Source organism: Phragmites australis, chromosome 2 (assembly GCF_958298935.1).
Source record: "Phragmites australis chromosome 2, lpPhrAust1.1, whole genome shotgun sequence".
NCBI lineage: Eukaryota > Viridiplantae > Streptophyta > Magnoliopsida > Poales > Poaceae > Phragmites > Phragmites australis.
The window spans coordinates 23,355,126-23,427,214 of record NC_084922.1 but is presented as its reverse complement, the minus strand read 5'-3'; the positions used below and the strand labels follow the sequence as shown (position 1 = coordinate 23,427,214).

At 42.9% G+C, this 72,089-nt stretch overlaps 2 protein-coding genes and 1 long non-coding RNA gene across 5 annotated transcripts; 2 read left to right on the top strand and 1 right to left on the bottom strand.

The window, feature by feature from the left end:
• The first annotated feature begins 22,498 nt into the window (after window positions 1–22,498).
• LOC133909942 (uncharacterized) lies at window positions 22,499–23,711 on the top strand. 2 transcript variants are annotated; one of them, XR_009908466.1, is made up of 4 exons: window positions 22,499–22,832; window positions 22,902–22,982; window positions 23,080–23,299; window positions 23,382–23,711. It is a non-coding gene; the product is annotated as an uncharacterized LOC133909942 (long non-coding RNA). The 2 variants fall into 2 exon arrangements; XR_009908465.1 differs by having other exon boundaries at window positions 22,902–23,299.
• A 7,436-nt stretch (window positions 23,712–31,147) lies between these two features.
• Window positions 31,148–41,691, top strand: LOC133903769 (protein kinase and PP2C-like domain-containing protein). 2 transcript variants are annotated; one of them, XM_062345232.1, is made up of 12 exons: window positions 31,148–31,349; window positions 31,433–31,550; window positions 32,093–32,259; window positions 33,167–33,234; window positions 33,344–33,567; window positions 34,458–34,509; window positions 34,875–35,400; window positions 35,478–35,547; window positions 35,623–35,842; window positions 35,930–36,034; window positions 39,651–39,746; window positions 41,162–41,691. In XM_062345232.1, the coding sequence occupies exons 1-12, from the start codon at window positions 31,229–31,231 to the stop codon at window positions 41,354–41,356; spliced, it is 1,962 nt and encodes a 653-aa protein (XP_062201216.1). In that variant the 5' UTR covers window positions 31,148–31,228; the 3' UTR covers window positions 41,357–41,691. The 2 variants fall into 2 exon arrangements, with proteins under 2 accessions (XP_062201216.1, XP_062201220.1); XM_062345236.1 differs by lacking the exon at window positions 31,148–31,349 and adding an exon at window positions 31,730–31,814 and having other exon boundaries at window positions 31,431–31,550.
• Window positions 41,692–41,903: 212 nt separating this feature from the next.
• LOC133903792 (bidirectional sugar transporter SWEET2a) lies at window positions 41,904–44,807 on the bottom strand. The gene is made up of 7 exons (XM_062345257.1): window positions 44,499–44,807; window positions 44,206–44,242; window positions 43,886–44,102; window positions 43,633–43,791; window positions 43,319–43,438; window positions 43,087–43,217; window positions 41,904–42,338 (listed from the first exon to the last, which is right to left on the bottom strand). The coding sequence occupies exons 1-6, from the start codon at window positions 44,581–44,583 to the stop codon at window positions 43,104–43,106; spliced, it is 732 nt and encodes a 243-aa protein (XP_062201241.1). The 5' UTR covers window positions 44,584–44,807; the 3' UTR covers window positions 41,904–42,338; window positions 43,087–43,103.
• Window positions 44,808–72,089: the final 27,282 nt, after the last annotated feature.

Sequence of the window (72,089 nt, the reverse complement as noted above, 5' to 3'; positions counted from 1 at the left end):
ATTCTATTGGCCGACTGCCCTCCAGGATGCTTCCAAGCAGGTCAAAAAGTGTGAGAGCTGCCAACGGAAGGTAGACCACTCGACCGCCAAAGCTCTGCAAACAATTCCTCTTTCTTGGCGTTTCTTCGTCTGGGGATTGGATATCCTGGGACCGTTCCCAAGGGCCTAAGGTGGTTACAAGTTCCTATTTGTGGCTATCGACACGTTCACCAAGTGAAAGCAACTAGGAAGTTCATGAGGAGCATAATTACTCTATTCGGCATTTCACATCGGATAATTACGGATAACGTAGCCAGTTCAGAAGTGGGACCTTTATTGTGTTTTGCGAAGAATTCGATATTAAAACTTGTGTTGCCTCAGTAGCTCACCCACAGAGTAACGGTCAAGTTGAACGTGCTAATGGTATAGTCTTACAAGGCATCAAAACTCAGGTCTTCGATAGGCTGAAAGCCTACTTGAAACGCTGGGTAAAAGAACTTCCCTCGGTACTATGGGTCGTTCGTACTTCAACCAATAGAGCCACTGATGAAACTCCGTTCTTGTTGGTTTATGGAGCGGAAGCGATGCTCCCAACTGAGTTGCAATTCGGATCATCTCGAGTGGAAAGTTACTCCGAAGGAAGGCGGGAGCAATTACGAGTGGACGGCATAAATTTACTCGAGGAGTACCGAGATTGACCATCTATTCGAGCAGCTAAGTATCAGCAGGCATTGCATAAATATCAAAGCTAGAGAATTCATCCCAAGAAACTCACTGTTGGGGACCTCGTTCTATGAAAGGTGCAAAAACAGGCCCAGTGCCACAAGTTATCGCCTAAGTGGGAAGAACCTTACATAGTAGTTGAAGTCACTCGACCTGGATCAGTACGGCTATCTACTCCAAAAAGCGAGATACTCGAGAACTCATGGAACATCGACCAACTCTGAAAGTTTTATTCATAGAAAATTTAGGTTACAGGTAAGTCGATGATTACATTCGATTTGGTTAGCTACTCGATTACATAATCTTTTCTTTTTCCCTCTAATTCGTGTGTCTAGTGCAAAATTAGTAGAAAGGATCCGCCTAGCTCTTGAAAATAATGAAGATCCACAACCTCCAATAGTTTGGCGGCGTATGGACCCTCATTCGCCCTTGGACGAGTCGAGGAACCTTTTATACTCCTCCTTCGGGCAGCAGCTGATCACTCCAGGAACCGGCTGTTGACCAGCATAAGGACCAGGAAAAGTGGCCAAGGCGGAGACCCCTAGAGCTATTGATCAACGCCGGTGATGCCGTGTGGTCTTCTGTTGGCCCGAAGGCGATCTAGCAGTTGTCAACAAAGAAAGCAATCACACCTCCTTAGCCAGCAATGACTCGAGGGCTCCACTGTCGAAGACCTCGATGGCGGCTTGATCAATGATCTGGTTGAGATCACTACCATCCTCATTCCTCCTCAGTGCGGAGCGCTGCTGAAAATGCATCTAGGCCCCTATATGGGTTTTGGCTAATTGATTACAAAAGATTAAGGGACTAACGTGTTTATTGAGGTTATGTACAGGTTTTAGTCCCGATGGAGAAGTTAAACGACGATGATGTCCCTCAAAAGAAAAGAGAAGCGGCATGTAGTTACTCAATACATTTTAATTTTCTTTATATTCAAATTTGAGTTTTGGAATATCATTCTATCAAGAGGGATGCATATTGATAGTTTTGATGATGTCTCAGTGCTCATGATATCCTTCTAGAACCAAATATTGAGAGACACAATAATCCACGGACATTGGGAAAATTTTGTCTTGTCTGAACCTGGAGTCTCTTGGTTGGACCGGATACTCCGGATTCTGGACAGCAGCTCGGAGTCTCCGGGTAGAGCTCCGAGCTGAGCTCTCGAGATAGGTATATTATTTTTAACCCGGAGTTTCTGGGTTGGCACGGATACTCCGGGTGACCAGAGTCTCCAGACTTTTCTCCGACAGAGAGTCTTGGTTTGGACCTAAATGTTTAACCCGGAGTCTCCAGGTTGACCCGGATACCCCAGGTTCTGTGTTCATCTGGACCCTCTAGGTAGGGTTCCAGACAGGCTTGTGACTGTGCATTGTATGCCAACCCAGAGTCTCCGGATTGACCTGAATACTCTAGGTTAGTTCAAAAGCACAGTAACAACTAGTTTTTGAGGGGGAGGGTATAAATACCCCCTCACCCCCTCCTTCATTTACTGCCGAACTACTCATGGTCAAACTCATTTATAGCCATTCAATAGCCCTCCTAACTCCTCTAAAGCCTTAAATCTTTGAACATTTAGAGAGTAGGGTTGGGAGAGTGAGATTAAAGAGCTAGTGAGCTTAAATCCAATATTGAGCAATTGAGTTCATCGCCAAGCTGTCGATTTGCGTTCTTTACTCTTGGAGCCTTGAGCTCCTAGACGGTTAGGCATCGCCTGGAGAGCACCCAAGCTTGTGAAGTGCCCCAGAAAGTTTGTATTACCCCAACAATTTAAGTAAGCAACCATAACTTGATCTTGGTGGTCGCTTGGGTGAGGAAAGGGTTGAAAGAGACCCGGCTCTTGTGAGCTCCTCAACGGAGACATGGGCACTTCTTTGTGGAGTAGCCGAACTTTGGGATACAAATTCTTGTCTCCTTTACTTTTAACACCTTTATTGTTCTAGTTGATTTTGGGCGATTTGCCCCATGCTTGTGAGTGTTTTGTTGCAGGTTGTTGATCAATAGGTCTTTAGACATCTATTAGAACATGTGGTAACTCATAGAGTAAATTAGGTTTGCTTAAAATTTCTTAGTTTTTTGATTTCCTGGTCAGGCCGGAGTATCTAGGTTCACTCTGAGTATCCGGGTCTGTATAACCCGAAGTCTCCAGATTTACCTAGAGTATTTGGATGTTTTAATCTGCTGCGAAGTTTTTAAATTTCAGGAAACACCTATTCACCCTCCTCTAGGCGACATCTCATATATTCAATTGCATCGTCTGGCCCGAAGCATAGGTCTTGATGTAACGGCGAACGCGCTGAGTGAGGGGACGGCGACGATCAACGGTGGGCATTTCTTCCCTTGCCTTCTTAGGCCCGCCACTCGAGTCCTCGTCATCGGAGGAAGTGATGATGATGACCTCAGGAAGTACCATGGTGAGAGGCCTAGGGGAGAGGACTTCTGGGATTGGCTCAAGAGGCGGAGATGGAGTGGAGGCCCTGGCTTCAAGCTCTACGAGTCCTAGAAGGCAATGGGCAAAGGAAACAAAGGAGACGACTGACAAACAGCTTCGAGTCCCCTCTATTTATAGCGGAGGAAATGGTTCATACTATATAAACGTAGCTGTCAAGATCTAAAATGATGTCACACATGGTTTTAACGGCCAAAACCAGATACGGCTTATGTGTGCACAGGATGTTCAACACACATAAGGATGTCACAGGTGAAGTAACAAAAGCAATACTTTTATAGAATAAACGTTAAACTCTTATAGCATTGACATATATTGTCTTCTATAAAGATATTTGCAGTGGAACAGAAGCACTGGTGTCCAACAACACCGCAGGCAACCGACCGGGAGACACACGCTTAGAACATCACAACCTCGTCTTGATAGTCTTTAATATCTTCACTCATTGAGCAGCAGCACACATGTCGCATGGTATAGGGAAAATAGCAAGTGTGGGAAAAATAATGATATGCAGGCTTATATCAAAAATAGGCTAATACATGGTATATTTGCGTAAATGCGAGTAATGAAAACATATTTGGACTCAAAAGTATTAAGCAATTATTAAGTAAATGTAACGCATACAGTCCAACACGCAGCATACAAGGCTCCCCACCTTGCATACAATAACTGTCTAGTACTCCCTATACCAGAACCAAAATCACAACCATCTAGTACTCCCTGTACCAGAACCATAACCACAACCATCTAGTACTCCCTGTACCAGAACCATAACCACAACCATCTAGTACTCCCTGTACCAGAACCATAACCACCACCATCTAGTACTCCCTGTACCAGAACCATAACCACAACCATCTAGTACTTCCTGTACCAGAACCATAACCACAACCCACTAATCATGTGAGGATCCAAGTCTCTCATAACCATGAGCATAGCTGTTATAACAGTTTTTACACTCTGCAGAGGTTGTCCAACTTTCTTCACGAGTCAGTAAATTCCATATTGTCGTGTTCACGAAACACTTAACATACGTCAGTGGTGTGTCGCCAAGAATGATTGAATGATATTTTCCACTAACCAGAGACTAATCCAGTATGTGTCTGCCCACTAGGTTTCACCGTCAGGCTTTACGCAAGCTAAACTCCTACCCACAAGCCCCCTTTTATGCTGACACAACACACACTGGATGGACTCTAATTAGTATGTCACGTTTTACCCATATCAGTCTCGTGGTTGGAACGTTACTTCTTGGGTTGTCGCTCTACGAACCGGTCCTTACTTATGTTACTTGAGCAAACACTAAACCAATACCATAACCATGATAACCATCAAAACCACTTTGCTCAAGGCCTAAGGTTCCATATTGCTAGACCATTAACACTAAACCACCATTGTTGCATATGTTCATTAGTCAAGATTATGACACTTCCCAATATACCAAAAGCATGTCTAAGCAATCTACGCAACAAAAATACCTAACCATAAACCATCTAGGTTCCAAGGGATGATAAGGGAAAATCTAGGGAAAACCCTAACATAGGTGACTACCCATCATATTGACACTGCATGCAATTTTGTAAAACAAAACATTTAAAAACATAGGTTCAAGATGATCAAGGACACTTGCCTTTTACCCAATGCTGCTCAGTGTTGTCAAAATCTTGGTCTTGATGTCCCTCGAACTGCTACGAAACGTTATCGACTAATCGCGAGAACTACCGACAAATAACACAAAGGAGAACACTAAGAACAACATACCAAACATCATTAAAACACTTTTAAAAATACTATGGATGGATAGGGATGATTTTACAAACATTTAGACCCAAGAATCGTCTAAATCGGAGTTAAGATGAAAAGAGAACGGCTTTCGAGAGATGGATTGGACTGAAAAGGAAATGCTGATTTTCTGGAACTATCTTCCTATGGGAAAGGCATTATTGCACAATCATTGTATCAGGCTTGACAGCATCCTTACGCAAGATTCAAGAAGTGTAGGGTAGATCAGACTTCACTGACTAGGCTAAGGAGAATGATGGAGTGCTGACTTGGCATGCTACGCAGGTAACATCTTAGATTAAAGAAGGGATACAATGAGATCTAGTATCGACCACCTATGATGGATCAAAAAGGCCAAAGGTTGCGCTTCTAGGTTAAGGATACTACTAGTCACTCTATGTAGCGGTGGTGGTTCGGGTTTCGTCGGAGATGGCGATCGAACATGTGGCCAAAAACATCGATGTTGGCTTTAGTGGTGTTTCAGTGAAAAGAGGGAAGCATGGCGTAGAACGCGGAAATACTAACTCAGCGGTGTTGTTGGTTTTGGAAGAAGTCATCCGAGCTAGCGGCAAAACAGCGATAACTGCTGCTAGGTTTGGTGGTGATCGCGAACAGATGCAGGAACGAAGACGCTCGCGTTCCAGGAGATTGGCTATGAAATTTGAGGAACTGTTTAAACAGAGATGTTCATATATCCCAGGAACACAATGCTATGGCATAATTTTGCGTAGATCATCCACTGAGAGGAAGAACGATCAACGGAGATGAGACGGGTGATGGCTGCATCATGCTGTGGTTGGCAATGGCGTCCTGGTCATGTCGCTGCACAAACTAGGATGGGCTCCTAGGGTCACGTAGAAGACTCAATGGGACACACCGTGACGTGATTGGTGCATCCATACGGCTTTTGGATTGACAGGGAACGTGAATGCAAATCCGGTGCGCGCGCAGAATGCGTCTAGAAACCAGACAGCAGGTATGTCGACCTTGATTGCGGTGATTTGGCTGCTCTACTGGCCGACCTTGTTGATGAGGGTGTGGGGAATATCATGGGACATGCACTGGTGAAAGAGCTTGGTGATTTGACTTTTGGTCAGTCGGGAATGTCGATGCCAATCGGCGATAGCGCAGCTATCCGCAACAGCGACGACCGTGGCGGTGTAGATTGGGCTTTGGTCGGGGCTAGGGCTTGGCTTGGGACTTAGTATGATGCTAAAGCAGTAGTAAAAGAGGAGAATAAGGGTTCCTCACCTTGCTTTGATGGTCGAAGAATGAGGATTCGCGGAGAAGACGACGTAACGCATCACGGGCGGCGGCGGCGGCGGCTCCGGCGAACGGCGGCACTCCAGCGACGCACGGGCATGGCAGCAGTGACTTCTAGGGCTTTGGGGCGTGGAATAGGGGTAGTAGAGGGCATGCAACTCATATTTATAGGGCTAGGAGCGGCTGTTGAGGTGGAGTCCAAGCCGAACACGAATCGGATTCGAGTTCGAGTCGGTTACGGTTTCCTTTTTCACAGCTCTGTATTCCGAGGATGATATCTCCATCGTCCAGACTCCAAATTGGACATTTCTTAACTCTAAATTGTAGTACTCGAAAATATTTACAACTTTGATAGTCATTGGAACTTCTGAAAATGTCATCTTGATTTCCAAAAATGCACCACAAGTTAAACTGTTTGAACTCAAAATTATCTGCGTAGCACTGATTTCAGGGGCCATAAAACCTAGCTCCATTATCCAAAAAAGGACTTCCTTATCGAAGCTCTACAACTTTGGTATTGTCAAGATTTGCATTTGAGGCCTTTTTGAACTCCGAAACGTTATAAGAAGATGAGGTTGTCCAGGACTCCGCGAAAATTTACAGATTTCGTGGATCCTTTGTTGGGCAATCTAGAAGGCAAGGCTTGGCTAAGAGTTTTGACTTGAGCAAGATTGAGCTCAAAGACACATTAGATATATCTAGGATTTAAAAAAGAAACTTTTTGTAGAGAAATTTGAATAGGGTTTAAATTTGAATCAAGTTCGGAGTGAATTTAAGATAAACGAAAAATTGAGGTTGAACAAGAATAGGAGTAGATAAGAAATTTGAATTTGGACTTGGGTAGAATTTTGAGAAAGAGGAGTGATTGGCTTTAAACAATGATTTGAATAAGATTTGAGTTGACCGAGAGAAGGATCAGGTATGATCAAGGATTGAATAGATGATGAATTCAAAGATTTTGAATTCCAACCATTAAGATCCTTAACTTATTCACTACTGAGTTTTGTAAAAACCTTTTTAAAATCTTTTTTCACTCAAAACACGAAAGAGAAAGAAAAGAAAAAGAACTCTAATGCATTTACCTGGCTCCTAACAAAACTTGGCATGCAATGCACACAAAATATCAACATATATTGATTGATTGATTAAGAAAATAAGTTTTAAACCTATACTAATGTTGAAGCTATTCAATAATCTTGGAAAATTTTTGAAATTTGAGAAATCTGAAAATCAGGGTGTTACAAACGATGGTGTGGCCTCGGGTGCGTAGCATGTTTGGCGGAAGTCAAGAACGTCATGATGGCGTTATGGCTTGTCTTGTCTCTGCAAAGAGGGATGGGCGGCTATTATGATGTATCAAATCAAGGTTACGATGAAAAAAAACACAGATGGGAGTGGAGTCTTTTAATGCCCACCCACTCGGCGGTTCGAGTTTACTCGATAACCACATTGCAGTTAAAACCATAACGCTCGGGGGCTTGCACTCTCAAGTATACAGTGGAGAACGAGCTTTGCTCTTTGTCCAACTCAGTCATCAAGTACATAGTCGAGAACGAGCTTTACTCCTTGTCTAACTCTGTCATCGAGTACATAGTCGAGAGCTATAACATTGCTTTCCGATCAATGGTACAGGTATGTCCTTTTCTACTCTCCGATCAAGTAATTTGTTCCTCGACCATAGAGTCGGGGGCTACATCGCAATACCATATTCCTTTTATATGTTTTTTTCAAAAAATTTATCTGGCTCTGTGTCGATCGTGTTAAATAGAACCAACGGAGGCATGTTTTGGATCGTTGATGCACAACTATACCTCGTGCGGTATAACAACACAGAGATTGTCAAACATCTCATGCCTAACAGCCAAAAGGGTTCTGAATTCCTAGTCTACCTTGCGTGTGCTCTCTATGTTTGTATGCTGATCGAATGCGCAAATTGATAAAATTTCGCAGAAAATTTTATATGCACTATCTTTTTCTAGCTCTGTATTAGTCTTTTCCTTATTATCATGGTCTTCTCGAGTATTCGAGGGCCGCGCATCTAATGGCTTATCTAGTTAAGATTTCATGTGTTGACAAATACGTAATCGTATGGTCAACATGTACCTATTAGTTATTGCATCTACTCATGCTGATCATATTTCATCGAAAAGGGAATAGCAAACAAAAGCATAATAGACTGGCAAAATGTAGTATTATTGTGAGCATTCTCGGATCATAAAATACATTATAAAAGTGTCAGAGCCGAATGGATCATCAGTGCGAGGGACTCCCCTCACTATCATCACTAGGTAGGCTAAGCCTTAACGACTTGACAAAGGCTGGAACCACCGGCTGAACACTTTCAACAAGTTTTGCGGCCTCCTCGCTAGTACAATTGAAACCAACTATCACCAATGAGGTATCGAGCATGGGATTGTAACTCTTGAGGATACCTAGCAATGTGGCAGCGCTTGCAGAGGCTAATTGGGACATGAGGTCGAATGTCTGCTCCTTCAGCTCTTGAAGAGAAAGGACAGCAGCATCCTATTGAGCGATGGCAGCATTCCGTTCAGTCATCATGGCCTACTTTCTAGCTCGCGCAATGTTCACTTGATTCCTAAGTTTTCCCAGTACTTGGCATCATCATCAATTTTCTTCATTACGTCAAAGATGTTTTTCCTTGTTGTTACAGGAGGACTCAAGGCCTGAAGAAGGTAAAATGGAAAGTAATTTTTGTTAGTCACCCAATAACTGAATCGCGCACTTGTGATCGGGGACAGACTTACGTTCGTTTTTCTCCATCTTGGCGTTGAGCTTCTTGTGGTGGTTGGCCTCAGCAGCAGCTACCTGAGCGCATGTAACTTGGAGAAGAACCTTTATCGCTGCTCACGGGTAATTGGTTGGGATCGATATTGAAGTTTCGTTTTCCTTGAGTTATGGGTCTTCTACGGGCTCGATCGAGGCAAGATCTCTAGTTTCAGGAATTGGAGCTGAGGCTGAGTCAACCAAGGAAGTCAGTCCCATATGACTGGTCAAGACGCTGGTAGCCTGGGTTTTTGCCTCTGTCGATAGTCTGCAATCAATAGAATAAGGGAAGAGGAAAAGAAAAAACTACCAGTCGAGATTAGGATCCAGGTCAAACCTCTTCAAAATTGGGAAGTGTGAAATGATGCTTGATTTTGGCCTTTTGTTGGTCACCTTCTTCACACTTGGACCAGTAGGCGGAGCCGGTGGAGGAGATACACATGGGCAAGGCAAAGCCAAGGCATCTGTAGCCTGCAAAGAACCAGATGATAAAAATTTCTTATCTAGTGGAAGTATGACCAACTAAAGAGCGATAATTCAACTGAAATTACCTCTTTGATTGAGTCATCAGGCATGACAGTCCCTCGGGTTGGCGTTTGTGAAGACTCGCCAGACGTCCCCTGAAAAAGCTACCCACGCAAATTCGTCATTTGTAAAATGATCGAGATAAAATCAATAACTCGAGAAGAGTTACCTTTTCGGCCGAGTCATCAAGTGTGGTGGTTTCTCGAGGAGGTGATTGGGCAGGTGTGCTCATCGTACCCTAACAAAAGGCCACACATTCAAACCGAACGCATTCAAGTATCCACCTGATAATTTGAAAGAAAATAAGAAGATAATCAGAATATCGATTTCAATACATGTGTGGACTCCTTCGCTTGCGCTTGAGAGGACTCAGATCAGGCAGCTGGAGAGAAGACTAGGACGATCTCTTTGATCGAAGAGACCCATCGGCCTCCTCATTGGCTGATCCATTCCCCTTGTCGACAGCATCAGCAGAAGAAGTGCTGTTAAGATCAAAGACCTCGCTCAAAAGGATGTGCTCTTGGCAGAAGACTAGAGCCTGTAGTCATATAGATAGGTCAGATCAAATAGACAATAATCGATCCTACTTTTCCATTAAGAAAATCCTTACATCTGGTCGATGATTCATGAAGGAATAAGGCAGAATGCCACATTCCGGTGCTTCGGAAGAGAAGATCTTGTTCAACCAGGCAGTGACATCTTGTGCAAGTAGGGATGAAAAAGAAAAGAAAGGTTACTCGACAAAGCTCGAAGGTCATAGCAAAAAGAAAAAGGGCAAAGTGCTAACTAAGCCTTACATCCAGTCACGTCCCTAGAGGCATCCTAATCCCCATTGTATTCCCAACCTTGGCGCATCCGCGCCTTCAAGGGGCTCAATCTCTTGCTAATAAAATCTCTGGCCACATGCCACCCAATTAGGCCAAATTGCCTCAGTATGCCAATTCTGTTTGCGTAGCAGGTGGTGTGGTCAGACTCTCGGTGCTCTTGTGTCCAAGATAGATTTTGGACAAGGAAAAAGCTTCTATACACTAAAGGAAAACCAATTGGGTCGGGATTGGAGATGTAAAACCAAAGTTTTTTCTAATCCTTCGACTAGGAGGAGGTTAGGGTAACCAAGATATAGGAATCTTTCATTCCATTCCTCAATTGAAAACCACACCCCCCCCCGACATATTTATTCTCTGTAATCCTCTTCAATTTATAAAAGTACTGAAAAAGATTTAAACTTGGCTCGATGCCAAGGAAAGCCTTACACAGATGGACAAAAACGCTCAGCATGGTGACAGAGTTGGGGTTCAGGTGGTGAAGCTCAATTTGATATCGATCGAGCACATTGAGAAGAAATTTGGAAGGAGGGATGTTGAATCCGCAATGGAAGAAAGATTCGAAAAATGTAAACTTGTGCTCGATCGTGCAGGAAGGGAATCTCTCACCAGATGACGTCCTCTATTCAACCAGGCTACGAAGCGGCACCACTCCTTCCACTTCAAGTTCCACCAGCCGAGACTCTTGCATTGCCAAGGGTGTTCAGGCCTCAATCATGAACCGCACTTCGTCGTACTGATCGGGTGAGGTATCGGCGACTCCTGTGTCTGACTGCTTCTTCGACAAAGAGGAAGTTAGGATCTTCGAAGAAGAACTGGGATCCATGGATCTAAACTTCTTTTGGCAGTGGTGTGTGCTGGGGCGGAGAAAGCCGATGGACTTTTGCAGGAAGACTGGTGGCAATGATGAGGAATGGCCGCTACAAGTCCGGGTCATACGGGTAAATAATAAAAAATTACCGTCTCTTCGACCACTCCCATCTTTACAATACTTCTACCAGCGCGAAAAAAGGAATGATGACGATGTGCAAATCTCTGCACGCCCTTCTGCCCACATTAAATGCGCCTATACCCATCGTTTCAAATTTTAAAAGGTTTTTTAACTCTACTCGGAGTCAGGTGTCGATCTATTGAGTTCTTTAATCTTTTTATTCAAGTCTCGAGTGTGGCTAGCCGCAGGGCACTCGACCCGATTGAGCTTCCACTCGATAGTCGAGGAAGGTTCTATCGATACTCAATTATTTCGACTATGAGCCTGATCCACTTTCCTCGACCAAGCTTAAACTTGGTGTCACTTGAGTGGATGCTTATGGAAACTCCTCCTCCCGGGTAGAGTTAGGGGGCTACTGTCAAATATCTAACTATGGGGTATATGCGTATAATGAGTATATCATACACAGACAGGGTATGTACAACACGTATTAGGCACTTCTAGATATTACGGAACCGAATCAGTGGTACCTGATACACCCGTAATCAAGGGACTACATACTAGGAAGGTTTAGATGGGTTACCCAACTCGGAACGATCAGTATCCAAAACATATCTATCTACTTGGATGTCAAGGAAGACAACTCTCTATCGATTACGGCTGGACAGGAATCGGTACCTCACCCCTATATAAGGCGGAAAGGCTAGGAGGGAGGAGAAAAAACAAGAGAGAGGCAAGCATCAAGACCCCAACAGAGGAGCTACTCGGTAACTTTAGTCCTAGATTAGGTTAGATTCGATCTACTCCTTGTAATAGACTTAGTCACATTGCTTGCGATTGGCCTGCAAAAATAAAAGATTTGTTCTTTTTTGTAATTAGAACAAACATAAACTAATTCGATAGAAAAAGGTTAGGAATGTAGGTGTCCGAGAATGGAAGCTTGGCAACGGAGCAGACCGGAAGAAGCGCTTTTGGGATGCTTCTAATAACCAACGAATGGTTACTCGAGATCATCAATATACAGCAGAAACATCCCCACAGGACGTAGGGTATTACTCCAATTCGAGGTCCGAACCTATATACATCATGTGTCTCGTCTCGTGATTAATCCCAGTACTCGAGGTATCCAGTCAATTTACAGACATATTATCAGGAATTAATCTTCGACAGATATCAAGGCAAGAAGCGTGCAAAGCAAGAAGCACTTGCATTGGTCAATCAAGGAAGATAGTGGCAATGGAGAAAGGGAGAGAATTGTCTCTATTGCAGTCACAAAAAAAAGAGAATAAAGTAAAGGTAAGAACAATGTATGATAAAGATGAGATATTTTTCTTACAATTTTGTATCATTGGTTGTTCTTACTATGCATTCAAGGAAAGTGGTAAGGCTAGGGGTGGCAACGGGTTTTCCCCCTGTCGGGACTTGCTAGAACAGACCCAACTAGAAACCCAATTCTTTAAACCTGCTCCGGCGCTGAAATGGATACCAGGTGCAAAACAGCCCCTGGCCCCAGCGGGGACCCGAGACCGCGCACCATGGTGGGCTCGCGTCAATCTCGTCCCTGTCATCCTCACCGGCTGACGCGGGGGAGCCACCGTGGGGGTCATGCTGCAGATGTCGAATAGCGACGAGAGAGGGCCATTGCACGCACTAGCATCGAGGTGCCAGAACATGGAGAAATCGAACCCCCGGCACCAGTAATAGCTCCTCCATGAGATCCAAGTCGCCAACGGCGACATCCTCCATGCCCGTCCTCGTTGGCTCACATCAATCCCATCCTCGTCGGCTCGCATCGATCCCATGATTAAATAATTTAGTTTCTCGATTGCAAACAGTCTGGAGCCACAATCAACAACACCAGACCACAATTCTTTTCTTTTCCCTTACTTTTCTTCCTTGATAATCACCACAAACGCAGCAACACATAAAACCAACAAGCTAGTAGGCACGGGTACCTTTCTCTTCACTACTCACACACACAACTCCCTTCTCTGAGCTGCAACAAACCTTTAGGTTCCCAAAAATCTCTGCCACCAGCAACTAGCGCAACAACTAATCTTCTCTCTCATCCCTACGATCAGCAAGCAGTGCGACTAGCAGCTCTTCGTCTCTCTTGGGCTGCTTGTCAGCTCTCGGCTTGCATCGATCCCGTCCTCATCGGTCACGAGGGGCCGCATTGTCTGATGCCGAGCGCCGTTTGATGCCAAGCGCCCGAGGCTACTCGACGCGAGGAGCGCGAGACACCATGGGGGGAGGGTGAGACGCACGCACGGCTTGATTTAGCCCCCATGGCTTTAGCGACGCGGAGGATCTAGATCTGGTTGTGGGGTGTGACAGACTGGAGTGGAGGTCTGGATCTGTCGGAGGATATGGTGGAGTAAATTTGTGGTCCTCAGGTTTTTTTGCCAACATGGCACCTACGGGTGCAAAATCAGACCCGGACCCAAACCCGACTCAGATCAGGGCTCCGACCCGATGGCCCCACAGGGCGGTTTCTACACCCAAATTCGCCCCCGCTGGGTCTGAAACCCGCAGGGCCTCGACCCGACCTAACCCGCTGCCACCCCTAGGTAAGGCTTTGTGCTCTTTACAATTTGTATCATTTATTATTTGTCACTTGCTTTGGTTGTGTTGTCATCAATCACCAAAAATGGGGAGATTGTAGCAAGCATGGCCATTTTAGGGCATATGTAATTTTGATGATTAATGATAACATAGTCAATGGGACTAACATGTTTGTCAAGTATATGCTTTAGTAGATCTCATGGATGCAACATATGAAGAAGTCAGCAAAGCTGAGACAAAGATTGGATTGAATTGGACAAGTCCCAAGAAAAATATACACGCTGGATGATCTGGCGATGGAGGTGTTTGTACAAGTCGGAGCATTCTTCCTGGCTGTTTTGTACACGCCAGATGGTCCGGTGATGAAGATTAGCTATGCCAGAGCATTTTTCAGAAGAGGTTGCAACTATTGAAGATTGAAGATCAATACACCGTATGTTCTGGTTCTCACACTGGATACTTACACTAGAGTAATTGCAACAGTTAATTTTGGCATGGTTGTACACGCCAAATGTTCCAGCACATTAAAAATCTACACGCGAGACAAATGCAAAATAAAGAGAAGTGGCTCGGTTGGCCTAAGTCTATACACCGGATAGTCTGGTGATGGAGTTCAAGGTAATATAAGAACATCCGATGTTCACAATGAGATTGAGTGGGGGTTCAATGGCTAGTTGTTGCTTCTGTACATGCCAGGTGTTCCGGTGCTTGTACTACTATTAATGCCGGAACATCTGGTGTTCACAATCTTTTTGAGCCGTTGGAGCAATGACTAGTGTACAGGATTTAGGCTATAAATACTCCTCCACTCGGTCATTTGAAGGTGCTAAAGTTCAGAGAAGCTCACATACACTTGAGGAGACACCCAAGCCACCAAAGTGGTAACAACATTTATCCAAGGCAATTAGCACAATATTAGGGAGTGATTAGTGTTGTTATTCCTAGAGAGAGTTATTGTTAGGTATTGCTACCTAGAGAGTTATTGTTAGGTATTGCTACCTAGAGAGGGGATCAAGTAGTGATCCTACCTTATACCAAGTGGTACACTGGTGCCTTGGAGTCTTGGTGACTCACCAGCACCGTGAGCCTTGGTAGCTCAAGCTTGTCAACCCTCCAGCTTTGTGATGAGCGGTCGCAAGAAGCTTGTACGGGGACACGGAGACCCTTGCCTTGGAGGCGCAAGCTTCGAAGTGAAGACGGCAACAAGTGATCGAAAAAGAGGCTTGTGGTGAGCCTTGCATTTGTGGCTTGGTGGCTCAACCTACTTAAGGCCTAGGTGGCTCAAGAGTCATGATCGGATGCCGACCGGGAGCAATAGCCTAGGTGGCTGCTCCAACGTGGACTAGGGATAACGTTTATGCCATCGATACCACTGGAAAAAGATCCTTTGTGTCGAATTTGCTCTCTCCACCTTATTTACATTTCTGCGTTTACATACTTGCAAGTTACATTTGTATGTTTACCTTCCTAGAGTAGTTTGCTAGGATTGGCTATAGGTTGCAAACCCTTTTGAGTGGTCGAGTAGACACACTAGGTAAATCTAGAGCATATTTAGATAGAAATTGATATAGGTTTATCTTGTGAAGTTTTTGGGACCAATAAATTTTAGGTTTATCTTGTGAACTGATGCATCACGTGATTGTCAAATTCACGACCGTTGTCGGTTTGAAGAGCAAGAATGGAAACTGAAATTCTATATGAACATAGTTGTGAAAGGAGAGAAACACATGAAGAACTTTGGATTTGAATTGCAATGGGAAAGTCCAAACGAAGTGAGAGTAATCATTGACCAAAACCAAATAGTATTGAAATCCGGAATAGCTAGTGACTGCATCAGTGTGAATGAGCTAGAAAGGAAAGGAACTAGTGCTAATTGAAGGTTAAAAGGACCTAACTGACAAGCATGACAAATGTGCTTTGTAGATTTATTACAGGAGAGAAAACAAAGGACTCCAAAGTCGTCTCCTAGCTGGGATGACTGAGCCGTTGATGCCAAATGTCGCTCAAGGTGGTGATAGCGGAGAGACTGACTGGAGATGCTGATCAGACTGGATAGAGATCAACGGTATTGTTACATCAGAGGATCATTGTCCGCGTGCGATTGTCCTTGATAGAGAAACCAAGAGAATCAAATTTGGCGGAAACATTGTTGTCACGAGTAAGAGCTAGAATGGACAAAAGACTTTTGATTAAATGCAGTGAAACAAGAACATTGTGAAGTGTTAAAGAACCAAATGAAGTAGGGATGTGTGTGGCTCCAGTGTGTGTGATAGGAAGAACAACACCATTACCAACAATGATTTGATGAGAATTAGAGGAGGGGCGGGAGAAGGAAGAATACCGGGATTGGTAGCGAGATGCGAGGAAGCATCAGTGTCTAAGAACCATTCCGAGGAACCACTAGAAGGAGCAAAGGAGACACTAGCGCTATTGAGTACGCGGAGTAGTGCCGACTGATCCCATGGCGATAGCACCGATGGGGGAGTCTGAGACTCTATGAGAACATGATGGGTAGGAGGCAAGCCCAGGCGTTGACCAAGGACGCCTGTGTTGGGTGGACGCCATGGCATAGACTAGACATGCAACATGCCTGTCCACGGATTGAGGTCGGCCGTCCATGGCGAAGCACTGGTGGAGGATGACCAAGCTACCTCCCTGGGGACAGTGGACCCACTGCTGGTGTAGCCACTGTTGGAGGAGCTAAAAGATAGGTGTCACATCCCAAATCTTGTATACATGTCATTAAGCATAATCATGCATTATAAGCATCATGTTATCATGGTTATGCATTTGCAACATGCTTATGTAATTATTTCTGAAGTGTTGAAGTTAAGTGGAAGTGATGTTTTGTTAAGAAACTTTAATTCTTGCCATGCAACTTAAGGCTGAAACAAATCCCTACGTCAAGTATACTAGATAAGATGAATTTAGGTGATTTTTATATAATTTTTGAAAGTCATCTTGAAGCTCTAATAATTCATGCAAATTTTAAAAAGTAGCTCTTTTGAAGATTTATATATTTAATTATACCTTCGGCATGTAAGTGGAAATAGTTAAAATGGGTTCTTTGTGACTCATAGAATCACTGCAAAAATCGGCGTAATTTTTAGAGCCCGTTTAGATTTATGTTTGTTAACAAGCAGGGAGAAAATATTTAGCAGAAAAAGAAAACTCCTTACAGACTCACCCATCATTCCCTCACCTCTCTCCCTGTACCCTCCATCTAATGTATTGATCCCCTCCCTGTCTCACTTGTTTCCCAACCAAGCCAAGAGAGAAAGGAGAAAGGAGGAGGAGAAGGAGAAGAGAGGAGGAGCAAGGCCCAAGGAGGAGACCCTAGGCGAGCTCCCCCACCATAGCCCAATGGAGGTGGTCTCCCTCATCGAGCTCAAGCCCCTTGGCTGCATCTTCTTCCTCCTCAAGCCAGCCACCACCTCCCCAACATCATCTCAAGCTCCAACCTTTCCCCAACCTCTACAACTAGGCCACAAGCTTGCTAGGACATAGTGATCACCCCAACCCCCTCCCATTTCATTCTCATGGCCGGAACTACTGACATTGAGCTCAAAAGAGCTCAACCATGGCCGCCACCACCATTGCTTGGAGGAGACATAGCTAGGGCGGGTTTCAACTTATGCATGTTATCCCACGCGGTAGAGGAGGTCAAGGTGATGCTCTAGGTCCAAAATCCCCACCCCAAAAGCTGCTAAAATCGTTGCTGGAGAGGTCCCTGGCAAACATTAGAACTTCCGGTGTCCAAAACTTCCGACCTAATCCGGAACTTCTGGGTTGTCACGATGACCAAGAGAGAGGAGGGTCATCCGGAAGTTCATCTGGAACTTCTGGGTTGTCACGATGTCTAGAACAGGGAAGGGTCATCCGGAAGTTGATCCAAAACTTCTGGGTTGTTAGGATGACCAAGTCAGAGGAGGGTCATTTGGAAGTTCATCTGGAACTTTCGGATTATCACAGTGTCTAGAACAGAGAAGGATCATCTGAAAGTTAATCTAGAACTTCTAGGTTGTCACGATAACCAAGACAGAGGAGGGTCATATGGAAGTTCATCCAAAACTTTCGGGTTGTCATGATGTTCAAAACAGAGAAGGGTCATCCAGAAGTTAATACGGAACTTCTGGGTTGTCACGATGTTCAGAACAGAGAAGGGTCATCCGAAGTTAATCTAGAACTTTTGGTGAACAGTGTTCATCATTGAATCCCTTCTATATGATGGATCTTTTGCTGTCCACAAATGATTATGGGATGTGCTTTGAACTGAGTTGCGGTTTCATTTGAGAATTTTGAATTTTTGGAAGGTCCGATGGAATGGAAGTTCCAACCTCCAGTCAGAAATCCGATGTTACTTGGATCGGAGACTTCGTTGTTCTTTCTATCTTTCTGCTCTTAGCTTGTTGTACTACATCATCACTCTTTATGCATCTTGTATCATACCTCATTGTACCTCATTCATGCTCATCGCATTGCATGCACTCTTCTTTAGAGAACGAAGGACCAGAGCATGACGCGGGTGTGATCGAGGGTGATCCGAAGTTTGTTGTTGTCGATTGTGAAGTTCAGCACCAAGGCAAGCATCTAAGTATATTCTACCTTATATTTTGGATCATGTAGAGTGTAAATTGATAAATTATCGCTTATGTATGTTGTGCATGTTAGCGAGTCTGTATCGGGTATGCAGGTAGAACCTGTATTGATGTATTACTTCTACCTTGAATTGTTGATGATTCATATCCTTGCAGCCTTGGTATAACATTGTTGTTGTCTAACTTAAATGCTATCCAAAATACTTAGTGATGCATACGTCTTCAATAGAAACCGAGCGGTGGTTCGACCATCGTTCATGAGCTTAAGCTTATTGATGTTCATAAAGATAATGATGGACTCGAGTCATGTGGGTAATAATGTATCCCTTGCAGAGTGTAAGAACAATTCGAATTGCTGCGCTCCTATTTATGAGTATGCTTTTGTCCATTTGCATCAATCGTAGAGTCCCTATATGGAATGATGTTATGCTTCGTTGGGAAGTAGTTGTGATGGTTGATGATGAGTTGAGATGTTTCAAGTTATATATATGTTTATGTTGTTGATATCATGATAGAAGGGTAAGGGTATAAGTGGTTAGGTGTATCTGCTCACACACTTGGGTCGAATTTTGCTTTTGCATACAAATTCACTTACCCTTATGGCCGATTCCTTGCTAATTCATCAAGATACATTATTCTTAGAGTCGAGTTATTATATGTATCTATTATGGATTAAGTCTTCTGAGTACCTTCGTACTCACATTGCTTTGATGAGTTTTGCAGGTAAGTAAGAGATAGTTTTCGGTTACATCACGTCCGCCGATGTTGGCGACGGGCGAGAGTAGTGCTATCTACTTGGGCGATGTTGTTTTGAGGTAGTTCCGCTTGGCAAAAAGCTCCACCTATCTTTTGTGGTACTAGACTTTATATTCCGCTGCATCTCTAAGCAGCTAGGAGGTTAAGTTGTGCTTTGTCCTCCTGGCATACGTTTCGGTAAATGGATGAAAATATGTAATAACTTAAAGACTTGTAATATAATTTCATTACTCGCTCTTTATTATACCTTGATGTGATAAATCATGTTGTAAAGGCTTGTGTTTCGATCTTGGGTATAAAACACTTGCCATGACTATCGGGGTTGGATTCTGGTTAATCATTGTGGTCATAATCATGTAAATGATCGCCCTACTGATTAATTAGAATACAATTTTGACGATTCCCCACAACCAGGGAGGTTGTTTCTTCTTGTTGTTGGATCGGGAGGCAGTGTTGCCAGAGGTGCCATCGCCGGGAGCCACAGAGCGACCAGTGAACATAGCTTGCACAACAACCTATTTTTCAAATTCAGGAGCCTAAAGTTCCTCAAGGAGAAGATAGGATCAAACAGACAGCAATATGGCAAAGGGATCTTTGGAAGTGATCATAGGAATAAGCATGGCAAAATTTGGGATTGAGGCCCCGAAGGAGATTGATGACTTGATTGTCTTCGCAAACCAGTTATCTAATGTCACAAAGAGCATCTGCCATAGTTTTTAGACAAGAACAGTATTGCCTAATGGAAAAATCACCTTGACACAAGCTTCGGAACTCGTCTTCGATGTAAACAACACAAGTGAGCCTATTGTCACAGAAGGGGCTCTCGATGGCACACGTCATAGGTAATGGACCAGGCTTCATCACAAGGTCAAGAACCTCTTTAGAGATTGTAGTGTAGAGCAAATTAACAACAGTAAAGTCCACCATCACCCATTTAGGGTCAGCAGGAGCTTGCGATGGTGGAGTGTTGATGTGAGCTCCAAGAGTGAATTTGCCACAAACGGTGTCAAAGAATGTGCTCTGTTGGGAATAACTGGAATTGGAGAGGTCAAGAACAATGGGGACAATGATGCGCGTTTGCCCGATCTTTCGAAAGGTAATATGATAAGTCGATTGGTGGAGTTTCGACGTTGATGATCCAAAAGCTCCGAACAGAACAGATCAAAAACCCTCGCAACCACTACACAACTACTCCGTGGTTATCAACCGTGCCAAGACGCCGTTGACCTCGCCAAGAAGGCTTTTCCTGCAAGCGAATTGAGAACACAAGCAAGAACGGGTAGATACAATCTGAGTATTGCTAATTAGCAATAAAGTACTCGAGTTGAGGTGTAACAAACTGATAAACGGCGATACTGTCTAAAACAGAATAATCTAAGCTAAACCCCAAGCCTAAACTATGACGATTATTGTGTATATATAGGAGAGACATGAGGAGGTCGACATAGGTTGTGCCGCCGTGGAGAAAGGCGTACACAACCTGAACTCCGACCCTAACACGATTACAGGACCCGACAAGGTCCGATACGATGGCACAACACCTTATTTCTTTGACTCTGACTAAACTATAAGGAATATTTGGTCGAGCATAGATCCATTCGAAAGGGGTCATCATAAGCTTTTCAGAATGTTCAAGATTGCCTCAATCGGATCTCGTATGCGAGAGTTATACCCGTTTTACTGACATGATGTTTTAGGACTCTGAGTAGACTTTGGAGTTCAACTAGGACTCGACATTGACTCCGAATAGACTTGGTATTCGAGTGATGACATCCAAAAGAGATTGTGATGCTTCTCACATATTCCTAAAAATAACACAAAAACTTAATAATATTCTATTCTTTACGAAGAAAATATAAACAATAAAAAACAAATTCACCTTGTGTGTATCTGAGAGAGCCTTGCCCTCATCAGACAAGAGACTTGATGCTGACCATCTAGATTGCAAAAGAGTTGGGCTAGGAAGCATGGCCGAAGCCAGCACGGCGTTCCAGGGAGGAGGGTGGGGAAGAAGAAGAGTTGCTGGCATTGGAGGTTATGGCAGCGGAAGACTGGTGCGAGGGGAGGCTGTCGATCACGGTATGAACCCTCGATTACACCATGAACTGGGTTTAGATTCTGCACACACTCATGTATTGATGTAATCGGGGATTTATACACGTACAAGAGCAGCTCAGCTGCTAACTGAATCCTAGCTAGGTGTGTGAGTGGAGAGAGGGCGCGCGAGTCCTGCGGAGATGAGCGATAGACCAAGCGATGGTGGACGGAGCGATTCTGAAGGAAAACAGACTCGTCCGACAATATCGGCTGGGCTATTATCAGCTCACTAACAGTTTGGTGTGGATGAATGTTCCTGCCCGTTCTGGTTTGGTCGGTGAAGACACTAGGCATGGTGAGGCTGACGAGGAGCTAAGCCGCTTCGGCCACTCAATAATCAATAGGGAGTCGTAGGGAGGTAGACCCTGTTGGCTTCTCAGTGAGCTTCTGCAGAAAGAAAATCGTTTTTGCTCCCAAACAGCAAACTTCTCCACCAACTTCTCCACGTACTAGAAACCAGCTCCAAGAAACTGTGCTCCTCCCGCTTCTCTCAGCTTCTACGGTTTGGAGTTAGCACACTCCCCTCAAAATTTGAGATATTTACCCGGGTGCATATCTGGTGCAAATGCACCAAATATTGCAAATGCTGCAAATTCCGTAGAAACCCTAAGTTCTCAAAATTTTGAATTTTTTTCAGCTATTAGTGAGGCTATGATATACATTCACACAAGATTTCAAGTGCACAAACCAGATTTAATTTGAACTTTAAATGTTGCACAGATGTAGAACATAACATCATCTATAGGTCTGCAGTTTTTCAGATTTTTTGAAAACTTGTAAGTTTGTTTCCCGGTGGATTTGCACCATTCGCAATTATTTTGTGCATTTGCACCAGATATGCACCCATATTTACCCACCTTATTTACAAATTTCTATAAAATAATATTATTTTAATGGAAACTGTAAAAATGTACCAGTATTCGGAAAAAGAGTAAATTGTATCCGTGAACTTGTCCTCTATGTTGAATTAAGTCACTATTTTTTGAAACTGGACCAATACATCACCAAACTTTTTAAGTGGATCAATAGAGGTCATCGATATGCCAAGTCGCCAAATCAAGCTGAAATGGCAACGAGTTCGCGTTAGAGTGGTTGGCCATCAAATACGATTTTTTTTTTTTTTTTTGCATTTAACCCTCTGCTTGTTGATCACGTTCAACTTCTATTCACCTTAAAACTAATCTATTCGTGTGAGGAAATCTAATCTGCCGTGCACGAAACCACGAACTCAGGAAGCCACTGTCAGCAACAACAAAGGAGGGAAGGGCAAGTCTTGGGATCATGGAGCCCAAGAGGAGGAAAAGGCGAACCAATGTCGTTTTGGGTGGAACCTGTCAAGGTGCCTCTGCCCCTGACCATGTCGTTTTGGGTGAATCAGACCCTCTTGCTCCTACCGATTGGCGGTGAAGACATTCCCCTACTCTACCTCTAGCAGACTCGGAACCCGAAGCTCACATAGATAGGAGACAATGGACCGACACTGGAGAGCTGAGTGTGGCGTCCGGAACCGAAAGATCAGGCCTCCCCAAGTCGTGAGGAGCCTAACCCACAAGCAAGTAATTGATGAATATCTTTCAATTTTTATCACTAGTCGTATCTAGATACGATAAAGAGCTAGTCTGCAGGCGGAGAGGGGACTGTCACTGACAGCCCTGCAACCGTGCCTGCCCCTGCTGTGCCTACCATCAGAGCAGAGCCACTCCAAGGTACTCGAGAAGAATCATCGCAGGCATTGTGCGATTATGATCAACCAGGATTTTACCTGATCTCGACTGCTTTGCATGCGACAACCATCACCGCAAGATGCACTGTCGGCCCCGCTGGCGAGAGGAGAAGTGCTGGGTGAAGACTACCGCACCCCGCCTGTCTCTTCTGAAGTAATGGGCGCACAGACGGCCAATGGACCATCCAGCTCCGGCGCCCTACACCATCAGCCCTTCCCAAACTAGGGAGAACTGATTGAAAGAGTCCACTTGACTCCCTCGGTGGTGCCCAGCATGTCACGATAGCTGAAATCGTTCAGGTAAGCGCATCGTTATCTGCAGAATCTTTAGATCTCAATAATCATATGATCTCAGTCCTGCTCTATGTCCTTCCACCTCCAGGCATCTCTGCTAAACCTCCGATCCTTGTACCACCACTTGGTGCACTTGGAAACGAATACAGCAATGACCATCGGAGCTAAACAGCTCCGCCAAGATTTGGAAGCAGAAAAGAACAAGAGCGCACGACTGGAACAGGAGCTTGCAGCTGCCAAGGCCTAGTTGTAGAGTGCAACTAGCCTCCTGGATGAGAAGGAATCATCCTGCTTGGCTGAAGTTGCTGCCTTGAAGAGAGATCATTCAGGTAAGACTCTCCTTTGTGACAGACTTGATGAGCTAATTTATGCTCGAACAGCTTTCGCAGCAGAGAAGGAGCGACTCTTGAACGAGGCGGCCTCAAGCCCTCAACCAAGAAAGAACTACTTAGGTCAGGGGAAGATTCCAAACTTCTGGGGAAATCTTGGTGAAGACCTTCGATTCTATGAATGAGATGATGAGAAGCTTGAAGCTCAATGTCGAGTCACCTGTTTAGAAGAAAGTGGAGGAGTACGGACAACACTTGGGACAGCTCGCTGAGCACATCAAGCAACTCCCCGACTTCCTCAAGAACAAGAGCCTCGGAGAGTCCAACGCCGCAGCTCGAGTAGGAATTCAGAGCCCTCTGGGGATTCTCAAAGAGAACTACCCGAACTAGATCTCATCGTACTCGACCAGGGGCTCGCTTTTGATGAGGCCAGGATCATTAACTTATTCGGAGCCTGTCCTCCTGCTGCTGATGCCTTTCTTGCGAATCTCTCTTTTGAATCAAAGTAGAACATTCGGCCACGGAATTGGCCTGTAAACCCATGATACTTGGCGTAACTCTTTGGTACTTGTTACTCTTTACACGAAAATCTGAGCTCGAGTAGAACGTACACAAGTTAACATTTTTCCCTTAGACTTCGAGTAGAAAGTTGACTAGTCGACCTCATTCGAATCTAGGGAGACATCTTGATACTCAAGGTCAGTTTGTCTGCTCCTTACTCGGAAATACTAATCGAGAAAATCCGAACTTGGATTCCTGACACTGGGAAAAAGTTCTTGGGAGGCGAGACAACTTTCGCTCCCCCGAATCAATGCGCAACAGCCGAAATGACTTAACCGTTGACACACGGATAAGTGTGAGGTCTTTTCATCTGCCCTGCACTTGTGTCACCCCAGCAACCTAAGAGCATCCTCAATGGACTATGTATATAGCACCCAATAGGCATATTTAGATATTCTAGTTCAAAAATAATCTCCAACAAATTTCAAATATACCTCCTTAAAATTACTAAACCCAAAAACAGCCTCCTCAGTCGCTACTTTTGGGGTTGTGAGTCATGCTCCCTATTCGCTCCTGGCCCACCCACCCATCCACTCGGGTCATCACGCCCCTCTCCTTTTCCCCTCCCCACGACCCCTTCCTCACGTGCGTCAGCGACCCGTGCCAGCCCAGCTCAAGCTCCACCGGATTTCCCCATCGCCGAGCTCAAGTTCCACCAGATTTCCCCCTACCTAAGCTGCCACTAAGCTCAAGCTCCATCGGATTTCCCCGTCACCAAGCTCAAGCTCTGTCGGATTTCCCCCCTGCCCAAGCTGCCACCAAGCTCAAGCTCCATCGGATTTCCTCATCCCCGAGATCAAGCTCCACCGAATTCCCCCTTACCCAAGCTATAGCCAAGCTTAAGCTCCACCGGATTTCCTCATTGCCAAGCTCAAGCTCCGCCAGATTTCCCCCCTGCACAAGCTGTCACCGACCAAATCCATCTGTCGATGAGCTTCCTCAAGCCCTTCTCTTCATTTTGCATGCGTCTTCTCCCCATCGGCCCAATGCCGACGCGGCTCCTCACAAGAGCCAAGCGCCACCGCCTTCGGGTGCTCACCACCGGCCACCTTCCAGTCGGAATTGTAGCCCAAGAACCACCTAAATGGGCTCCTCATCATGCGCTGGCGCTAGTGGTCCCTTCGACCGACCAAAACCATCGCCAGAATCCCACCAACGGCGATGCACCGTCATGTTTCTCGTGCGTGCCGATGAACCCAATGGTAGGTTCTGGTCCCACATTCTATCTCAGTGGCTAGGCGGGTTATGGTGCAAAAGATAGAGATGATGGTGGGATCCACTGTCGGTGACAATAGGAGAAAATATAGGGAATGAGGTATTAGAAGTCTGTTGGAGATGAAGGTAATTTAGGGAGTGGATATTATTAAAAAGGCTCTCTATATGGGGATATAGGGAGTGAGTTTTAGGACGGCTCTTGGAGATGCTCTAAAGGGTCATGGATTAATGACTCTGTAAACAATAGAGATTCATCCCCCTATAAATAGAGGCATTGATCACCACAAACCAAACTAGATGCATCTTCTTCTTCATCTCACCCCTTGCTAGTCCTCAAGCCTTAGCTCTTAGGGTTCATGGCAGGAAACACTCCACCATCGAGCCCCGATCCATCATCTCCTTTTTCACATGTGCCCCTTGAGTCCATTTCACCCATCATCGAAATTTTGTCTGATAAATAAGGTGAAGAAGCCATTGGCAACAGGACCACCTCTTGTTCAAGGAGGCATGCCGTTAGCGAGGAAAGCGACATCAACACCACCGAAGCTCTAGTAGAGTTGTTCGATGAAGAAGAGGTATAGAGCAGCTGCCGAGAAACACAATGAGTGGATGAAGGAATAGGTAGCGAAAAGCCAATAGCGGTTTGGCAAGAAGATGAAACTCAAGAAAGAGTAGTTTCAAATTCTCCCTCTTTGCATCCTCCCCCGCCATTGTTGAACCCATCTTGGAGGCAAGTGATAATGCCAGGAAGACAGTGATGATGATGGCAGTGATGGCGATGATGATGATGATGATGATCCACATCCCATCAGAGTCCATCAGCTTGTTTGAGGATAGGAGCATGATGAGATCTTGGCGTGGATAAGCCTAGTAGCAGAAATTTGACCATGTAATCTTCTTCAAAATGTACTTCAAAAGGAACTCTTGCACTTTTGTCAATCTTCTCAATGTATGAAACCTCCAAGTTATGATATCCCTATGTAGATTCAAACTAGGAAAGATATCGAGGTACCAATATAATTGAAAATGGTAAACTTGTTCTAATTAATGAACCAAAAATCATATGCCTTGAAGAGACTAAGGAAACGACACTCGTTGGTCTGATTAGCTCCCTCACATAATACCCATCTTACTCTTGCAAGGAGGCCACGATGAGTGAGAATTTACCTGAGTAGATTAATGCCATGAATGATGAATTAAAGTCTATAAGCACTAATGATGTATGAGCCTAGTAGAAATTTTCGACTGAGCCAAAATAGTAAGCTGAAAGTGGGTCTATAGAACCAAACTTGACTTTAAGGGAAACATCGAAAGGTTCAAAGCAAGGCTTGTAGTAAAAGGCTTCTCACAGAGAAAAGGGATTGATTATAGTGATACATTTTCTCATATCTCAACTAAAGATTCATTTAAAATTGTTACGATGCTTGTGGCTCATTATGATTTAGAGTTGCATCAAATGGATCAAAACGGCATTCCTTAATGGTGACTTGGAAGAAAATGTTTATATAGATCAACCCAAAGGTTTTATCGTAGAAGGCAAGGAACATATGGGATCTCGGCTTAAGAAATCAATTTATGGTCTAAAGCAAGCATTTTTTTGTTAAGTTTAAAGGAGGTAAATTCACCATCTTAGTTCTTTATGTGGATGATATCTTATTGGCGAGCAGCGATAAGGGTATGCTGTATTAGACAAAGAGGTTTCTTTCCTCTAATTTTGATATAAAGGATCTCGGTGAAGCTTCTTACGCTCTTGGCATTGAGATTTATCAAGATAAGTCCAAAGGAGTATTATATTTGTCACAAAAGACATACATTGATATATTGCTGAAGAAATACAATATGTATTAGTGCATTGTCTTGCCTGCTCCTATTGTTAAGGGTGATAAGTTTGGAACATTCCAATATCCAAGGAACCAATTTGAAGCTGATCAGATAAAGTCAGTTCCTTATGCTTCAGCTGCCAAAACATTATGTATGCTTAAGTATGTATGCGCCCTGATTTAGTTTTTTTTAATTGGGATGCTTAGCAAATATTAGTCAAATCCAGGACTGGATCACTGGAAAGCCATTAAGAAAGTCATTCGTTATTTGTAAGGCACTAAATATTACATGCTCATATTTAGAAAATCCGATAATCCTAAAGTTATAGGTTATTCGGATGCAAACTTTGTAGGGTGTGTAGATACTAAGAAATTCACGTTAGGTTATATCTTCACCCTCGTTCGTTGGAGGAGCTATCTCTTGAAAAGCTCCAAACAAACACTTACATCATGTTATGAAGCTACCGGATAGGCTGTAAGGTTTAAGAACTTTATCACGAGATTAAGAGTGGTAATAGCATTTCAAAACCACTAACACTATACTGCGATAACCAACCCGTAGTTTTCTATAAGAGTAACAATAAGTTGAGTGGTGCTGCTAAACATATCAATATTAAGTATCATGTTGTGAAAGATAGAATCCATGATCAAACTATTAGTATCAATCATATAATTATTAAGTCAATGCTTACGGATCTATTTATTAAAGGCTTACCGCCTAATATCTTTCGTGATCATGTTGCTGCATAAGATTATTGGAAAGCCTATGATTCTAGTTAAGAGGAGCATAAAGTAAAACAACTCACATTAAACATAACGAATATCCATTTCGAGATGGAATAATGCACTGTAGGTACTGAGATTTTAGTGGTATTTCATTGACTGTTGTAACACTTTTTCCTGTGCTAATTTGTTGAGAGTGGTCTTATGACGATTAGCCTTACGATCAAGGGAGAGAATATTTGATTGATCTTGACTCTAACGTTCATGCATCCTAACTGAACCGAGATAAAAGAGGAGCTCGGACTCCACCCACGTGCCCTAATCGAGGGAGCAACCAACGCTATTGGTTGCGGTCCTATTCCACACAGCACCAAATATAAAAGGGGAATGTCGGGGTCTCGAGGGTGATCGATCTCACGAGACTAACACTACCCCTACATCCATAAACCCTACAACTGATCTTGTTGGGCGCTGAAGTGGAGCAAAGGCCACCGCCGTCGTCCACACCACACTATCACCACGACTGCACCAAGCACACCACCGCATTCGCCGATGACTACACCATCCTGTCGCGGTTATACGTCGATGGAACTACGCTACATGGCATCGATCGGCTCAGGTATGTTGATCACGCTTCTGCATTAGGGTGTCCATGCTTTAGGGCTAGTAATTACGCCTCTAAGATGATGATCAACATATAACAATTGAGAGTAAAAAAAAGTCAACTGACAGGAAGAGAGACATTACGCTAATCTTTTTGTTTTATAAGAGAACAAATTATAGTCCTTATCTAATAATTTCTATGAGATGAGAACATATCTGGTGCTCCCTACCATTTAGATGCTCTTATGTTCCCGTCCTGTATGGGCCCTCAGATCAAGCATGAACAGATGTGATAGAGGTGGGTGGAATATGAAAGCGGTTACTCTAACGTAACGTCACCCTGTGACATGGTCTCTTACATGTGAGGCCCACTAAGAGTTGGTCTATATGTCAGCGACCATGTCACGGTAACGTTACATCAGACGATCTCATCGCGGTGGAACACTTCACTAATTTGCATAATGCCCCATACAAAATCTCCCCTCTTGTAACTTATGCACGGTTCAGTACCACATTATGCACATAAACCAGGCAACACATCCGACAGGCTTTCTGGCCACCTGTCCACCAAATCCGCAGGGTGGGAGAGAGGGTAAGATGATCTGGCCAGTGGTGCATTTTCGAGGCAAAGCTGATGGCTAGACTCGACGGCTGAGGCACCTCAACGACACCAAAACTGGGTCAGATATGGTAGTCTTCCTTTTAGCGGAGGTACTCTCTCTCTCTCTCTCTCTCTCTCTCTCTCTCTCTCTCTCTCTCTCTCTCTCGTGTGCACACCACTACCGCACGCACCTTCGAACCTCCTCCGCCAGCTACCGTGAAGGTTGAGGATGCACCTCCTCCATCGGCCGTGCACCTTGAGGAACCTACTCCTGCTGCTGAGCACCTTCAAGAGTATCACATATTTGGAAGTTTATTTGCAAGAACAACACAAATCCTATCTCAATTTGAAGTCACGAAGCATCGACCCCATTTTCCATCTTTTGATGTGAAGAAACAAATTAAAGTAATATGAACCTCTTTTAGACTTGCAAATATTTTGAGTTGGAGTTCATGATTCGGTCAGATCCAACGGCGGCTACTCCAACGATATCATATTGTCATGTAGCCGTGACGATGCCGACGACATAGTTGCTTCCCTCGACACTCTATCCAGTGAAAAATAAAGGGTGGATTAGGGAACAAAGAAATGTTGAGACGTGGCTTGTGGTGGTGTGGAGGTGGAGTGTGGGCTGCATTACAGAGGTGGCATGGGCTAGTCCGTGTCAGAGACGTGGCAAATATTGGAGATGGTTCAGAGAGGGAACGAGAGATGTTAAGCTTGAAGATAAGGGCATTAAGTGCAAAATATGTAAGCCAGTGGCATACAAATAGCATATTCACAATTCCGGAAGTGGCAGTGGTATATTTGAATTTTGGATAAATCACATATATCTAACCTTTTTTCTTTATGTGGAAGCCAAGTCAATAAGAGATGAAACCGAAGGATGTACCGTTTGACTTGTTACTTTTGAAAAGTATCAAAATTAAGGCTTGAAAATTTGGGCCTTTACTACTCCATCTAGTTCAAAATAAATATTGTTTTAGGTTATATATAATTAACTGTTTTAAACTTTGGCTATAAATTATTTTTTATATATTGAGTTTGGATACATGAAAATGATACAGGTAGATTTGTCTCGAAAAATACTTTCATAATAATATACTTCTACTATATTTTATTAATATTTTACATCAAAAAATAGTAGTCAAAGTTGTATTTTAAAATCATATCAATTTTAAAATAATACTTATTTCAAACAAAGAGAGTAGTATATAGCACGAGCGTGACTGTTGAGTTGCCATAACCTCCAGTTCCAACGCTTGTGTGATTGGCATGGCATGCTACTTCAAGCATATCCACTCATTGGGTTCTAACCATCCATCTTCTTCTTTAAGTCCAAGCCTAAATTTAGTATTTAGTATATCACTCCATCCGTTTATAAATACTTGACGTATTGGATAAAGTGTAGTCAAAATTTTGAATCTTTGATTATTAATAATTATTAAAATATTTACTTTTTTGGATAAGATTTGTTCAGACTCTTAGAACTTTGACTAATAATAGCTTTCAAAATATTTAATTTAAAAATATTAAAATCATATGTATATATCTATCTTGAGAAATACTTTCATAATATCATAAGTTTCTTAAATTTTATAAACATATTGTAATAGGAAACTGTAGTTAAAGTTATGTATTGGAGATCATGTATGGTCTAAAATGTTATGTATTTGTGAAAGGGAGTAGTTTGAAACATGAAAAATCATGTGTAAATTTTCTTTGAAAATACTTTCGTAATCTCATAAATTATTTGGTTTTTATAAACACAATCTAATAGAAAATAGTGGCCACATGTTTTAACCAGAGGGAGTAACCTCGAAGAAATTAAGATCACATGATGGAGTGGTATTTGTATTTCGGTCCAAATCTGACTGGTCTCCCAATTGGAGAAGTCGCTTCATTCGCCAGATTTCAACTTGTAAAGCAACCGCGTGACAGCAAGTCAACGGATCTGCCTACTGCATAGTGCATACCGATCCACCTGTTGGCCTCCTCGTCGCCACGCCGAAGCCGCCCTTCCTCTCTCTCTCTCTCTCTCTCCGTCCGCTACCACACCCAGGCAAAAAGGGCGGCAGCGGCGATGGGACTGGAGGTGCCGCCGGAGGAGTCCAACCGGTGCGTGCGCGGGTGCTGCCGCAGCGCCGCCATCCCGCTCCGCCTCCCGGCCGCCTCCTTCTCCCTCCTCTCCCCCATTGCGCGAGGTAACAGTGTAACACCACTGACCCTCTCTTGTCAGACGTTCCGAGGAGGAAAGGCGCGTGGTAACAGGGAAAAAGCTGTGCAGGGTCGGAGAGCACGGTGTACGAGGCGCGGCTGGGCGGCGAGCGCGCCGCGGCCAAGAAGCCGGTGCTGTCCACGTCCGACGACCTCGACAAGTTCCACTACCAGCTCCAGCTCCTCTGGTCGGTCGCCTTCTGTTTGCAGCGCATGTTTCATTGCTACTGTTGTTATTAGTGACTATTGAATTACTAAGACAGGAAGCTGCTGCTAATTTTCTTGGTGCACACGTGTGATTGGGGATAATCATGGGATGGGGATGCTGTGAATATTTTGACTGCTCAATGTGGTCATTGTTTGCCAGAAAAAGGGCGAATCGGAATAGAAGAATAATAGCTAGGAGCTCATACTCAACTGGGATAACACGTTAGCAGGAAATTCCGACAAAGGTACACAAATTTATGTTGGAATAAAGATGCCTACCCATTGCTGCTCGAGACATTGATCTCGTGAGGAAAGCATGGAGAATTTTGTTTTCTGGATGCATGCTGCCACTCTTACTATGACATGCAGTGATGCAACTTTATGTGGGTTTCATGTAACTGTAGTAAATGGTGCCTTTGTCACTGCTGCATGAACTGCCAGTCGGAAATGTGTTAAACTCCCAAAGAAGGGACAAAGCTTTTTGCCATGTTTGTTTGATTAGTTTGGGGCTTTTTGTATGCAGTGAGCTGGATCACCCAGGATTGGCTAAGCTGATCGCTGCACATGCACATCCTCCGAATTACCTGATGTTCTTTGATTTCTTCGAGCCTCCAAACCTTGCTGACAAGATACACGTCGAGGAGTGGAGCCCTTCTGTGCAGCAAGTGGTTACCATTGCCAGTGATCTAGGTCCCAGTCTGCCACATTTCTTCTTTTTCCTCTTGAGATTTATGTCCTGATGTATGTCCTGTATTCAGAAATCATCATAAGGTGCACACCTTGCCCATGGAATTACTATAGGATGTATAATATTTAAATTGGAGAGTACTTTGTTTGAGACCATTCATATTCACATTTGGTAGTTTACAACTTGTTTTAAGTAGAATGTCTTCAACTACGAATCATTTGTTAGCCTGAAACAAGGATAACTTGTAATCGTATGGTCTCCTGACTTCAAACCCTTAGATTTCAATCTACTTCACACTGTTAAATTCTCCGTAAACTTAACATTAATCTTATTGTTTGTTGACTTGATTAAGTAGCCAAGTAGACATAGATATTGTTGTGCCTAAGTTCCTTTGTTTACCTGGAGGATTTCTGTTTTAGTCTCACTTGTTATTCTTGGTCCAAGGAGCGAATGTCACAAAAATATTTGATACAAACATACATCATGTGTATTCACTTAGTATAATTTCACTCTTTCATGCTTTATTTCATACCCTGCTAAGATTTTGGCACTTCATTTTGGTGAATCTACAACTCTTGTTCTCTGCCAATTCATTCTGGAATGATGCTCTGTAAACTAGACAAGTGTGTCTAATGTTGAAATGAGGCTGATCATATTATTGACCTATTAATGTTAAATCAGCTGGAAAGGAAAATGATTGCTCCTGAAATTTAGGTATAAAAATGATATAATTGATCCATGGACCAAGTATCAGTGCTAATGAAAAGAAGCATTATTGGTCATCTAATAACACACGATTGTGTTTTGTTTTTCTTGTCTGGTAGCAATTTTGTGCTGGGTAGCATTTGAGTTACGTGTCTGTTGTTGCAAATTACTAGTTTGACATTACATTGCATGATATATTTGCAGCAAAGGCTCTCCAATACTTACACACCCTTGGGGTAGTACACAGAGATATAAAACCTGCAAATATTTTGGTAGGTGCTAACATTTTTCTTATATCTATGCAGCATCATATACTTTTGAGCATAATGAATTTCAATCTTTTTCTCCCATATGATAACAAAAGCTTATAACTCTGTACAGCTAGATAAAGATCTCCATCCACATCTAGCAGATTTTGGCTTAGCCATGTTCCAGAAGGATATTAAGTGTGTTTCGGTTGAGAACTGGAAATCATCTGGCAAGCCTACTGGTGGTTTCCACAAAAAGAATATGGTGGGGACACTAATTTACATGGCACCAGAAATTTTGAGAAAGGATATACATACAGAAAAATCTGATGTATATAGCTTTGCAATATCTATCAAGTAAGGCATTTCTCTTTTAGAATTAAATGTAAAATGTCACCATCCTTTACAATGATTTTGTCATAATATTACAGTATATACTTCATTGCATAGTACTTGTATTGATGGTTTCTCCGGGGCAGCTGCCGTATCTGTGTTGGAGGGAGTGGCTTATTCCATATAGGCCTAGAGTACATAGAGAACTACTAGGTGATACATCCCATGTTCAACTTGCGCTTCGCACTGAAACCTACACAGCAGTTCTTTGACATGTGTATTCAGTACCATGTTCACACGGTGAAACAATACTATGCAGTAGTTGTAGTGTTGTAGTCTTTCTTGTTTGTACATTGCAAACTTTCATTTTATTGTGTGGCTTACAGTGATGTTAGCATACTATGGTTTGCCAGAATAAAACTAAGTAGTCTTTTATATATAGTGGTGTTGCCTTATCAGTTTCTCTGAGAAATACTTTGCCACCATGTCTATGTCTAGTTGCGCCCTAGCCATGCAACTTGGTGTTTGACAATTTGGCCCGGTTACATGTTTTCATGTTGTTGCACCAGTCAATCCAGTCAATTAATCTGCATTGCCCATTCTACTAATGGTGAGCTGCATGGATGTAACTGGGTCCACCACCAGTAACATGGTAGCGGAATGGACATGGCACTGAATGGGGATGCTGTAAAATAGCTGTATAATTCAATCAGCAAATCCATTTTAACAGTTAGTTATGATGTCTGCTGATTTGAATGCGCATGTGATTGATTAAGAGGTACTGCTAGCATTTGTCATGCTAAGTTCTGTGGTTTCTTTTCACATGTACAAAATTTGTTCAGTACAAGAGAGTATCTTGCTAGCATCATTAGTCATTATACGTTTACAGTTTGCTTTGTTTCATCAATTTACAGTGAGCTGCTTAGTGGTGTGGTGCCTTATACAGATCTGAGAGCAGAAGCGCAGGTATTTGATTGCTGGTTTGTCCATGCCAATAATGCAATCATGTTTTCTTGTTTAATATCTTATGAGTCATAATTATACTATAAGCATATGTATTCCATGATGCCTAATAGAAAAAGTTAGCATAATTGCTTTGCCATTCTGCCGCTTTTAGAAATATAAATATTTGGGTGTAATGAATAGTTCCTATTCTAAGATTCCATTCAGTATCAAATTTTTGTGGCATTTAACTTCATACTTGTTTTACTCTGTAAGCACATTTATGTCATCATTAGTTCTGTACAAATGTCTGTATTGCAGTTTTCCATATCTAACATGAGACCTCCATTTATTTTCTCTACAAATGACAGTTAACTATATTTCTTTAGGCACACACCGTTCTTGAAATGACTTACACTGAACAACAATTGACAGCAGCAGTTGTTTCTCAAGGATTGCGCCCAGCTCTTGCCCTTCCTGAATCTGGTGCTCCACCAAATCTTTTGTCACTCATCCAGCGTTGCTGGGATCCTGATCCTCAACAGAGACCATCATTTGAAGATACAATTGAAGAGTTAAATATGATAAAAAAGCATTTAATTACAAATGCTTACTTGCCATCATCTCCTGTGAGCAAAAGTCAAAATGGCAAAATGGAAGTGCACCATTATCAAGAAGCTTTGAACTGGTTCAACCAAGGAGAGCTGTTAGCAAAGAAAGAAAACGAATTAGATCATACAGTTAATCTTTGGTCTGGTTGTTTTGATCAATCCTCAGAGTTTCGTCCAACTTTGAGTTGGGGCTCTTTTGCAACATGTGGTCGAAGGGAGACAATGGAAGATACACATTTTATGCTTCCCCATATGAGTAAAGAAAAGGATGTATATGCCTTTGGCATTTTTGATGGCCACAGAGGTTCACTAGTCAAAAAGTACTTCGATTGATTTTTACTAGATTTTACACTAGCATATCTTACACAACAGTTTTTACAGGTTCAGCAGCTGCTGAGTTCTCTGTCCGAGCAGTCCCTAGGTTTCTCAAGCAATTTGGTCACGATACAAGGTTTGGGTTGAACGCAAGCCATCTGAAATCATTTTTGATGCCTAAAGCTTCCATCTGAGTTTGTATATTTTGCAGCCCAACCGATGCCCTTACAGAAGCGTTTGTAAGGACTGACATAGCATTTCGAGAGGAACTAATTGTTCACCAGAAGTCAAAAAGGATTGTCCGGAAAGACTGGCATCCTGGTTGCACGGCAGTGACAGCACTTATAGTGAGAAACAAACTTTTTGTAGCAAATGCTGGTGACTGCCGAGCAATTCTGAGCCGTGCTGGCAAACCATTTCCCATGACTCAGGTTGGGATTATTTCTTTCTTTACCATTGGTACATTTTTGGAATTTTCGCATCTCTAATGCAATTTTATTTCCATTTTGCCTTCATAGGATCATGTTGCTAGTTGTCCAGAGGAAAGAGAGCGTGTGATAAAGGAAGGAACTGAAGTCAAATGGCAAATGGATACGTGGCGAGTCGGTGCAGCTGCTCTTCAGGTACTCACATAGCCACATTTACTTCTTTTTTTGGCATGTACTAACTAGAGCATATATTGAAATGACCAATGTTTAGTTATAAAGCGACACTCTTTTTTGTTCATCCGGGAAGCAAGTAATCGTCCATGGTAGTATTGCAAACAGTCAGCTTTCTGTGGTAGGAATGACACATTGAAGAACACCGTATCGAAACTTTTCCTAAATTTATGCAGCTCCATTAGGAGGTATTGTTTAGTACTTTTCTATAGGCAGCATACAACATGTTTAAAGAAGAGAGCAAACTTAAAAGTAATCCATTTAGGGTTTCAACTGCAAAGACATTTGCTCCTTCGTCCTTGAAGCTACCAGGGTTATTTTGGTTTGGGTAAAACCAGTTCAATGCGTTTTGTGGATAAAAAGGGTGGTGAGGATTGAGTGCTTTTCTCTGCTCCCATCTTATAACTTTCTTTATGAGATTGTGTATTTTCTTGCAACCTGTATGTCAAAGTTTGTGATAGTGTTCTTTTAAAGCTCTCAGCTTCATAGATGTTTTTTGTTGTTGCCTTCTAATATACTTGTGCCTCTTCTCAGCTAAAGAACGGTGCTTGTTCATAACCTAATAACTCTTTCTGGCATTAATTATTGTTTTTTCTGTGTTTTTGCCTACATGAAAAACTAACAAGGTTCTGTGCTGCCTACTGGATAACATAACTAGTTGCTATTTAGCAATTAACAATGGAATTATGGAAGAGCTTAGCCAAAATCAACTTCTTTATCAAAGCTCTGATGTCATTGATCGTAGTAAAACCTTTGAAAGTGTTAGATCTAATATAGTCCGCTGTTGAAAGGATTGATTATAGTAAAACCTTTGAAAGGGTAGGATTCCTTTTGAGCATCTATATAGACGCCTTCCTGGCTATTCTTCTCTTTATCTTTTAGGTTGTGTTTGATACGTTCTTCTCGCCCTCCGCGAACGTACCAAATTGATCGCTCAATCCGTTGAGTGTCTTTCTTGGCAACAGTGCTGAGCATAAGGGTTATCGGTGTTGGGATCCTGTTGCTCGCCGAATGTGTATTCTCGGGAAGCTATTTTTGATGAGTCTCATCCCTCTTACCCTCGTCCCTCTCCTTCCACTTCTTTCGCTTCCATCGTCGAGCAATTGTATTTTTTGACCTTTCCTGCCACACGTATCATTATTTCTTCTTCTCTTCCTCGGGCACCGTTGGCGCCCTCTCCTGTTGTGCTTTCTTCGGTCCCCACCTCACATGCTCCTCCTTCTGTCATTGTTGAACTTTTTCCTTTCCACTACACTCGTCGTTCTCATGCTGTCTTCCATCCTGTTGTGCCATCTTTTGAGGAGCCATCTCCTTCTGCGATTCAGTTCCTTCATGTTCTCCTTGCTATTCTCTTCGTGGTCGTCATTCGATTCGACCTCCTGATCGTTTTGGTTTTGCTGGTGTTGTTCCTATCGAGCCGTCTTATCGTGATGTTGTTGTTCATCAGGAATGGCAACATGCGATGGCAGAAGAGCTCGCTGCTCTTGAGTGCAACGGTATGTGGGATATTGTTCCTTTTCCTCTACATGTTCGTCCTATCACGTGCAAGTAGGTCTATAAGGTTAAGACTAGCTCTAATGGTTCCTACAAGGCTCGTCTTGTCGCTCGTGGTTTCCAGCAGGAGCATGGTCGTGAGTCGTGACTATGATAAGACTTTTGCTCTGGTGGCTCACATGACCACGGTGCGTTCTCTTCTTGCTATTGCCTCTGTGCATCAGTGGTCTATCTCCCATCTTGATGTCAAGAATACCTTTCTTAATGGTGAGTTGCGTGAGGAGGTCTACATGCACCCCCGCCAGGGTATTCTGTTCCTGAGGGTATGATATGTCATCTCTGTTACGCTCTATGGCCTTAAGCAAGCCTGTCGAGTCTGATTTGAGCGTTTTTCTTCTATGATCATTGCTGTTTGTTTTTCTACTAGTGCTCATGATCCCGCGCTCTTTGTTCACACTTCCTCTTGTAGCCGGACTCTAATTCTCTTGTATGTTGATGACATGATCATTACAGGAGATGATTCTGAGTATGTTGCTTTTGTGAAGGCTCATCTCAATGAACAGTTCCTTATGTACGATCTTGGTCCTCTTCGTTACTTTTTTAGGATTGAGATTTCTTCTACTTCGGAGGACTTCTTTCTGTCTTAAGAGAAGTATATTTAGGAAATTCTTCATCGTGCTTCTCTCACTAATGAGCGCAATGTTGAGACTCTCATGGAGCTTAACCTTCAGCTTAGGTCCACTGATGGTGAGCCTCTTGCGGATCCCACTCGCTATCGTCATCTAGTTGGGATTCTTGTTTACCTTGGTGTCACTCGTCTTGATATTTCTCATACAGTATCATCAGCCAATTTGTTTATGCTCCCACTCAACTCCACTATAGTCATCTCTTACATGTTTTGCGCTATCTTCGTGGGACTCTCATCATCTCTTTTCCACGCTCTAGCTCGTTACGGTTTCGTGCTTATTCTGATGCTACTTAGGCTAGTGCTTCTGATCGCTAGTCTCGTTCTGTCTACTATGTTTTCCTTGTGGTTCTTATTGCTTGGAAGACTAAAAAACAGACTGCAATTTCTCGTTCTAGTGTAGAGACTGAGCCATGGCGTTGTTGACAGCGGAGCTCAGTTTGTTACGGTGGTTACTTGAGGATTTTGGTGTTTCTTCTTCTGCACCTACTTTACTCGGACAGTGTAGATGCTATCAGTATTGCTCATTGTTCACCTAGATGCTAGACATAGACAGATGGTCATCCCGTGACTAGCGTCTAGTCGTCGTCTAGACGTGCTAGACGACCATCTACTGGTATTGCTCGAGATCCGGTGAAGCATGAGCTCACCAAGCATATTAGTGTTGATGCTTCTTACACACAGACACATGTACATGATGAGGTGATTGCTCTTCAGCTCAGTGTGGTTGATCCCTCGTGAGTTTGAGGGGTGGTGTTACATATAATATAGTCCTCTGTGTAATATCCCTATCATATAAGGGGTTCTTTGCGTATTGCCATCTGTGCATGTATATGTACTGGTCTAGGACCTTCAGGGAATACAAGTTGCTATTCCTAACAGAAAGCTCACCAATCAAAGAAAGAAAATAATTAAAGTACAAGATTATCTGAAACAAAGAAGACTTACAGACCTTTCCACCATGTATTCACCAGAGCCAAAAGTTTGATTTTCACTCCCAGGATATTTTTTACAGCTCTAAGAATTTTTAACGTGGCCTTAGACTACAATTCAAATTAGTTTTGCCTTAACAGACAATATACAAACTTGTTAAATTTCATCATCACATCATTCAAGTAGTTTTGCATTATGTTTTATCTTTATGAATATAGTCCTACCAACCTTTAAGTGTAGATTGTGAATTCATTTTTCTGCTGCAGATCCCTAAACTTGAATGAACAGATGACTAGATTGAATCCAAGTTCATAAGAAAATGTTCCATTTCCATTTATACATCCTTTTTATGATTTGTTGTGGCTACAAGCTGTATAAATGATGCTGCACTGGAGTTGGCCTACTTACGAATGAACTTCTTGATTTCATGTGAATTTTGCATTTATAGGATTGAGCCTTTTCTGACAGGTCACAAGATCAATTGGTGATGCTGATCTCAAGCCAGCAGTCACAGCACGACCGGAGGTTATTGAAACTGCTTTGTCAACTGATGACGAGTTCCTGGTAGGTCCTATTTTCTTCAGTGCTATTGGTCCCTGCAGTTTTTTTTAATCCTAAATCAATGTGATACAATCATGTAGAACATCAAACCTTACATCAAAATGGCGTTAAAATTATATCATGTGTACCTATTAACTTGTATTTAATTGGAATAAGAGCATTTTTCTTATTTCAGAAAGGAGAGTTTTTGTTACCCACTGGTTTTGTTGCCTAATAATAAATTATATCAAGTTCGCGAGACATAAATTACCTTTTTAGATCTCACAATCCCATGTAAAATTAGTATGATGATCTTGTTCTTGCTTTCCTTTCCTTGATGTAGTTGATTTCTGCTTACAACCTTTCAAAGCATCCATGTTGTATCAAAAGTACATTGAAAAAGAGTAGTTCATTCTGCCATAATAGATGCTGTCTAACAAAGAAAAATGATTTAGCCTGACTACTTTCCTATGCATATGCATAGTCCAATATGAAGCATATATAGTACAATTGAACTAGCCTAGTTATTAATTTTAACAAATTGAGTGTCTGAACACTTATAGTACACTTCAAGTTAAGTTCGTTTTGCCTATATTAATCTTCTTTTAAAGTAGTACAAAATATAGTTAATGGAAATGCTACATCGCCATAAAATCCACTTGCTGTTGGATGGACATCCAACGTTATGATGTGATTCTCAAGATATTACCTAGAGCAGGTTTTCAAATTCTGGTTTTGGCACCATGCAGTACCAGTTCACTGCTAGTAACCTGCATTTTCCCAATGTTTTTTATTTGTCTGTTTCAAATGCAAATTTGAATTTGATCGTTTCAAATGCAAATTTGAATTTGATCGGATCCATGGAACGATAAGCATCCAGCCAGTTCCCACTCGAAATCACTGTTCATCAATTTGGATTCAGAACTTTTGAAATTGTATTTGAATGCCACTGGACTGACATTTGCTCCGGGTACCCTCCGGGAAAACCAACCACCGGGACTTGAGACCCTGATTTAGAGGATGTATATTTGAATGGTAAAAAAGGAATAGAAAAAGAAACACATGTTTTGTGCCGATAACTTACCGGTTGACATTAAACTAATAGCTGGGTACGAAAGAAAACTGTCAAACCCCTGTCAAAACATAGTGGATGCACTCATAATTTTTCAGAAATATCGAGCCCGGTTTACTTTGTTTTGTTGCTTTATGATATGCACTGAAGAGACACATACACGTCTCATCCTCAGTTACATCAACCAAACCTTGTTGGATGTAATTGTTTCTTTTGAAATGGTTATTACATAATCTTACTTTAGATACTGCACTGTACCTTCAATAACGAATATCTGGTGTTGGAGCTTGAGCAAATATCAGGACGCCCCTTGAAATAAAATAGCTCAGTTTCACAAGAACTCATTTGATTATTTGATTACCTGTAGGTGATGGCTAGTGACGGCTTATGGGATGTGGTAAGCAACGAGGATGTCCTGTCCATAATCAAGGACACAGTGAAAGAGCCTGGGATGTGCTCCAAGAGGCTGGCTACTGAGGCTGCAGAGCGGGGCAGCAAAGACAATATCACAGTCATCGTGGTGTTCCTTCGCCCCGTCTCCACAGCTGAGCGCATATACTGACCACCGAGCAGTTCTCCGTAACTTCAGTTACAGTTTGCCATACTACACGCCTTCTTCTGTCAGCTCACTATTTTTATTCAATTCACGTCGCTACAGAAAAAAAAAAGGAAGCCACATTCGTTCTTGTATTTGTATACAATTGGATTACCCTGTCCAGGGCAGAAAGAGCAAACCGTTTTCAGATAGTAGCAGCTGTCGCATATTTTTGGTCAGTCTTTGTAACCCTATATTATGCATTTGTAAACTATACAAGCAAAAAGAACAAGCGCTTAAAAGAACATATTTTCTGTTGTAACGCAGAGAGCACCCAATAAATGATCTTTATGTTAGAAGTATACTAGCTGAATGCTTGAGTTGATGTGTGTACATTTGAGATAGCTCTGTATGTCTCCTAGAATTGATATTGCATTTCCCATCTTTCTTTGTACTAACTTCATTCAACGGTGGTTGGAACCAGCGAATCAATGTTGCCACATCAGACAATCCTGTGCTAGTACAAGTCTAATTCTAGCCCGTCGCGTCACGAGAGACCAAGACAAACAAGATAAGATGATGAAACCTATCTTCTTTTATTACAATCTCCGTATTGTTTTATAGTACAGGAGGCTACATCCATTGATGGAGTCCGCACAACAATGCTATGCATAATATACACAATAATTCCATGTAACAAATGACGTGAAGACCTTACAGCATCTAATCTGGAATATTCAGCGAAGCTACGACCAGCATTGCGTGTAAAGACGAGGAAAAACAGCATGCTTTTCACAGAAACGAAACAATTTGGAGAACCACGGCAATTGGACGTCTTTGGTCTTTCGATAGCCTGGACATTGACTTTGTCGAAGTAATAGGTCACCATTCACAAAAGGCAGGTCGAGTTTCTCCTCTGGACTTCTGGTTTCCAGCAGCTTCAGGCATAAAACAATAAACCGATGACTGTACACGCCCAAAAGAATTTGGGGCAAGTTCGACAAGGAACCTGAAATTTGGGAGAAGAAAACAACCGAATCGATTTAGCGTCAGCACCGATGTAGAAGATCAATTATTCTGGATTGGGAGTTGGAAATGTTGATGGATGCCATGTTAGTTGCCTTGCGTTTGCCCTCAAATGAAAACAAAACGTGCAAGCTGTACTAAGAGAGCAATATCTTGCGAGAAAGTGACACGATAGCTTCACTGACAGGCCATTTATATGTTATTGGCAGCATGTGTAAACTTCAAGTTGCTTAGTATCCTTCTTTGGCAAAGTTAGCTGTCCTACTTTCTTTATGGAAGCTACCAGTTCCTAAAATTCGTGTGATTTCTTACAGGTTATCTAAATGTTAGATTTATACTGACCTCTTACTGGACATAAGCAACATCATTCCATTGAAAATCAATCTATGACGATATGATGTGTTTGCTTGTGTGTGGTTTAGATTCAACGTATGCAAGGGGAACACATCATTTATCTTCACAAAATAATTTAGTCTTGTTTACCGTTAATTGTTGCTTTCAGCAAAGAGAACAAATTACTATGATGAGCGGCTAGCAACAGAGCTATAGCTTTCCGTCAGCAATGCCCCCTCCCTCCAATTTGTTTAACAGTAGGAATTTAAATTTCAAACAACACTGCAAATTACAAAAGAAAATTCACTAAAACAACGCTTCAAGGTTGCGATGTAGATCTGCAATAAACAGAACAGCAAAAATTGGGAAGCGAGATAACAGCAAATCGTTTGTCAAACCTTGCTCCTTGGCATGCTCATGTATGCGTGACTAGCAATGGCCGCTTGGCTTCCTCTCTTGATCCTTTTCTGAAGTAGGCATATAGCAACAACTGTATGATGCCCAATATGGTTCCAATCCCATTAGGAACCTGAGCAAGAAACAAAACAAGATGAGCACAACAAACAGACATGGAGTTAGACACCCTTCCAAGCAAAAGCTACAACCAGCAATAGAAAACTGGAACCGTACATAGATGAAGAAATCATGCAGTAGCATTCCGTATGCGAAGAATGATACACTCATCAAGAACATAGATAGTGACAGATAGAATGGCATGTACTCCACACTCTTCGTCCTGATCACCAGATTCTGTTAAACAAGAGTGGAAGAAAACAGGGAATAGGGATCATCGAAATGTCCTAAAAAACATGGTCCAATCAAGCTAAACAGTATCAAGTTGCATAATGCCTACTAGCAGCGACATTTGTATGTGATTATGAAATAAAAGTAGGACTACCAAATCAGGATATGAATAATAATAATTGGAATCAACAAGAACTCACAATGATTGACAAGGGGGACGCGAACATGAATATCAGCGAGGCGACGCTGAGATATCCGACGAATATTTGCCGTGTTTTGTGATCAAACAATGCCAAACTAACAAACATAACGAGGCCAAACACGAGGAAGACGCCGGCCAGGAGTCCAGACACCTTCAACTGCAATGAGAAAGCACAACCCCATTCGGATGCAATTCAACAGGGGCAGAAAAGAGCATATACAAGAACCCAATTGTGTCGAAACGGCAGGCACCCTCTGCTTGGCGTCTGCGAAGGCGATGAACACGGCGGTGTAGGCGAGCTGGAAGGCGGCGCCGATGGAATTGACGGTGGCAACGAGGACGACGCCGTAGGAGACGAAGGGGAGGCCGTACCACATGCAGATCAGGCAGTTGAGCAGCGAGTAGATGTACGGCATGGCCGAGAACTGCTCCGTCGACCTGTTCCTGACAATCCTCTTGAATGTCGGCCTAAAAGTGACGGACATTACAAGGCCGTTAGCGTAGGATCGATTGAGGATTCAAGAAATTTGATTCAAGAAAATGAATTCAATCGACAAAATGGGGGTCTTACAGCGGGGAGATGAAGAGCACGAAGGCAAAGACGTTCCCTGAAATGAATCACAAACAGCAAGATAAGAAGAGGAACAGGCAACAACTCTCAAATTCAGCCATCTTCTTCTTGGAGCCCTCCAGCCTAGCATTCTCATCCCCAAAGAACCCAACCAAAGTTGCCAATAACGGAAAGCCCCCAAACAACCCAAACTAGAACCCAAGAATAATGCTTTGGTTCCATCTCCGGAGGACAAAAGCGGAGCAGGGAGGGCCTAATCGGCATGTGCGCGTGTAGCATTATTCTTGGCTAACCTGCGATTCCAGCTCCGTAGCAGCAGAGGTCCCGCAAGGAGGAGTCGGCTGCAGAGTTCATCATTGCGGGAGCACCCCAATCCATGCTGCTGCTCCCACCTGTACCTTCAGTCTCCTCCCTTGTCTCGCCGAGCAGGAGGGGGAGGTACTCGCGCTGCGCTGCTCTGCTCTGCTCTAAGTATATTGGAGCGGCGACCAGCCTGCAGCAGCATGTGCTCGGGTCCTCGTCAAGGCTGTAGGGTTGTCTGACAGTGACAGGATGAGCAGCACATGTGGAATTGTGGATATCCTCGCTGGGTTTCCTCGGGCCGGTCGGCCTCACGTCCGGAGGAAAATTGGCATGCGCTCAGAGTTTTAAGGCCACTCTGGTTTCCTAGGCATTAATGAGACGTTTCCTAAGTACTCTCTGAAGACGACGTGATAAGTAATTTAGAAATAGGAGAAGAAATTTGTTTTTTAAAAGAAACTAACTTTTTAAGTAATTTTGGATAAGTGTGAGATAATAAATTATCTAAAAGTTCTTAAAAAACTAACAACATATATATATATATATATATATATATATTAAAAACTTATTTTTAACATTAATTTTTACCCTATCTCTCCTCTTAGACATTATATAAGAAACAAAATATTAGAAGTGAACTAAGACCTATTTGTTGCTAGCTATAACTCACCACATTACATCTTAGATATGTCACATATATATTTTAGCCATGTGTTTGATTTAATATTACAATTGTGATTTGCTAAACTCTCTTAACCTTCTGTCTCACGTATTATAGACTCGTTTTTTTTCAAACTTTGTCACAGTTGTGATGTCCATCAAGCCATTTTATTCATCACGTTTTTTTTTTTACAAAGTTAACACCAACCAACCCGCCTTGCTTCTTCAAGATGATAGCGGTGACTTCTGAAATTAAAGCTTGAGATTTCAAGTTGAAAGTTTTATGCGTTGAAAAGTATTCACAAATCAGATAACTAGTGTACTTTCGTTGGAAGCAGAACATCAAAACAAACTTCAACCTCAATTTTAGGGCCATATGGTTAACACTTGACTCTTGACACTAAAGTTAGTAGTACCAACTTCAAAGGTTTAACGTGTGCATCTCAATCTCTGCTACAACGTGTTCTTATCCTTCTTTCTTGTACTGTTTCCATTTTTCCCTTCCTCACATCCCTCTTTTTTCCCCTTCATCTCTGCTACTGCTAGTGCCCTACCGATTTCCACTGACCTGCATCCCTAACCACCGTGCGTGCGAGAGATATATCATCATCGTGTGCCTCCTTTCTTCGCCTTGAACCCTAGGTTTTTAGGCACTGCTCCCTTGTCGTGCGTAGTTGGGACATGGAAGGTGTTCAAAGCTCCTTAGTGTTTCTATTTTTATTATTTTGTGAAAGCTCCTTAGTGTTTCTTTGAAGTCTAAGCTTCATATAAAATTATGCAAAAGTTTCTGATTGGAGTGTTTTTCCAATCAATCCTAGAAGTTCCCAAAGGTGGAAGTCTCCGTTCAATTAATTTTTTTTTTTATAAAAAAACTCACAGTTTGGAAGAGTTTAAGAAAATCCCACTTGAAGGGTCATCTACTCAATTTAGAAGGCAACATTGGAAGTTATGGGATCTTCTGAAAGGTTTCAAATCATTTGAAATGTGACGCAGTTACCTTCAAAGGTAACGGCCACCCGTGTAATAGCTCTCTCTCTCTCTGTATCCAGTGGATTAAAACAGTTTTTTTTTCTTCCAAAACGACAGTATGGGATTTGCCGATTTTATTAGAGAAAGAATAAATGCAGGTCTAAAAAGACTATAAAAAACTATTTCTACAGGTAGTTTGTAACCGATTTTCATAGACGTTTAGCGTAACCGCCTGTAATCGAAGACCCGTGAAAATAAACGATTTCCACAGGCGCAAAATAGTCTGCTTGTGGAAATATATATCTATAAGAGGTTTACTTAAGAAACCATCTGTAAAAATAGTTTTCTACAAACGGTTTTTTAAGAGAACTGCATATATAAATTGTTTTTATAGGCAGCGTATTTTAGCGTTCGCTTATAGATAGATTTTCACAAGTAGGTATTCACAAGTAGGTAACATAAGGACCCGTCTATGATATGTACTTTATTCAAAAATCAATAATGAGCATATATTTTATTTCATCTAGATTTCAATACATTTTCAAAATAGATTTAAAACATCAAATATTGCAACAACATTTGAATCAACACAAGTCTAATATTTAACACAAGTACAATAATATTCAGAAGTACAGTATTTTTACAGCACAAGTCAATTTACATCACAAGCCAACATTGTTAAGAGTCTTTCATCTCCCACTCACAAAGCCTCGGATGGCTAGCTAATTCGCCTTCGAGATCAAAGAATCTGTCACTCTTGTAGATAACTTCGTGCATAATGAACCGGCACATGTCACGTTAAACGTTTTGGATATCTTTGTTTGTGAGAGAGGTGTTGGTACGTTCGATCATCCGTGTTTGAAATGAAAACACAACTAAAAGAGTTAAAACACTACTAACAACTGAAATAGAACCAAATAAGAATGTGCAAGCACAATGATGACTTACGTCCTTAGGGTTTATTTTATACCTCCTTTTTACCCTAAGAAACTCGCAAACACAATATCCACAAAGAACGATATCAAAACCTTGCTTGTGGTACTTAAAAAAAAATACAACGTATTCATTAGTTCAATAGGATTTTTCGTCATAAATAGTGAGATATAAGCATTAGAGGTATGTTATTACCAGAAAAGTACGTACAGACGGCCATCGCATCCGGCTTGACCATATCATGTATCTTACCTTTTATTGCGTACAGACGGTCCTATTCGAATGCCAATAAGAAATTATCAATTCATAAATAATTTACAAGAATTTTGTGTATGGGGATTTTTTTTTACCTCTGTGTAACGTCGCTAAGATCTTGGTAGGATTTTTAGGGGAGATCAGATGAGTCAAGGACAACGAGTTTCTCGACTTCGGCATTAGTAATATACAAATAAAGTGGTCTCTACATGAATTTTTATTTTAGGTTCTTGATCGACCAATTAAGTTGAATACTTATATTAGGTTCTTGACCTATCACACATAAAGTTGTAGGGAGCCATGATGTAGTCCTTGTCTTATATTTTTAGCATAGTTCTTCCTATGTAGCTTGACATTTCAAGCTTGCGTGTTTTGGCCATTTCTCTTATGACCCTTGCTTTCTCCTTGTTACTCTTCCCTTAAATCGGAGGTCATCAGTCCTCAACTTCACAACCAAGTTGGGTTGAGAAATTCGTTGCGGATTAATGAAATGGACCGGTAACTTCAACTTTTCCGCATCGTTAAATTACATCCTATAGAATAAGTCACTAGTCATTAGCATTTATAGCATATATTGGTAGATATATGAAGGTAGGGGTAGATTGTAGACACTTACAGGCACCACAAGCTTATGAGATTGACGTCGAGTTTGTCACAGCGGAACAAAGCGTGCATGACCTTAAAATCCACCATGAGATAGGGGTCTTGAAAGTACTTGATGTCGACTAGAGGGGGGGTGAATAGTTGTTTCTGAAAATTAAAATTCTGTAGCGGATTAGACAGTGTTTGGAGACTTCGGCTCAATCCGGACACTCCAGGTTCTGGAGTATCCGAGTTCACCCGGATTATCCAGACTATACAGGAACTCAAAATCAAAGTAAATTTAAGTAAGTCTAATGTAGTCTATGAGTTACCACAGTCTTTATAAGATGTATATGCTCCTTTCAACAATAACTTGCACTCAAATACTCACAAGCAACAATATTGAGGCAAATCCCCAAATGACAATTTGAACGAGTAAAGTGCAAGAAAATAAATGGAGACAAGATTTATTCCCAAAGTTTGGCCACCTTACAAAGAAGTGCCTACATCTCCGTTGAGGAACTCACAAAGAGCTAGATCTTTTTCAACCCTATCCTCACCAAGCGACCACAAAGATCGAGCTAGGGTTCTTACTCAATTCACGAGTTTGGGAGGGCTATTGAATGCTCTTGAGAGAGTTAGTTCACAGGTAGCTCAGCAGCATTGAATGGAGAGGGTGAAGAGGTATTTATACCCTTCCCCCAAAAACTAGCTGTTACTGTGCTTTTTAGACAGACTCAGAGTATCCGGGTTCACCCGGAGACTCCAGGGAGCACAGAAACACACGCAACTAACCTGTCAGAACTAGCCGTTACACTGACTTGGAGTATTCGTTCACCTGAAGACTCCGAGTAACACTTGAGAAAAACCGACCAAAACACTAGTTTGGAGGTGCCCGAAAGGTCCGGAAGCATCAGAACCCGGAGACTCCAGATCAACTCGGAGACTCCAGCTTTAGCACCCTCGTCAAACAAAGACTCTTTTTTGGAGTCTCAGTCGGAGACTCCGGGACACCAATAGCATCCGGAGTATCCGGGCTGACCCGGAGACTCTGAGCTCAGGCTTTGAAGCGAGACAGAGACTCTCTCTCGAAGTCTCACTCAGAGACTCTAGAACACCTATACAGTCCGGAGTATCCGAGCTAACCCGGAGACTCTGGGCTCAGACTTAAAGCCAGACAGAGACCTTCTCTCAGAGTCTCACTCGGAGACTCCGGAGCACTTAACAGAATCTGGAGTTTCCGGACTAACCTGGAGACTCTGGGCTCAGACAACTCTGCCCTTTTTCCGGTGTCCGTGAGTGATTGTGTCTCTCAAAAATTGGTTTTAACAAGATACTTTGAGCACTGAGACACTATCAAGACTACCAAAATGCATCCCTCTTTATAGTACGACATTCCTAAACTCAAATTCGAAAGTAAAATAAATTGAACCCTATGAGTTTCTTCATGCCGCTTCTCTTTTCATTTTGAGGGACATCGACTTCTTTTAACCTTTTTCAATGGGACTAAAACCTGTTCATAAACTCAATAAACTCATTAGTCCCTTAATCGTTTATCATCAATTAGCCAAAACCCACAAGGGTCTTAGATGCACTTTCAATCTTCTCCTTTTTGGTGATTGATGACAACCTGATTAAAGCTTACAAAGGATAATAGAATTGAAGGATTTTGAATTTTAAGGTATACGGTAAGCTCCCCCTAAATATGTGCATTGACTTGAAATATGAATTTGAGATCAAATGCACATATTTAAAGAAATTTTGCGAAAGCTCCCCCTATATCTTAGAATTCGTGGGGTGCATAAGTGATTGAACATGTATATTCATGATGCATATGACAAAATATATTACAAAACCTAAGAAAGAGAGAAACAAACATTACATCAAGCAACTCATGGCATCACACTAGCACAAATATAGTCTTACAAATTTAAAAAGGTTCAACTACAAGCACACCACACATAGTTCAACACAATTATTACAAATGTCTCAAATATCCAACGAAAACGATGAAGGATTTAATAATGAAGCAAGACAGGACACAAGGTATCTCTCCCTCTTTGGCATCAAGCACCAAAAAGAAAGAGAAGCAAAAGAAGGATTTAGCCGTTGTCCTCTTCAAAGTCGTCGTCTCCATGATCATCGGATCCGTCTCCATTACCATTGTTGTCCAAAGAGCTCGCTTCGGCTTCTTCCATCTCCTCTTCGTCATCGATCTCCTCATTATCTTAGGCATGAGAAGGACCCTCAGCAGCTGTCTGGGCTTCATCATACCAAGCCCATGGATTCTCAAATTCTGGCTCACTAGCTTCTTCTTCGGTTATAATTGGAGAGCAAGGTGGCAGAATTCCCAGATGAGTGTGGATCTCCTTTTGCCTTGCCTCTATCTTTCTCATCCTTACTTTGGTCTCTCGGATTTGAGTAGCATTGTGAGTGCAAAATCGGAAGATGACCTTGAGTGTACTCTTTATAAATGATTGAGAACCACAAGAGGATGGAACACGCTTGGGAGCCGTTCTTTGTGCACTTGGAGCTGCAGGTGGAGGAGAAGGAGGAGGAGATGACCTAGTGCTCACAATCCTCATTCGATATGGTTCATGCTTGACTTCTTTGAAGAAATTTTTCTTAGTGACCCTTTTTATCATATACATGATGTAAGGAGCATAGGCACAACTTTTGTTAGGAGTGTATGAGGTAGTGTGAATTTCCTCCCAAACAAAATCAATTACACTGAAAGGTTCGCCCACATTTGACATCTGAGCTAGCAAGTTTCTTGATATACCTTGAACATTTGTGGCATCACCACCCTTGGGATTCAATGTGAGACGAAATAAATTGTTTAAGTACTTGTAATAGGGCTTCATCCCTGCTGTCGTGCCATGAATCACCCTTCCATGATCTAAATACATGAAGTCCATATCATCTGGAGACAACTGATTCTCATTATAGATCTTCGTGTTATGCAAATCACGAACATCTAATCCGAAAATGTGAGCAAAGGTTTGATAAGTGATTTTGTACTTCTCTCCTTCTATCATACAAAACATGGATTGGTTTTCCTCGTGATCATAGGAGAGAGTCGCATAAAATTGTGCAATGACTTCTACACTCCAGTCACACTTCAAGCTCATAAAATTCTTGATCTTCTTTTCTTCACAAGCTGCAATGACTGCCTTGAAAGTTGGATCATTCTTTTTCTCCATGTAATCCGAATCAATCCATTGCATTGGTGTGACAGGATTCTTCTTTTTGAGAATCACGCTCTCATAGAAGTCAGCATGAAACTCATTCCAAAAACGTGGATCTGCCACGCTCTTCTCATACTCATATGGATCTTCATTTCTGTCCTTTTTGCACTTGGCAACCTTCTTCATATAGTCAACCATTTTTCTTGGCATTTGTTTGCCGAGTGAATTCTATAAGGTCTGTGTAGCTTCAGAGGAGCTAACACAACATTTTCTTCTTGTCCGTGGACACTAGAATCGGCATCCACGGCTTTCCCTTTTCCTCTTCCTGCTATCACAGGGGTTGTTCCCCTTCCTCTGAAAGTACTTGGTGTACCCCTTGCCCTCATAGCTTGCAGTTTAGTCAACCCACGGGTCACATTTTCAGATTGTGCCAACTCCTCGATCCGAATGGCGCTTGACTCAAAACGCGAAGGAGGAACATTACTTTGTGCTTGAGCTTGTGGGTCACTCTTGTGCTTCTTTCTCCTCTCATAGCTATGTCCCTTGTTCCGATCCATCTCAAAGGTCCTGAGGTATACATAAAAGATATATAAGACAAAAAAACAAGGATCGCTAGAGAAGGAATTTAGAACTGAATGCAGACTGTCAAGTCTGACAGACCCGGAGTATCCGGGCCAACCTGGATACTCCGGGTAGCCCAATCCCGGGGCAAAGGTTTAGGGTTTGAACGATTCTTCCTCCACATTGTGAAACCCTTTCAAGGAAATGATTCTAGGGAGCATAAGGAACATCTTCACCAAAGGGATTTGATTCTAGATCAAACTATTGACAGATTGGGTGAGAGGTACCATTTAGGGCTAAAAGAGCACGGAAGGTCAATCCGGAGGGAGGGTCGGAGATTCTGACCTAGAGATAATGAAGATTTCAAGAAATTCTCCAAAAATCCTTGGACAAGGCTTGAGATTGTTGGAGCTCTCCTCTCACGGTGAAGGGAAGGAAGAAGGAGTGAAAAACATGGAAGAGAGAAGAAGAAAACGTTTGGGTCTCTGTATAAACTGGGTAACCCGAAGACTTCGGCCTGACCCGAAGACTCCGGGTGGAATCTTGAGTCCAAATAGAGAGCCTTTCTCGGAGGGTGACCCGGACCCTCTGGGTTGAGTGACAGAATCCGGATACTCTAGGTGGACCCGGATACTTTGGGTTCTGTCAACTCAACAGAACCAGAAGCTCGCAGAATAGTATCAGAGCCCGGATACTCCGACCTAGCCTGGACATTCCGGGTTCTGGAGAATTTGTAGATTGGATTAAGAGCTGAGATTCGACAAGGGATGGGTTGTTGGATAAATGGGATAAATATTTACCACTTGTAATCAGCCAACAAACAATATTGCATAACTATGATCACAAGTAGAAAATTATGATCCAAAGATCAAAGAATCAAAATTTCAAAAATAGCACACAGGAGTTTTCGCAAACCTCTATCTACAAAAAGGATAAATCTACAACAATCAATTGTGTGCAATATATCGAGCCACATTACGAGAATCTAGGATATTAAGCTCACATCTCAACTCACAAAACCTTCTCTCATCTAATGGCTTTGTGAGGATATCGGCAAGTTGTTTCTCGGTTCTCACATGGCGAATATCGATATCCCCTTTGGTTGAGTGGTCTCTCAAGAAGTGGTGACGAATATCTATGTATTTGGTTCTTAAGTGTTGTACGGGGTTGTTGGCTATTTTGATGGCACTCTCATTATCACAGAAAAGTGAGACTTTGGTCATATTGTAGCTATAATCTCTCAAGGTTTGCCTCATCCAAAGTAGTTGAGCACAACAAATGCCCACAGCAACATACTCGGCTTCCGTGGTGGATAGGGCTACGAAATTTTATTTCTTTGATCACCAAGACACCAAGGATCTACCCAAGAATTGGTAAGTCCCGGATGTATTCTTCCTATCTACTTTACAACCGGCATAATTGGAGTTCGAATAGCCGATAAGTTCAAAGGATGAACCTTTAGGGTACTATAAACCAAGGTATGGAGTATGAACTAAATATCTAAGAATTCTCTTAACGGCCATTAAATGGCACTCTTTTGGAGCTGCTTGAAATCTTGCACACATGCACACACTAAGCATTATATCGGGCCTAGATGCACAAAGATAGAGTAAGGAGCCAATCATGGAATGATATACCTTTTGATCCACAGCCTTGCCTTCTTCATTTAGGTCGAGATGCCCATTTGATTGCATTGGGGTCTTGATGGGCTTGACATTCTCCATGTCAAACTTCTTGAGCATGTCCTTGATATACTTGGTTTGACAAATAAAAGTTGCTACCTTGAGTTGTTTAATTTGAAATCCTAGGAAAGACTTTAGTTCACCCATCATTGACATCTCGAACCTCTTGGTTATAATCCTACTAAACTCTTCACAAAACATTTTGTTAGTCGAACCAAATATAATGTCATCGACATATACTTGGAAAAAAATAAATCATTATTGACATTTTTAGTGAAAAGAGTAGAATCGACTTTGCCTATTTCAAAGCCTTTCTTGATAAGAAAATTCCTAATGCATTCATACCATGCTCGAGGTGCTTGCTTAAACCCATAGAGCGTCTTATGGAGTTTATACACGTGATGAGGACACTTGGGATCTTCAAATCCGGGAGGTTGCTCCACATACACCAATTCGGAGATTGGTCTATTTAGGAAAGCACTCTTCACGTCTATTTGATATAGCTTGAAATCATGGTGAGTAGCATAGGCAAGTAATATACGAATTAACTCAAGCCTAGCTACGAGAGCATAAGTCTTACCAAAATCTAAACCTTCTATTTGCATAAAGCCTTGAGCAACCAACCTTGCCTTGTTTCTAATTACGATCCTGTTCTCATCTTGTTTGTTACGGAAGACTCATTTGGTGCCAATTATATTTTAGTTTGGTCTTTCCACCAATGTCCAAACTTTATTCCTCTTGAAATTATTCAATTCTTCTTGCATGACCATCACCCAATCCGGATCTCCAAGTGTGTCTTCCACCTTCAATAGTTCCAAAGAGGAAACAAAAGAGTAACATTCACAAAAATTTGTAATTCTAGAACGAGTGGTTACCCCCTTTTGTATATCACTAAGTATGTTATCCACCGGGTGATCTCTTTGGATACTTTGATGAACTCTTGGGTGTAGCACTTGAGATTGGGGTTGAATGTCTTCTCCTTCATCATCAAGAAATTGGTTGAAATCATCATGAGCTTGATCTTGACCTTGCTCTTGATTTTGATCTTGCATTTGAGTTGATGTCGATGGCTCTACTTGAATTGATGAAGACGTTTGACTTGGATCATTATTGGCTATATGTTGCTCTTGGGACTCTTGAGGTTTGATTTCTCCAATTGCCATCTTCTTAATTGTTTCGCTTGGAATTTCTTCATCACCTAAAATATTAGGATCAACTTGCTCCACTTGGGAGCTGTTAGATTCATCAAATGTTACGTCACGTATAATTTTAACACAACCGGAGGTTTTGTTAAAAACTCGACAGGCGTAGGTATTTGATCCATAACCAAGCATAAAACCTTCATCTACTTTAGGGACAAATTTAGAACCTTTTGCTTTCTTATTAAGAATGAAACATTTACTACCAAAAACTCTAAAGTAAGATATGTTTGGCTTGTTACCGAATTGAAATTCGTAGACGATGTTCTTCAAGATCTTGTGGAGATATAATCGGTTGATTGCATGGCAAGCGGTGTTGATGGCCTCCACCCAAAATTGATCTGATACCTTGTATTCCTCAAGCATGTTTCTTGCCGACTCTATGAGAGTTCTATTCTTCCTCTCGACAACCCCATTTTGTTGAGGGGAGTAGGGTGCCGAGAACTCATGCTTGATTCCTTCTTCATCAAGAAATTCTTCAACTTGAGTGTTCTTGAATTCGCTTCTACTGTCGCTTCTCACTCTCTTGTTCTTCACATCGAATTCATTTTGAGCTCTCCTCACAAATTTCTTGAATATGGCTTGTGTTCACTTTTTTCATACAAAAAGAATACCTAAGTGAAACGAGAATAATCATCAACAATAACTAAGCCATATTTGTTACCGCCAATGCTTATGTAGGCAATTGGTCCAAATAGATCAATGTGAAGAAGTTCCAATGGCCTTGTTATCGTCATCACATTTTTGGCTGGGTGAGGAGCTCTAATTTGCTTTTCCGCTTGACAAGCACTGCAAATCCTATCTTTCTCAAAAGAAACATTTGTTAATCCTAGGATGTACTCCCCCTTTAGGAGTTTAGACAAATTCCTCATATCAACATGGGCTAGTCGGCGATGCCATAGCCAACCCATGCTAGACTTAGCAATCAAGCTAGTTTTAGGCCTCACTTCATACGTTGAAAAATCAACAAGATAAAGTTTACCCTTCAACCTACCCGTGAAAGCTATTGAGGCGTCCTCCCTTCTAGAGACGGTCACACCCTCATTAGTAAAAAGATAATTGTAACCCATCTCACACAATTGTGACACAGATAACAAATTGTAACTAAGTGATTTAACTAACAAAATATTAGAGATAGAATGATCATTGGAGATAGCAATTTTACCTAGACCTATTACCTCTTCTTTTTCGTCATCACCAAAAATAATGTTTTCATGTGGTCCTCCATCTTCTTCAAATTATGAGAATATACTCTTCTCTCCAGTCATATGATTTGTGCATCCACTATCGATATCCACCGGAGGAGTATGCCTACAAAACAAGTTTAAGCCTTTGTTTTAGGTATCCAAATTTGTTTGGGTCCTTGAAAGTTAGTCACAAGCATTTTTGGTACCCACACTCTTTTTCATAATTCTATCCTTTGTACGAGCACCAACATATAGAACAACCACTTTACCACGGTGGTTCCTTTTGAGCAAATAAGAAGCATAAAAAGTGGAATGAGGCGTATGAGTCTTTTGTTGCTTCACTTGAGAGGTGGGATCGACTTTCTTACCTCCCTTGATGAATTTGAGCACTCCTTGCCCTTGATCACAACATGCTCATTTATCTTGCTTATATGCATGTCAAATCCGAGGCCTCTCTTTTGCTTGTTGTCTCTGGTATCAATGGTCTTGTATAGTGCATCCTTTGATTTATAAGTTTTAATGCACCCATATTTGACCAAAGCATTTAGCCTCTCATTTTCTTTTTTAATGCTTGCAAAGATTCAATGTTAATAGCACAAGCATTTATATCAATGTTATAGCAACGAGAACAACCATTGCTTGTGGAAATACTAGAGAGCAAAGTTGCATCATTAGAGCGGCATGAGCTATTCTTCAGGATATTAATTTGTACTTCAAGAGTTTTATGACTTTCATCTAAACTTGACAATTTCTCTTGAAGCATAGAATTATTATTCTCAAGACTAGCAATTGAGCTATTGGCCAAATTTAGATCTTTGGTTAATTTCTCAACCTTCTCCTTCTCTTTAGCAAGGAGTTCCTCGAGTTCAAGGTTTCTCTCCTTTTCAAGGATGAGCAAATCTTCTTGCTTCTCAAGGATCTCCTCTTGACCCTCTATTGTTTCCATAAATTCTTTTAATTTAGACATGGCATTTGCTAAGATCTTTAAACATGCTTTTATTACAACTATTACTATCACTAACTAGAAGCTTGGGATGTGATTTTACCTTCCGCCCTTTTGCCATGAGGCATGTGGGGGTGTCGTTGTCGCTCATTTTGCCAAAGAGTGATTTTGTTGGTGTAGGAGCGCGAATGGCGATGGTGGCGACTTCTTCATCATCGGAGTCAGAGCAGGAGTTTGAATCCCACTCCTCGCCAATATGAGCGTGACCCAAATACTTTTTCTTGTATGTCTTGTTCTTGTTTTTCTTGAATGGCTTGCTTTTCTTTTCATCTTTGTCTTTGCCCTTTTTTTGTTAGGACAATCAGCTATGAAATGGCCAACTTTGCCACACTCATAGCACGCCATCTTGGAAGTTCTTTTGGGCATGTCTCTTTTGTACTTGCTGTAGCCTCATTTCCTCATGAATTTCTTGAATTTCCTTACAAAAAAGGCCATCTCTTCATCATTAAAGCTTTCATCTTCACTTGAACTAGATTCTTCAATTTGTTTACTTTTGCTTGCCTTGGAAGCTACTTCTTTATTCTTGGAGGTGGAGCTTTGCTTGGCTAAGTTCTTCAATTTATTTGCTTCCTCCTCCATGAGCTCATGAGCAAGTATTCTCCCAAGAACATCACTTGGGGTAAGCCTTTTGTAATCTCTTCTTTCCCGGATGAGAGTGACCAAAGTTGGGTTTCTTGGTGCGAAGGCTCTAAGCAACCTCCTCACCACCTTGTGATCATCAAGTTCCTCACTTCCAAGCCCTCTAATCTTATTGACCAACACCATCATCTGGTTATACAAGGCTTAGGGAGTCTCATCATCCTCCATCACGAATCTCCCCAATTTACCTTCAAGCAATTCTATCTTAGATTCCCTCACACTAGTTGTACCTTCATGGGAGACTTGAAGTGTATCCCAAATTGCCTTGGCCTCCTCAAGCCCATCCACCTTGTTGAACTCTTCGGAGCTTAAGGCACTAAGTAGAACACTGAACATAGAGAAAGTTATATGGATACTTCGGCTCTTGATGAAAGAACTTTGTCCTTTTGGGATAAGATCATCTAGACATGGCGCTAGTCTATTAGCCAACATCTTAGTGATTATCTTAGAGAGGCTGCAGATCAAACTAATTGGTCTGTAATATGACACCGTTTGTGCATCAGGTTTCTTGGGAAAAAAGAATGATGTTGGCATTGTTTGCAAGATGTAGTTTGTCGGAGCATGGCCTTGAGAAATCCTTAATAGCATCAGTGAGATCCTGTTTAATTATAAGCCAGCAGTGCTTGAAAAACAACCCAATATATCCATCTGACCCGGGCGCCTTTTCAGAGTGCAACGGAAAGATTGTGTCTTTAAAATCTTGTTCATCAAAAGGATGTTCAAGGCAAGAAAGGTCTTTTGGCTGGTAACTAAGAACTGCCCAGTTTAGGCATCTCTGGCATGGCAGGGAAGTGCCCAACTGCTTCACAAAATGAGAATAGATCTCAGCTTCCTTTTCTTGATGAGTTGTGGAGAGCCCAACCTCGGTATGAAGTCACTAAATGAATTTATTTCTACTCCTTACATTTGCTTTGATATGGAAAAACTTTGTGTTTGTGTCTGATTTCCTTAGCCAGGTATGTATGGAGTGCTGACGTGCTCGACGTTTCTCAAGTGCCGCAAGGCCAGGGAACCTCCCTTTCAAGAATCTCCGAAGGTCAAGCTTGTCTTGATTCCTGGGTGATGTCTAGCATGAGCATGACTTCTCTTGCAATGGCAATGCGGAGTTTGATATTACCAATATTGGTTTTTTCCAAATCTTACTGGCCTTCGCAGTTCTATTAAGCTTCACATGAAACCATAGAATAGCATCAGACACGTATACTAGCTGAGCCCAGGCTTTCTGGATAGTCTCAAGGAAACCAGGCACATTGGTCTAGAAGGACTCAAAACGGAAAGACACCGAAGGTTGCAACGCCTCTCCAATTAGGAACAAAGGTGCATGGTCTGAGTCACTAGAGGATAAAGCTTGAAGATGGGCGGTTGGGAAAAGCAAGTCCCAATGTGCGGTGCTTAGAAGTCTATCCATCCTGGTCATAGTCGGTTGGTCTTGCACATTGCTCCACATGAATCTTCGGCCATTGAGTTCTAGATCTTTTACTTGGAGATTGCCGATCATGTTCCTGAAAAGCTGCATGAGACGTAAGTTGAGCATTTGGTTGTTTTTCCATGCTGCCAAGTAAATGATGTTAAAATCTCCTGCAATCAGCTACTTATCCTTCATATGTGGCTTCAGCTCGCTTATCTCACGTAGGAATTACACTTTCTCATTGTCAGTTTGGGGTCCGTAAATAGACATTAAGGACCAAGAAATATTGTCAACAAGCATCGTCAAAAGGACTGAGATAGAGTGATTCGATGAATAAGGATCAGAGATACGGAAATGTTTCTCATTTGCGGCGATAAAGATGCCACCCCTTGCTCCGTTCGCCGGCAGATATGCAAAATTCTCATCAAAGTCAGGTCCTAAGGTTTCAATAATTAGGTTGCTACTCCAAGCTTGAATTTGGTTTCTTGGAAACACACAACTATTGATGCAAAAGACGAAATGAGATTTTGTACACTAGAGAGTTTGGCCGGTGAGTTTAGCCCATGAACATTCCAACAAATAACCTTGCAGTTACGCTGCTACATAAGGAGCCTGTGAAGCAACACAATGAAGACTGACATTGATAGAACACTAATACATAGTTACGGATCATTGAGTCATCTGAAGGCCTAACGATGAGAAAGGCATGGTGGCAAACTGCATCACACAGCCCTTCACTAGGCAAAAGCAGCAGTCAGACTGAACAGAAAAGGGGGACGACAAAACACGATGATACAACAGATAGCAGACCCCCATGACATAAGAAATTGACTTGCTAAGCACAACACAAACACAGACTAGACTGGAGCTGACTAAATAGGAACTGATACACTCTAACGATTGCAGTTTAGTAGAACCAATACACATCCTGGAGTTGGTGGCATAACATATGAGCTGTAGCTGGGGGAATAGGAGCTGTCGCACCATGGTAGGGACTGATGACGACCTGGCTGTTAGACAACGACACATCAGACTGCAGTGTCCTTCGTCATCCCCAGTTCTTTGGACGTGACCCTTGTCATTCCTTTCTTCTTTGAGGCCTGCTTTCCCTGGTTAACGAGGACTTTGATGATCTCGTAGGCTTCTCTAGTTAGTGGCTGTTCAAAACGCTACAAATAAGAGTTTAGGAGGTCAGTTTTAGAGGGCGATGTGGATTCTAGAGCACCCAGCTTTTTGGCTAGTATCTCCAGCACCAACTGCAGGTGATCTTTTCCTTGTGTGATCTTTTTGGCAAGCCTAGTGCTGCACCTAGGGGTTCTTGAGGTGCTTGGTTCATGGATGGTGATGGGAGTTGAGTTTGTAATGGGAGATGGACTAATAATACAAGACTATAAGGGTGTAGAGATTTAGTCAATGAAAGCGCCAGCGATGGATGTCTCAGGTGGCTGAAACTATTGCGTGCTGGGGTCTAGCGTGCATACCTATAGCTCCACGCTTTCCATAGTTGTTGCCACTCCATGATGGTTGATGAAGTTAGTGCATGCCCCATCAATTCTTGTCAGGGCCTCAAAACGAGAAGGTGAAGTCAGGGAGCATGTCAGGGAAGCCACCGGCGGGAGGAGCAATGTGGTCTGCTAGTTCTTGTGACATGTAACTACGGAGGAAGAAACCAACTCAACAAGCATTGGATCAAAAGACGCAGAAGATGTGCTAAGCATCATGCTGGGGGAGGAGTCGAGCGGTGCCAAGTCACCTCTTGGGGGCAGCAGACGGTATGATGGGCAACGTGCCTTGCACACAGTGGCGACCGCACGATGCAAAAGAGAACTTCTTGCGCCATTGCTTCTTCTGGACTCCATGCTGCTGACGACAAATCGGGCTCCTCGGTGGTCGTACCATCCGCAATCAGTCCTGCTTAGCACAATGCTACCCTCGTCCCAGCAAGGGCGAGAGAAGCATGAGAAGAGGGAGTGGCTATGGTGACAGCGTGGGCTGTTGATGGCGATCTTCGTCAGCGTCCTCACCACGATCTCTACGGCCACCACCGTTGTTGTGGCAGGGGCGATGAGGAATGTAATCAGCTTGCACACCTCCATCAAGGGAGCTATGTTGCCAGTCTAGGATGCGCTCCCAACACTTGTTATTGTGGCGAGCGTCTGGGGGTGTGTTCGTGAGGAAAGCCAGGTCGTGGACTTCCTCCAAGTGAATGAATAACCTGTAGGATTGACCACCCTTAACATCAGAGGGCATGTCATGGTGAACTTCCACTTGTGGCAGCGGTATGGATGTAGGCGGCAACTCTCTATCTGCTCTGGTGATGGTCAACCAAACCACCTTGGGGTTGAGGTTGGGGTTATTGCACCAGGCCCACAAGTCGTGAGCTTGCAATCATCAGCGTCGCCACCTCTTTTGTGCGCTCCCTTCTTCTGGACTGATCTTCTACGTAGTGCAAGGAGCAGCGCCTTCCAATCACCAACGTCGCCACCTCCTCAAACTAAGTATGAGCTTGGAGACCCTCAATGCGCAGCCGAACATGGAAGTTCCAGGTGATGGAGTCTGCATATCTTCGTTCACTCCATGGCACGAAGCGGAAATCTTGGCCTCGATAAAGTAAGCGGTAAGTGCTGTTGATCTCATCTCTGATGCATCTATTGGCAAAGATGACAAGAAAATCTTCAGGGTGATGCTTCACCAGCTTACACTCGTGTACCACGACGCCGAAGACTATCATCAGGGCATCAAACAGGACATGGTTCCGTCTCCGGCTAGGTCCCCGCCAGCCAGCAGATGATAGCCCTATCGAGGACCATGTCTTTTCGTCGCTTGACGTTTCTAGTGGAGGCCACCGCCGTAAACTCTTCCAAAGGCCTGGCCGCCAGGTCTCTAGGAAAGCTGGCCATCGTAGAGGTGAAGGATGGAGTAGCCGGTGAAGTAGGAGAGGTCGTGCTAGCTGAAGGAGGTGGGTGGTGCTGAGCTTGCTCTGTGAGATGGAGTTGGTTAATAGGAGGGTGGGGTGGAACTTTGAAGCTCTCAGATTGCCATCACTGGAGCGATGGCTGGAGCTATTGCATAGCCAACACTTTGTTGGGTCTCGGCATGAAGCGACCTTATGGTCTGGAGAAAGGCAATTGAAGCATCTCCCTTGCAGTCTTCTCAAGTAAAGGGCCAATTTGGGGCGTTTCCCTTCCTTCACTGCAGATCTTCCAGTAGGAGAAGGCCTTGAATGCGAGTTCTTCCTTCACCACTAGTACCTTGGCTTCACAATGCTCTAGCTTGCAGCATCAATTGCTCTTCCTCAAGCCCCACACTCTGCCTTTGAGAAGGAGTCGACGTACGGGAAATTTTTCTTGCGTCTGCTATCCTTGTCCAAGGAGGCATTGTAAATCTGCTCACCCATTTGCTGACTGCAGCGCCTTGAGGCAGGAAGCAAGCCACCTCGAAAGTGAGGTGTGGGTAGGGGTGTGTCGGTGAATCAGGAACCAGGGGTCCCCGAATCCCGAGGCCAGGCCAGCAATCCACCACGTGGCGCCATCCCGTGGAGTCTCCTCCACAAGGTAAAAAGGCTAAGTTCCGGGAGAGGGCGCTCGGGGCCACAGTCAGTGGTCCCCGAGTACCCAGGTTCCCCAATGTTCTGTGAAGACCAAGTACCGGGAGGGGTGTGCCCGGGGCTACGAGCAGTAGCCTCCCGGGCACCCGAGTACCTCGAGGGCCCGCTGAAGGAAGTTCCGGGAGAGAGTGCTCGAGGCTGCCTGCAGCAGCCCCCGAGCACTCGGTCCCCTGAGGATCCGTACAAGCATGCCCGGGAGAGAGTGCTCGGGGACGTGAACAGTAGCCCTCGAGCACTCGGTTCCTCGAGGACCGAGGAAGGGTACTCTTGGGAGAGAGTGCTCGGGGAGGTGAACAGTGACCCCCGAGCACTCGGTTCCCCGACGACCCAGGAAGCCCCTCTGACAGTGGCCCCCACAGGAGTCCAGCGATGAGGTGTCAGCCAGTTAAAGGCCCGAGGCCGCATTTAAGAACGCGCATGGCCTGTCACCTCCAACTGCTCCCGCCACGCTCGGTGTCAGTTCCTGCCACATTATGGCAGAAGGGCGTGGGGACATTAAATGCGCGGGTCCCATCCCGCGCCATCCGGCATGTCTCAAGATAACGTCGCAAGGGCCGAGGCGTTCCGTCTGCCGCGCTGCTGTGGCAGGAGAACAAGACAGGACGGGCACGCCGGGCCGCTCTGCGGCTGCCCGGTGGGCCCCCTCCATGGCGCCCATTGCCAGTGCATTTATGGCGACAGATGACCGGGCACGGGGCGCATTTTCAACCCCCGGTCACTTCACACAGAGGTTATGATGACGCCCTTTCCATTTATGGTGCCTTGGAACTCGTGCCCTCCCATTTGGGGCACGCTACTGCCGGCGGGTATTTAAAGCAGCCGACAGCACGGACAAAGAGGGGACTCGGGACAAGTTAGACAATCTCTCGGAAGTTGGAAAATCCCTGAAGAAGTAAGTATCTCTCGACAAGCTCTGCACGGTTGAAGCAGTTAAGGAAGTAGAGAAGATCCAGAAGTCCAAGAGCACCCAAAGCCCACAGATACCCACAGACCGAAGAACAAGGAGCCCTAGGCTCTAGGATAGACCAACATTCTTGTAACCAGCAATATCCTTGAGGGACATTCTCAGGGCATTTATAGTATCCATACAGGAGTAGGGTGTTACGCCTCCGTGCGGCCCAAACCTGTCTAAACCCCAGTGCATTTACTTCATTATGCACTAGATCATTCCACACCGCCCGCCATCGCATTCATATCCATTTATTTCTCCGGCAAACATATTCAGAATCATCCCCCCGGCCGAATCTCTAAAAAGGGGTCCCTCAGGATCCCTGCGACAGGAGTTAACCCTCCGACAGGGTGGGAGGGCCGTTGAAACTGAGAAAAGTCCAGATTCCCTGCCAGAGAAGCTGGGGATGTGAGAGATCTATCCATAGAGACGAACAAATGCTCTTTGGTAGCTGCAGGTGCCTCGACCGATGGGAGCTAATCTGTGTCGGCGAGGCCGGTGCCATAACGGGTTGCGAGGGTGGTGATGTCGCATCAACTGGCACAACCGAGCATGAATACAACGCCGGAGTGGAGGTCAGAGCATTAAAGGCCAGAGTTGCTACCAGGCGAGACCCTGCCTTGACAACTTCCGCATAGGATCGGTGCAAACTGGCCCTATCGTTGTGCGGGTGCTTTAGGACACTCCAGACCTGGTGGATCTGGCTGGAGGAGATGACAGCGGGGAGGGGGGTCGCTGGGCGCAGGGACCTAAGCCAGATCTGAACTGGACACAACGATCACGTTGGCCTGGGCTTTAACTGTTGGGTGCAAAATCCAGGTGGATTTTGGAGAGGAAGGTGGCGAAGGATGGATCTGTAGTAGGGAGGGTGAGGTTGGGGTGGATCTAGGCAAGATTTGACAGAGTTTTGTGATTGAAACAAGTGGGGGGGGGGGGGAGTCGCCAAAGTGTCCTGGGGGGCAACGGCTCCATCGTATGTGCTACTACTGACATATGTGCTCTCGTAGATGATCCAAAACAGTTTTCTTAGAGCAATAGATCCAAAACACTCGCGGTCAACGTAGTTACTACTCCCTCTATTTCTTTTGGATAATTGTGTATTATTTAGCTAAATACAACTACAGTACTCAAGTCTTTTGGATAATTGTGCATGGTCAACGTGGTTACTACTCCCTCTATTTCTTTTTTGTTAGACGCGGGCAATTTAAGATACAAACTTCTTATTTTTGTCTAACAATTAGTCTAAGAATTTAAAGATTATAGGATACAAATTTAATATCATTAGATTCATATTTGGAAGTATTTTCATATGATGTCACCAGTAAAGTTGTATGCTCTTATTTTTGCATGGGGTTAGCATATTATTCACTCTGTTCGGCATTACTTGTCGCGAAGTTCCATGAACAAGAATAAGAACTGTCATGTGCCTGACTTAACACACCTAATTTGTCATATGCCTGACTTTACAACCTAATTTGATCGTGGTGATTGGATGTCTATCTCTCTAGCACACCAATAACGGAGGTATTTGATCGAAATACAGGCCCGGAAAACTCAATACGCCATCTATTTCCACATCAAAATTTTCATGTGTAGGTAGCATTATCCAAAAGAAGCGGAAAGACGCCGTGGCATCATTTTCTGTTACTTGTACGCCAGGTGTGCCCCGTTATGATCTGCTGACTCGGACATGTCGCAACCACCGGATAATGCTCCGGACTAAAGAAATCTCTGCGCCCCAGGTCGAGTACTGTACTGGTCCTGGACCTCGTTGTTGCTAATCAGGCGTCAGGTGCTGTTTCTAAAATTTCAAAAAGCACACGTGATTTTCTCTCAGCGTGTGACAAGTCCTGGAGCGTGGTATCCTGAATAGTTTTTGTGCAGCGGGGGCTTTGGAAAATAAGTCCAAGGTTTTTTCTATTTTTTGGAAGGTTCAATCTGCGAATTATTCCTCGGTTACCCAAGAATTGGCACCTGCTTTGCCCAGCTTCTCATTGTAGATTTTGATCGACACTTGCAAAGGTCAATTCAACTAAAGATTCGATGAACGAAAAAAAAAAATCATTGGCTGCAAAGCGTTATCCTTCATTTTTTTTGTCGACGCGACTACTTTTCTGTAAGTTTAAGACCGGTAGGTGTGTCGATCTCCAGAAATATTTGGTGCCGGTTGTTGTCTGGCTTAATAAATCTCTTAAAATGATGACATTGGGTCTCTAAAACTGGCTGGCAATTTGATGAGAAATCTGGTAGGTATGTCGGTCAAAATGTTTTACACTTTCACCTAATGATTTTGAGAAATTTGAGAAATAGCTCTTGAGATTAACTGGATATGTAAGTTCTCGGTAACTTGGTATTCGCTTCCTCCATTAGGTGGAGATTGGGGGGACAGTCCGCTAATTGCGATGTCTATCGGCTTCCCGTACCAGCCCGGTGCTGCAGCCAGCCTGCAGGCAGTGGATCAGGTGTGTCTAATTCGCACGCGCGTTAGTAGGTCTAACCCTAACCCAGACCCCTTCGCCAGCTGCTGTCCATGACTGACTCGAACACGGACAAACGCAACACGGCGTCTCAAATCAAACCTGGTGTGGTGTGGTGTGGTGCGGTGCTGTCGTAAACGGCTGGAGGCATTGGGGCGACGGGGACGGCTGACGAAGCGCACTCCCTCACCTCGTGTCGCCTAGCAGCCGAGCCGTTTCTGCGTCGAACCGATCCTGCTGTGGACGCCCGTCTTTTGCCGGCATTTTTGGACGCCACCTCCGCATGTGGATGCCACGCGCCTCGGCACCTTTTTATCCGAGCATATTCCACGCTTTTTATCGGGTTCACACGTCCCTCAGGTCAGCCAATGGCTTGATCAGCATCCCCGGTATATGTTTCCTAATTGGCTTTCGCAACCACGGTTTATAATGCGGGAAGAGTAAGAGGCAGCATTTTTACCATCTTTGGGAGATACCAAGAGTTATTACTAGAATATATCAAATTTTAATTTTGGTGTCAAGATACCAAATTTTGGTACCTTCAAAAAGTATAATTTGATGGTACCTCCTAGGACCGTAAAGACGAGCAAACCTTCTCATTGGCGGGTTCTTCGATCGATCTTACCAGTCATGTTATTATTTTCTTCAAATAGGTGATTAGTCGGTACTTAGGTATGCGTGGTTCAAGGATGCGTGTTCATTTTATGATTAACCATTTCAGCAGCACAGTAAAATTTATTCTACAAGTCTTTTGGATTCTTTCTACGAGTAGTGTAGTATTGCATTGTTGTCCAATGAGATTCAAAAGCCCACATGGAAACTAGGCCCATTTCTACTCACCCTGTGTAGTTCTGCTCTTTCATCTTCATCCCCGTTGTGAAACCCAAATGATTCATTCTTGCACTATCAACTACTGATGCGTCGACTATTCCAATCCGTTGATGTCTTACAATAGAAAAAATGTTTGGAGAAACTCCACAAGGTTTCAAATCAGAGTAGCTAGCCTCCCTTATTCCTCACATCTTGTTTACTCCTCTAACGCAAGTGCCGCACTACGATTTAGTTCTATCTACAGGATTTCTTGTGATTCAAGTAATGTACTATATATAAAGACGTCCATGAGGTACAATACAAATAATCCATTACAATATATTCATCTTTTTACATGATATCAGGCTGGCATCGTTCCTGAGCCGCCACCTCCACAGTTTCAGTCGTGCCGCCCTTGGATGATGATCCGATCTCTATGATCTCTAGTGAGGGTTGCGCAACTCATAATTTAGTTATGTTATCAATCATCCTATCAGCTACAATTAGAGTTTTTCCCGATACTCTTTAGATAAGGTTTTCTCTTGATTGCAAGATCAAATTTTTTTTACCACAGATCAGTTTGTGTTCCCCTACCGATCCGTCAACACTCTTCCCCTCTAGACTTCTCCATCTTGGCTTTGACCTTTCCGACGTCTTCTCTCCTCTGATGGCACTGTGGCATGACATGGGCACTCGTCGGCACAACACCCTCCTTCGTGACCATTCGAGCACATGGTCTACACGTTGTCATCACGCCTGATCATTATCGTTAGCCCATCATCTGTGAGCACGAGCCTCGCACCCCTGAGAACGAGGTTGTCATTGCGTGCCCTCCCATGTTGCAGCACCGACACTCGTGGTCACGCCATCATCATTGGGGTCGCCGCCTCTTCAGGTAGTGGCTCCACCCCGTGTGCTCATCCTCATCACCATGTCACCTATCTCTCTGAGTTAGTGCCTTCCTCGGACACCTCGAGGCCACCATTGCCGCCCCATTGAGGTCCTCAGGAGGATCAACCTGACTTTGTGCATGCGTATGCTTGTGTTGGTGCTTTGAACTTGTACCCTCCATGGCTATGACCATGGTCACCTCGCTCTCTGCTACCCCAGCAACAAAGGAGCTATCATCTATTTGAACCAACTTGTTGGCTTCCAAGCCAATCTGAGCATCCACGATGATCACGCTACGACTGCGAGGGGGAGGGGGGATTTTACAGTATATCCGAACTAAAGGGTGGCAACATGTAAGACCCTGGTCTCGAGTTCCCCTGTGAAATCAGTTCCTGAATCAAATAGCTGATACGCATATAATTCAATAGAATGATATCAAATACATACTTCAAATAAAATAATTACCTGAAAAGAGTGAACGATGATCTCGTGGACTAGGATCCATAGCAGACCAGCTAAGCAGAAGAGCCTACAACAAAATGAAGCAGCACAAAATGGAATAACCCAATGCCATAGGCAACTTGGGTGCGAATGTGACCTTAGACTTCTTATCTTTAACTTCATCTAGGTCGAGGTTGATCTCCTTCTCAACAATCTGAAATCAGCAATGCTGAGTATGGACGGTACTCAACAAGTCTTAACACTACTTCAAGATGTGGAGTAGATGCATGAGGGTGGTAACCAAGGATAAAGCCATAGGGCTATAGTTTGGATGCAAAGTCAGTTTTACATCAAAAGATATGTTTGATTGATAAGAGTTGTTGGTCCTGGGGGGAAAGCTATCTGTTCTCCTGTAGTTCCCATCTTTTAGCTAGTTGACACCTAGTCCAACCAGTTTCAATAGCATACAATCGACTTTCTCCAAAACACGGGCACAGTGTCCACTCACACATCATGGGGTACACACACCACAAAACAAATCATCATGAATATATAACTTTACATGTCCATGACCGTGGATATGGCTATTCGAATAGATTTACACTCTGTAGAGGTAGTACACTATACCCACATATTATGCTTAGTCTCCAACCATTGCAAGCGGATGAGCTACTACTGCAGAAACCCTTAACACTGTCGGCTCCAAAATGCCCTTCACTGCCAGTTTTGGAGATGGTAGTGGTCAACGAGCAGTGATAGTCCCTGACTATCACTGTCGTTCTAGGGACTGGTAGTGAAGGGATTATCACTACCGGCTGAAAGTTTCAGCCGACAATGATAGTCGGTTATCACTGCCGACTGAAGGCTTTAACTGGCAGTGATTGCCGATCCCCAATTCAATGTGTTTGTGGCCAAAAAAAGCAAAAAATATTTTTCTAACCAAAGGCACCTGACCGACTATTGCTGACCCGCCCTCTACCAGAAGCTCGAATACCGATCACTGCTCACTCGCTATTTTTTCACGCGAGTTCCAGGACTCGAACTCACGACCTCGATCAGAAGCTCCACATGCGTGACCTCTCTAACCATCTCACCTCTCATTCATTCTTGAGTACAATAGCAAAATCAATCCTTTTGACCTCTTCTGATCAAACGTTTGAACGGCTATTTGCGCATCTAAATGATCCTAAATAAAAATGTTATCAACTACAAAATTGTACACCTCGTCGAGTTATACAATATTAATATAAAATTTGTCTCCATCCAACTTCGTATGAAAATTTTTATATTCAATTCATACAGTGTTTAGTAAAACATCCATAACTTTTGCATGCGGAGTTCGATTTCGACGTTCAACCTCTACTTTCGAAGCTAATGAGGAGGAGCATCTGAAAAAATACACATCTTTAGACCTATACCTTTCTTAACCACCAAAAAAGGCTCAGAAGATCCTCGATAGGACCTCTGAAAGTTAGTACTGCGCAGACGTTTCATCAATCAGAGTGACCAAAATCACGATAAATCTTTAAATTTGTAGTTTTCAACTTTGTAGCCTTATGTGTATCTTTTTTAATAATTCCTACTAGTGTTTTACACTAGATCCAGACCAAAAGTTTGTATGTGGCTTCCTCTGTACTAGTTTTAGACATTTATTTGTGCATCTATATGGCTTCAAATAAAAAATGATTAACTACAAAGTTGTAGATCCTGTCGAGAGCTATAATTTTCATATAAAGTTGTCTTCATCCAACTTTATATGAAAATGTTATGATTTTTTTAAGGTGAGCTATCATCGACCAAGGCTGAAACTTGGTTAAGATTATTTGAGAATTTAAATAAACTCAAATAAAAAAGCTTTCAACTACAAAGTTATAGATCTCGTCGAGCGCTATAATTTTCATGTAAAGTTTTTCTCCATCTGACTTTATATAAAAAAAGTTACGAATTTTTTAAGATAAGTTGTCATCCATTATCACTGCTGGCTCATCACATGAACCGGCAGTGATACTGTCGTCTGGTGCTCTCACCCGGCAGTGAAGCATCACTGTTGGCTCAAGCCATCAAACGACAATGATACCCTTCATTACTATCAGTTCATAAGCCACATTCACTGATTCTTTCCACGTGACTTTTGAACCGGCAGTGATGCCTCATCAATGCCGGCCCATTAGCAACCAATTTTGATGGGCCGACATATAAGCATGGTTTCGTAGTAGTGAGCGAATCATATCGAGATCTTGTACCCATTAAACATGTTGCTACATGATCGACCCACAAGATAAACAGGGGTCTTAAGCATTGGATTAAACGCAACTCGAGTCCAACCATTGCAATGTCACCAGCCACCTCTCGTACTGCGCATAGTAATGAGTCTTTTCTTGAGTTTTCGTTGCACGCCTACCTTCATGGTAGGTACTGAGCTCAGCTAATGGGGTGAGAGATCAAATCCTACCCATAACAGGATGCATGGTTGCACGGGGTGGTTAGCATAGCAGCTCAACGTTTTGGTCCTTATACGGCCGGGGCAAGCATCTTCATATCAGCAATCTTCTCCTGATCCTGGTATTTAATTACCAGGAAGCATCCTTCCCAATGGAATGCCCGCAAGAGATAGCCTCCAACTTATAAAGGACTACCCCGCTTGCCACTGCCAAAGCGATTTTCAGGGTTTTCTTAGCACCGCACCATTTTCCACCACTCACACCATCAATCACCTCAACACATTTCACTCATTTGCAAAGCAAGTGATCATAATAAAAAATAATTAAATACTCTTCGAGGAGAGATCAAGTGCCTCTGAAGAGAGTAGAGCAATCAACCCTAAGTATACTAGTTGGCAAGGTTTCATCTAATATCATTATATCAGGTATTGGGAGTATTCTAGGGTTATCATTTGAATATTACGAGTAGAGATTGTAATGTGGCTTAGTAAATGGGTTATAACTAATATCTACATTTAAAGACAAATTGTTATATAGCATGCATGTGTAACTATCAGGTTTTAGTTTATCATTTTATTATATTGCAACACATGGGATTAATATGATCAAGGAGTTATGACTTGCCTTAACGAAGGTCAATTCTAGATTGTTCCTATCATTCGAGTCTCATGAGTTCTTTATTATTGGGCCTCGCCTTCAGTTCCTTCTTCACATCCTTGGTTAGATTCATCACTATTTTGAGAAGGTTAGACAAACGCGTATCATGAATGCACCTATATGACAAAAGCATCACATGACATTTGAAGTATCTATAACATTTAGCTCACTTCGTAACCTACTAAATGTGGCTTCATCTAGAGATTTTGTGAAGATATCCGTCAATTGATCTTCCAACCTTACACCACTAAGAGATATATCATTTTTTAGCCATATGGTCTCTAAGGAAGTGATGGCGAATATCAATGTGCTTTGTGCGAGAGTGTTGAACCGAATTATTTGTAATTTTTACAGCACTCTCATTGTTACAAAGGAGAGGAACCTTCTCTAGATTAACACCAAAGTATAACAAGGTTTGCTTCATATAAAGGATTTGAGCATAATATGCTCTGACGGCTATATATTCAGCTTCTGCGGTGGATAAAGCTACGAAATTTTGCTTCTTAGAAGACCAAGAAACAAGGGAACGCCCTAGCAAGTGGCACCCACCCGAAGTACTCTTGCAATCCACACGGCATCCGGCAAAATCCGAATCCGAGTAACCCAAGAGTAGGAAACTAGCATCTTTGAGATACCACAAGCCTATGCTAGGTGTATGCTTAAGATATCTCAAGATTCTTTTTACGGCGCTAAGATGAGATTCTTTAGGATTAGCTTGAAAGCGAGCGCACATGCATACACTAAACATAATACCGGGCCTAGATGCCGTAAGGTAAAAGTGAGACCAAATAATAGAATGGTAAAGCTTTTGGTCAATCGATTTACCTGATTCATCCAAGTCGAGATGTCCATTGGTAGGCATTGGAGTCTTGATTGGCTTGCAACCATCCATCTTGAATTTTTTGAGAATACCCTTCGTGTACTTCTCTTGATGGATGAATCCTTCCTTCAATTGCTTAATTTGAAACCCAAGAAGTAGTTGAGCTTGCCAATCATTGACATCTCGAACTCTTTTGACATCAAGTCCCCAAATTCCTTGCAAAGT

Excerpts from the sequence above, each read along its gene's own strand:
- LOC133903792 (XM_062345257.1), bottom strand. The coding sequence starts at position 44,583 with ATGGATTGGGGTGCTCCCGCAATGATGAACTCTGCAGCCGACTCCTCC. Across the intron at positions 44,243-44,498 it reads CTACGGAGCTGGAATCGCAG|GGAACGTCTTTGCCTTCGTG; the intron begins GTTAGCCAAGAA and ends GATTCATTTCAG. Across the intron at positions 43,439-43,632 it reads CGTCCCCCTTGTCAATCATT|AATCTGGTGATCAGGACGAA; the intron begins GTGAGTTCTTGT and ends CTTGTTTAACAG.
- LOC133903769 (XM_062345232.1), top strand. The coding sequence starts at position 31,229 with ATGGGACTGGAGGTGCCGCCGGAGGAGTCCAACCGGTGCGTGCGCGGG. Across the intron at positions 33,568-34,457 it reads AGCTTTGCAATATCTATCAA|TGAGCTGCTTAGTGGTGTGG; the intron begins GTAAGGCATTTC and ends ATCAATTTACAG. Across the intron at positions 35,548-35,622 it reads CAATTTGGTCACGATACAAG|CCCAACCGATGCCCTTACAG; the intron begins GTTTGGGTTGAA and ends TATATTTTGCAG.